General features: G+C 34.7%; 2 protein-coding genes across 9 annotated transcripts in view; both read right to left on the bottom strand.

The window, feature by feature from the left end:
* The window catches only part of LOC106884418 (activating signal cointegrator 1 complex subunit 3), a 491,782-nt gene extending 481,473 nt beyond the window's left edge, over nucleotides 1-10,309 (bottom strand). Inside the window, exons 1-4 of one of the 5 annotated variants that reach the window (XM_052972249.2) lie at nucleotides 10,236-10,309; nucleotides 6,056-6,194; nucleotides 4,193-4,448; nucleotides 716-1,290 (exon numbers count right to left, since the gene is read on the bottom strand). In XM_052972249.2, coding sequence (XP_052828209.1) covers nucleotides 716-1,290; nucleotides 4,193-4,448 — 831 coding nt within the window. In that variant the 5' untranslated portion in view covers nucleotides 6,056-6,194; nucleotides 10,236-10,309. Of the gene's footprint in view, nucleotides 1-715; nucleotides 1,291-3,116; nucleotides 3,251-4,192; nucleotides 4,449-5,402; nucleotides 5,493-6,055; nucleotides 6,195-8,496; nucleotides 8,816-10,235 lie in introns of those variants that run through there. The other 4 variants (XM_014935791.3, XM_014935790.3, XM_052972252.2 and 1 more) reach the window with 4 other exon arrangements.
* Nucleotides 10,310-17,587: 7,278 nt separating this feature from the next.
* On the bottom strand, nucleotides 17,588-65,368 carry LOC106884402 (sterol regulatory element-binding protein cleavage-activating protein). Of its 4 annotated transcripts, none has more exons than XM_089361858.1 (26): nucleotides 65,059-65,368; nucleotides 48,209-48,458; nucleotides 45,846-45,993; nucleotides 44,246-44,406; nucleotides 42,980-43,117; nucleotides 42,009-42,088; nucleotides 41,533-41,647; nucleotides 39,864-40,045; nucleotides 39,098-39,224; nucleotides 38,480-38,592; nucleotides 37,475-37,569; nucleotides 37,258-37,356; nucleotides 35,677-35,976; nucleotides 34,809-35,068; nucleotides 34,177-34,452; nucleotides 32,070-32,196; nucleotides 30,833-30,948; nucleotides 29,150-29,589; nucleotides 27,620-27,729; nucleotides 27,005-27,090; nucleotides 25,995-26,101; nucleotides 24,272-24,453; nucleotides 21,098-21,178; nucleotides 20,404-20,616; nucleotides 18,436-18,501; nucleotides 17,588-18,029 (listed from the first exon to the last, which is right to left on the bottom strand). In XM_089361858.1, exons 2-26 carry the CDS (start codon nucleotides 48,316-48,318, stop codon nucleotides 17,850-17,852), a joined length of 3,912 nt encoding a protein of 1,303 aa, XP_089217984.1. In that variant the 5' UTR covers nucleotides 48,319-48,458; nucleotides 65,059-65,368; the 3' UTR covers nucleotides 17,588-17,849. The 4 variants fall into 4 exon arrangements, with proteins under 4 accessions (XP_089217984.1, XP_089217988.1, XP_089217991.1 ...); XM_089361862.1 differs by having other exon boundaries at nucleotides 65,180-65,368; XM_089361865.1 differs by having other exon boundaries at nucleotides 48,209-48,482; nucleotides 65,222-65,368.
* Between the last annotated feature and the right edge of the window lie 6,721 nt (nucleotides 65,369-72,089).

Raw genomic sequence — 72,089 nt, 5'->3', positions numbered from 1 at the left:
AAAGTTATGGCATGTTTACAGTTGACAACACATGCTGTCACACAAAATGACAACTTCCAAATCCTGTTTTCTGACTAGGTAAAAATGATGAAACTCTAAACCTCAGTAACTTAAAGGAAAAAAGTTTCTGGAAAAAGTGAATTATCCCCTGAGATTTAGCATGGAAAATTACACTGACAAACCAAATTTTAAAATTTCCACAGGTGCAGCCAAACAGAAAAGGTCTATAGTGTCTAGTGTTTGATTCAAAACTTTTTATTATTTTAATCTACAACAAAGATATATAAAGCTACACAATTAAAAATTAAAAATTACATTGGAATCTGAGTTTCCACAGTCTTTAATTCATTGAAATACTAAAAATAACTTGAATACTGCTGATTCTTTTGATATCAGTTATTTGTAATCAAAATACAGACCACTATCATTTTTAACTTATGAAAATGGAAGCTTCTAGAATCACTTCATTCATGCTCATTCTATGCTACATGTCGTCAATTTTCACTAAATATCTGAAATAATCATAACCAAAATTGATGCTATTAGTAAAGGCAATTAACCTGTAAATTTAATGCCCAACATTCTGGTTCCAAAAATTATGCAATTAAGAGGACTCAACAGTACTATTAAGATTATTCATAAAAATGAACAAAGTAAATCAAATTTGAAATTATTTCGACAAAATATTTGAATAAAAATATTGGTATAAACTTACATCATTCTGTAGAGCATCATCAGATTTGGAAGATGATAGAAAGTCAAAGAGGTTAGAACAAAGATTTTCAATTGTCATTCCAAGAACGTAGCTTTCATTGTTAAAATGCTTTTTCACTTCAGATATTAACGCTGAAGTATTGAAATTGTCTTGTTTTGAATCTGCTTTACCATCTGGTGTCCTTAAAGCAGTTTGATCTTTGTTACATTGGTATTTCAATGACAACAGACTAGAATCAACTTCATCCTCAGATTCTGAGCTTGAATAATTCATTTCCACTGAAATCAAAGGCTCAACAGAAAATTTCACATTGTTTCCAAATTCTTCATTCTGTTTTTCAGAATTTTTTTCACAAGAATTAGAATATGCAAACAAATCAGCAGAGTATTCAGGAAGCCATGATGTAATTCTGGAAACTATTTGACAAGCTGAAGATGCTACGGTGGCTGGAAAAGGACCAAATATGCTACGCAACTTTACACTTTCACTATGTCCAACCATTTGAACATTTTGGAATGTTTGGAAAAGAAAAAAAGCAGCACTTTCTATTGTTTCCATGTTTGAATCATGACCAACTGCAAAGAAAAAAAGTTGTTTATACAATAACAGAATATTAAGTTCCTGACTTTGAGTAAAAAAAAAAAAAAAAAATACAGGTGGATCAGTTAATTACGATTTTATTCAATATATTCTCCTCTCAGATTCACCCACTTAAAAACTGTAAAAGAACTTGGAAGGTTGGGCCTCCAACCAGGCCTTTCAGAATACCCTTAAAGCCAGGAACTTTTCAGCACTCCTTGCATTTGTTTAACACATACACACAAAAATGACAATCTAAAACTGAATCAATTACTTAAAATAAATGCAATTGTCTGAGTGTTTAATAAACTTGATTAAAAGACTACCGTGAACTTGCTGTGACAGAATGGAAAATCCAGTTTCAGACAGAGTCCTTCTTCAGTAAAAAGTACTCTTTTTATTGATTTTAATGTATAATAGAATCTTGATGATGCAGACTAATACCAGCATCTTTTGAGTCTATTTAATCATACATGTCTCAGTGTTTAGTCAGATTTTCAAAGCATTAAACAGAAATGAAATAAACTGTGTGCACCTGAGTTTATTATAAATAACATTATCAGATCTGAAACCTAATCCTGACAGATAAGTTAAATGTCCAGCTCCAATGCTACAAATGAGATTTATACTCAAGAACTTAGCTTAATTCTTTAGCATTCAGATATCTCTGTCAAATATAATGCTTATTTATTCACATTGTTTTGAATTAATCATGCATTATTTCATAGCTTTGAAATTTTGATGATTTGACTGTTTATTTCTAGAATGACATTGTAGGATAGGTGGGAGAGGCCAGATCAGGCTGGTTTGAATGCAAAATAAAGAAGAAAAAAAGTAGAATATTTGGGCCAGATATGGCCATTTTAAGCGCTAAAAGATTAAACGTTATATATTCAGTCACTTTAATTCCAGAGCGGAGGTGAATAAAATGCAATTTAACTTGTTCTAAGACAAAGAGTTCATCTGCCATTCTGATGAATCAGTTGCAACAAATTTATGTGATAAATAACAAATTCTACCATGAAGAAAGATAGTTGTGAATGAATGATTTGAGAGCTATTTAGGTCAGAATTGGCATTAGACTCATTGAGAAATCTAAGCTGTTTATTCAGAATCTTTGTTCAACTAAATCCTTTTCATTCTGCTTGTTGAAAACATTTTGAGAGAGTTCAATATATAATGTCTTTAGGACTAATTGTTTAAAAGACTTGAAAGAAGTTTAAAATGAAGAATTAGGGCTAAAGATGAATATAATTAGAATTAAATTAGTAGTAAATTGTAGAGTCATCACAAGCCAGCAATGTTAGACAACTAACTATGTCTAATAACAAGAAAGAATAGAGTCACTAAATATTGGTTTCAGATTTTGGCACAGGTGGATGGGATAAGTTGATTACACTGATCCCAGTGTTCAACTGGTATTTATTTTATTGATCCCTGAAAAGATGAAATGCAAAGACGACCTTGGTAGAATTTGAACTCAGAACATAAAGATGGACAAAAAGCATTTTGCCCAGCATGCTAACAATACTGCCAACTCACTGCCTTACAAACACTAAATATTAATAACATTACGAATGTTACCAAAAACAAAAAAATGAAAGATAAACATGCATTCTTGTACCTCTAGACTATAGTCTTTTTCTTTAAATTTAAAATCACTTTTAGAAAATATTAACTGTTTGTCTTCAAGCAAGATTTTTAAATGACACTAGTCCTTCTTTTAAATTAATATATAAAAGTTGTGAACTGATATTAATGAAAAAGGATTAGTGTCATTTACACTGCCACTTATTTTCTTTGAAAATTATAAAATATTTACCAATATCTTTTGCTCTGTCTTTCAGTTCTTTTAAAGATACTTGCAATTCTGCCTGGTCAACAATGGCATTTTTCTTTATAATAGTAACCAGCTTGGACCAACTTTCTTCTTCATTCTGTTCTTTGGCCCTTCGGAGCCTTTATATATTCAGTCACTTTAATTCCAGAGCGGAGGTGAATAAAATGCAATTTAACTTGTTCTAAGACAAAGAGTTCATCTGCCATTCTGATGAATCAGTTGCAACAAATTTATGTGATAAATAACAAATTCTACCATGAAGAAAGATAGTTGTGAATGAATGATTTGAGAGCTATTTAGGTCAGAATTGGCATTAGACTCATTGAGAAATCTAAGCTGTTTATTCAGAATCTTTGTTCAACTAAATCCTTTTCATTCTGCTTGTTGAAAACATTTTGAGAGAGTTCAATATATAATGTCTTTAGGACTAATTGTTTAAAAGACTTGAAAGAAGTTTAAAATGAAGAATTAGGGCTAAAGATGAATATAATTAGAATTAAATTAGTAGTAAATTGTAGAGTCATCACAAGCCAGCAATGTTAGACAACTAACTATGTCTAATAACAAGAAAGAATAGAGTCACTAAATATTGGTTTCAGATTTTGGCACAGGTGGATGGGATAAGTTGATTACACTGATCCCAGTGTTCAACTGGTATTTATTTTATTGATCCCTGAAAAGATGAAATGCAAAGACGACCTTGGTAGAATTTGAACTCAGAACATAAAGATGGACAAAAAGCATTTTGCCCAGCATGCTAACAATACTGCCAACTCACTGCCTTACAAACACTAAATATTAATAACATTACGAATGTTACCAAAAACAAAAAAATGAAAGATAAACATGCATTCTTGTACCTCTAGACTATAGTCTTTTTCTTTAAATTTAAAATCACTTTTAGAAAATATTAACTGTTTGTCTTCAAGCAAGATTTTTAAATGACACTAGTCCTTCTTTTAAATTAATATATAAAAGTTGTGAACTGATATTAATGAAAAAGGATTAGTGTCATTTACACTGCCACTTATTTTCTTTGAAAATTATAAAATATTTACCAATATCTTTTGCTCTGTCTTTCAGTTCTTTTAAAGATACTTGCAATTCTGCCTGGTCAACAATGGCATTTTTCTTTATAATAGTAACCAGCTTGGACCAACTTTCTTCTTCATTCTGTTCTTTGGCCCTTCGGAGCCTTTTGCTGAATAATTCTCTGTTTCTTTTATCATATGTAGATACTTCAGCTGATACATTGGAGAAGGCTCGCAATGCACTACTCAGGCGTGGAAGAGTATCACAGGCAACGGAAGCCATCTGTTTAAAATGAAATCGTTTTCATTCAGTAAAATGAATTAATCAAATAATGCATGTTTTCTAATATATATTTACAAAGAATGGTTAATTATATTTACAAAGAATGGTCTGTATAATAGATGACAAGCAAATCTTTAGAAATATGCTTAAAGATAAAGTTTATCACGAACTAGAGGGACCTGTGAATATTGCATGGAATTAATGGTCAACTTATTGGGTTATTTCTGAAAACTTTATCCAAAAAGTCTGGAAGTATAGCCTGTGTTGTGTCTGTATGGAGAAATAGTTGCTTATCTACTAATCATTGAAAAGTGATGGAAATTAGAATATGAGAGTTACTTAATGCACTTTATATACTTTACGCACAATTTTATAGACACAGTACTCTCCCCCTTTTTCTCTCGCTCCTCACTTTACCCTCTTTTTCTCTCTCCTTTTCCTTTCCTTCTTCGCCTTTCCCATCGATTAATCACGTAAAAGTCTTACGGACCAGCTAAGTAACAGAGGAAAAAAGCTTAGTTAAAAAAAAATGACACATTTCACTTACCACTACCTCTCCTTCCCCTCCCCTATCTACCTCTCCTTCCTACCCCCCCCTCCAGCAATATGCCGTGCTTCAGAAGACCTGTTAAGCGAGGTGAAATCATAGTCATGACTGATGCCAGTGTTGCACAAATGGCACTTGTGGTGGCGGCATGGAAAAAGCACTTGCTGAACTTCGGGCCTCACAGAGGCAGTGACAAGTGACTGAGACCCTTGGCAATATACTGTGCTTGAGAAGAACTGTCAAGCTAAGTAAGATTGTAGTCATGGCACATGCTGGTATTTCGTAACTGGTACCCATACCAGTGACATGTAAAAAGCACCAACTACGCTTTTGGAGTGGTTGGTGTTAGGAAGGGGATCCAGCTGTAGAAACCATGCCAAATCAGACTGGAACCTAGTGCAACTTACCAGTTTTCAGCCAAACTGTCCAACCTATGACAGCATGGAAAATGGACGTTAAATAATCAGTTGTCCTGCCAATTGTGTTCAGTCATTGACCTATGAGAGACAAATGTCAGCTGCTGTATTTGACAAGTTACAGAGGAAGAGGTAAGGAAAAAGGATGAGGTCGTTGCCAGTGCCGCTGGACTGGCTCCCGTGCAGATGGCACGTAAAAATCACCTTTTGAGCGTGGCCGTTGCCAGTACTGTTTGACTGGCCCTCGTGCTGGTGGCACGTAAAAGCACCCACTACACTCTTGGAGTGGTTGGTATTAGGAAGGGCATCCAGCTGTAGAAACTCTGCCAGATCAGATTGGAGCCTGGTGCAGCCTTCTGGCATGCCAATCCTCAGTCAAATCGTCCAACCCATGCTAGCATGGAAAGCAGACGTTAAACGATGATGATGATGATGAATTCAATACATGTAAATTAACTGACAGTCCTAGAACTTTTTTTGATAATCAACAAGAAGTTGGTTACCTCAAAGAAATCCTTGCATTGTTGTTACTAAGTATAGAGTCAGTCAGTTCTGCTTAACTCTTTTGTCACTATATTTCTGTTGAAATTCATTGTCTTAATTCCAATTAATTTTTTAAATAATGAAGAATTTAGTAAAATTACTTTGTCATTATGAAGCTGGTGTGTGGAGCATAAATTAACATGAAATTTTCTTGGAAGTTTTTAGATATGAATTTTGCATCACAGAATCAGGGCAGTTTTAGGAGGGTCAGTACCAAAAGGGTTAAGAAGACCTATAGCACTGAAAAAGTAAAAATGAACATATCAAATGCAGAGCATCAAAAATCTAATTAGAAATACAGAATAAAATAATATTAGTTATTCAGCTATTTTCCTCTCTTGATGACATTAGAATTTCTAGTTAGATTATTAAAGCTCTCTATGATGTAAGTTCACCTATAGTCAACTGTTGATTACATGCAGATGACATCTCTGGTTAATTAACTGTGTTTTGGGCTTTATTTTTCCTTTTGTTTTTGTTTTTAAATACAGTATTGATTATTCAGTAAAATAGTTGAGAGTAACCAACAAGTAATAACACTTTAGATGCTACAGTCTGTGTAAACAGTACAGCTGGTTATCATTCTTTAGTTTATCATTCATTGATTTGTTCAGTGAAGTGCAGTATAACAATTAGGACAGATGTCGTTCAGTAATAAATTGCGTATGTGCAAAACAATCAGAATGTCAACAATATGTCATGAAGGAGAGAAGGGAGCATTATTGTCCAGACTCCAATAGTCTGTTATAGTATGGTTTCTATAGCTGGAAGCTCTTCCTAACGCCAACCACTATACAGAGTGTGGCTGGGTGCTTTTTACGTGTCACAGACATACGTTAGGTAGTGAAATTTTTTATACACCAGTTAAAGTCACCAGAAAAACATTTAATATTTGAAACTTGAGCTGCAGTAAATGTAAAGAATTTCAACTCTAAATCTATGAAATCATTTATATTTTAAAACATTGATACCTGTATACAGCGGGAAAACATGCCGACTGAATAAATAGAAAAAGTGAATCATAATTCGTCGAGTGTAATTAATAAACATTAAAACAAGACTTTTGGTTTGGTTTAGAAGTTTTTCAGTTTAGCTTGACTGCGAAAGAAGGAATGTAGTTACTTTCTAATATTCTTTTAATTATTTTTAATCGGCAGAAGTTACAAAGTGACTCAAGGACTGAGTTTCATGCATAGTACTTCATTAAACGTGTCACGCACGAAACACTTGGCCTTTGAGCCACTTTGTAACTTTTATCGATTAAAAATCTTAAGTGTGTATTTGTATGGCGATCTTTCGATGAAAGCAAGCGTGTCAAAAGATTGCCTATATATATATATATATATATATTCCATTAAGTTCTATTCCTCCTGTTATAACAAACGTTAACTTCCTGATATAAATTTCTTTGGTTTCATTTAAGTTTTTATATACATCTATTTATTACCTAAACATTCTTTTTATTAAAAATACAGCCGTGTTCAGGTTTTATATTTAAATTATTCAAACGTTTCTAATTCATTCTTTACAGAACTAGTTACATTTAAATGAAAAATTGTTCAACACAGACACATATATCCATAAATCTAAATGTGCGTCTGTTAGATAATTTTCCACTTCAACAACAATAATAATGTATAAGAGTAGCCAACACAAACTGAAAGTTTTTGTGGAACTGAAAAACTTTTATATTAAGCCAAATTGCAAGTCATAGCAATTACCAATTTTATTACACTGGGTAATCAGTTTTGGATCGGAATGTTATTATTAAAGTTGCAAAGCGAAAATAATATATATTGTAATATGCACTATTGTAAAAGAAGAAGATAATAATAATAATAATAATAATAATAATAACAACAATGAAACGATATGTTATGTATTTTAGAAGATTATCATGTATTTTACACGACTCTTCCCTCGACACAATTTGTTTTGATTTCCACATAGGGTCCTCAACTATATGACTGGTTTAACGAGTGCATTAAAAAAAAAGCATTTCGCAGAATCAGTTACGATCAAGCTGTAAACGCACAATAGCGGTAGGGCTTTTGACATGTTGAATTAGTGATTCGGCTGTTGATAACCCAAGTCGGCTCTGATCAAGACCTGCGACCAAAGGAGTTCCAACCGTGACCATCCTGTCTTATTTATATCATATCTAGACAGTAAGTTGCGATTTGAGGGAGGTTTGCAGCAGATCGAGCACCCTAGCTGCCCCAGTCGCTACTGGGTGATCTGCAGGTCAGTCCTGGTCAAAAAGACCTACGACCAAATGTGTTCTCACTAACTGCACAAGAATTCAGGTTCATTTAACAGAAGGAAACGAACTTATTTTTATGTCCCGTTAGCTTATATTTTCTTCCACCCTAACGTTGTTGGCAGAGGTGACGAATATGTGCTTCGTGTCTAGGACTATTTCATACAATGTTTTTTTGGGGGGGACTAGATATGGACAATATAAAGCGGGTCGCATGAAACATGGATCATCATCAGGCAAACGCACTAAGAAATTTAAGATAATTTTTTTTGCTAGACGTACCATTTAGAAAATTCCGTGGGCCGTATGTTGCCCACAACTGTTTCAGACGGTTGTGCAATTTGAGGGAGACTTGGGTGCTATTTCCAGAAAGCCGTGCAACCGCGCAGAATCTCTCTTTCACTTTTTTTAGCTCACTTTCACTCTTTCTAAAGTGTTCGTCTTTTCACTTCCCTTTCAAAAAAACTATTAACGGGACATAGAAATTGGTTCGTTTCCTTCTGTTAAATGAATCTGAGTTCTTGTGCAGTTTGTAAAACTCAAATACATTAGGTAAATGGATGGTGCAATAGTTGTTTATGGGTCATCAGTTTTCAGTTTTACTTTATAAAAAGAGACATGGCAAAATGAAAAATGGAAAATAAACCTATTTTTTCTTCGAATAAATGTGGGTTCCATAGAAGCAAAAGGAAACCTTATGTTATTAATACTATTTCTGAGAGTATTTTTTTATCTATGGACCCCCTTTGAATTCCTATTTTACTCCTAGCCATTCTATGTTTAAAAAATTCTTTCATAGTTTTATAAGTAAATATTATTAAAAATTTATTTAATTAAATATTATTTAAAAATTTGTTACAATATTTTGTATATTGTAGAATTATGACTAATTTATCGCCGATAAATTTTAAAATCTTAAATGGACCCCCGTTGAGAACCACTGATTTATATCCAAAGTATGAAATGGTGACAAATCGTTTCATATCTTCGAGTTTTAGTGGATTATTTTCATAAAATAGACATTATTTATCAGTCTCAGTAATACAATTAGTCTTTTTATTTTATTTTTTTTTAATAATGACAGTTAAGACAGATTATCTAAAGAATTAACCACAAAAACAAGTGGTAAACTTTCACAGTTTCCCTTTCCAAATGATTCGCTGGCAGAATCAAAATAATGGTTTGGGAGAAATGGTTAGAGTCGGGCAAAATACCCTGCGGTACTTATTCCCGCTCTCTACATCCCGAGTTCACATCCCACCGAGGTCAACATTGCCTTTCATCTTTTACAGATCGATAAAATAAAGTACCAATCAGTCATCACCGTCGATTACATCGACTAACCCATCCCCACAAATTTCGGGCCTTGTGCCTATACTAGGAATAATGATTATTATTGTTGTTGTATTACATAAAATTATTTACTAGCAAAGTTAATGTTTTTCTTTTTGATGAGAAACTTAATATTATGTCAACAATCGTCAATAGGAATGAGGTGGAGGGGGTTCCCAAATTTTTTCAGAAAACACAAGTTTTCATGGAGTGATATATTGCTGAAGAAGTGTGTATGCCGCTATTTTGATTATCTATTTGCTAATTTCCATTTTCTTTTAAATCTTCTATTTCTTTTTCTTTTTTTTTTCATTTTTCATTCTTCCATTACTTTTTACTTTTGTAAATTATGTTGTTTGTCTTGTTTCATTTTTTTTACTGAATTACTGTTTAATTAAGAAATTCTGATTGTAAACACACACAAAAAAAAGTATAGAGAAATGAAAAGGTATAACGTTTGGAAAAAATATTTCCTTCGGGAAATATCTTTTTGCCAAATGTTTTATATGTAAAAGTAAAATCAAACAGAAACTAAGAGAAAAAAAGTTAACATATTTTTCAAGTTCTCATATTATCACTTCAAAACTAAAGTCAACTATTCCTGACAATCAAAGAAAAATAAAATAAATGATAAAATCTAAGCGAATATTCGTCAAAAAGATGTATTTTTAACATATTTCCCAACTTACTGAAAGTCTTATGGTAAGTGTCGCCTGCTTCCAACTTGTTAACGTTTACCTTACACGCATGTGCACACAACACCGGAGAAATTGCAATCGGTTACACTTCAAATTAGTTTCCTTGAAAAGTTAATCCGTCCGCCCTCTGTAAATAAATCCGTTCGACGAGCTGATATGCGAGCGTAACATAGTCACCTTTGTCTTCTCGTTTTCCATCAGGACATAATGAGCTGGAAGAAATATATCAAGGTATTTTGTCCGGCCCTCTAACGATTTTGCCAGTTCACTATTCTGGTTCTTCGACTTAGGTTTTCATTTGAAAGGAAGCTATAAAAGTTCACTTGTTTTTGCTGTTAGTTCTTTAAATTGATTACTGTTTTAAATAATGTTTTGATGATTTGTCTTCATTTTCATTATTAAAGAAACTAATGATTATATTACTGAGAGTGATAAACGATGTCTATCAATATGCAAGTTTAAAGACATCACTTTCATAATAACTGCTGGTTGACAAAAGTCTAAGTGGTGCACATATCTACATGATCGCTTATAAGAATATTCAACCAACCCCAGTATTGGACTAGTAAATCATTTTATAAAACACAGAAGGTTAAAACGGTAAACTTAAAACAGTAAATTAACCCCCAGCAGGATTTAAAACCCAAAACGTAAATGGTAGACGTTGAAACGATCCACCGGCTCGACTTTCAAGAAGTACCCAAACTGAAAAGAAGGGATAATAGTTGATCTAGAAGAAGGGTCTGTACCTATAGTCATCGAAGACTCCGAGGCCTGTGAGATCGGTGTGATTGATGTTACTCTTGGACAGCTGATGAAAAAACAAACATGCAGTGAAAGAATTGGAAAGGACTAACGTTCTGGGAATAAAGGACTTGTAAAATTGTTTAGTATAGGGCTTGCAAAGAGAAGAGCACTATACGGGTGGCGAGATGAGGAAAGTAAATCGAGAGTGTCTGAATGGAAGACCAATTAGCAGATCAATCAGCTTCGGAAAGCAGACGACTTTGTGATAGCGGCAGAAAAAGAAATGGAGGGCAAAATGACAGGATAGCACGTAAACATAAACCTGTGATTAGAGTGCGTCGACGATCAACTTCATGACAAAGGTAAAGAATGTGTACACCACCTGTTTTCGGTGGTTTTTATTACTATCAGATTTTTTTCGGATTTATATGTTTGCAGTATAGGAGAATACGATTTTGCTTAGTGGTTTGGCAAAAGAGACCGATAGAATAAGTACTAGGCTTACAAAGAATAAGTCCTAAGGCGATCTTTCGATACTAGTCCACCAAAAAAGAAAGAAAGAAAGAATCCAGTAGAAAAATACAGAGATAACGAATCTGGTAATTTTTTTGGTTAATGTTTACATCTTGACTCGGAAATGAAAATGAAACAAAAAAAAAGAAAATATTGGAATGGATGTAAAACAATGTGCAGGAAACAAATATGAAAAAAAAAAAGTGCGCAAAGCAACGGGAGGGTGGGGGAGAGAACTTCGGAAAATTCACAAGATCCGAACTTTTCCTTCTTAACTTTTAGGAAAATGGGTTTTTTTCAATGAAATTTTATAGAAATAGCTTTCAAACGGCATACATTACGATTATAAAGTAATTTGTGGTGAAAATCTTTTCCAAAGGGTGGGGAGAGGACTTTGGAAAATTCACAAGATGCGAGTTTTTCCCTCATAACTGTATATATGTGTGTGTGTGTGTGTATATATGTGTGCGTGTATATATATATGTGTGTATATATGTATGTGTGTGTGTATGTATATATATATACATAATATATGTATCTCTATATATATATAGAGAGAGAGAAAGTAATAACGAGTGAATGGGAATAACGACGAAGGGTTGAAAAAGCGTAAAAATAATTGAAAATGAAACAAAATTGAAGCCAAAACACTAAAAATTATAGAAAGTGGGTAGAAATAAACACTACGTAGTGTAGTAGTGCTACGCTAGGGTATCTGTAGAAAGTTGAATGTAATTTCGGAATATAACGGGGCAAAATTCGGATCTTGGGAATTTTCCGAAAGTCCTCTCCCCACCTCAAGAGTTTCCCCACAAATTACTCTATAGTCGTTATGTATGCCGTTTCAAAGGTATTTCTATAAAATTTCATTGAAAAATATCCATTTTCCTAAAAGTTATGAGGGAAAAGCTCGGATTTTGTGAACTTTCTGAAGTCCTCTCCCCACCCCCTTGGAAAAGATTTTCCCCACAATTTTCTTTATAATCGTAATGTATGCCGTTTGAAAGGTATTCCTATAAAATTTCATTGGAAAAAACGCCATTCTCCTAAAAGTTATGAGGGAAAAGCTCTGGTCTGATGTTTCACGCATGTGTAGAATTCTACTGAAATAGCAGACGTCAAAAATATCAGACCTCCACCAGAAATCCCGACATGCTAAAAACAACAGCTAAGCGACATTATTTCTGGAAAATCTTCCCTGCTTTCAAAAAAGCTAAAAACTAAAATATTAGATGATGGGCGGAGGTTGGGTGTTTCTTTAAGAAAAATTTTTTTTTAATTCTTAAAGATTCGTAATCTCTATTTTTCTACGTGGATTAAAAATAAATTTTGAAAAAAGTTAAAAATTTTAAATTTGGGGTGGGGAGGATTAGGATTATTAACATTTTGAAAACGTGTTTTGGGGGCAAAATCCTAGTTTCCTATATCGGAAACAGGAACCCAAAGAAATTTTGGTAAAAAATAAGAGGTGGGGGTGGAGATAAAGTTTCTAAATATGCTCATCACGAATACGAATTACAAAATAAAAAGAAAGGTCATTTCAATTGAAGTTGAGCTGTAATTTTGTAATTCATACTGAAGTTTTACCTTGTGTGTGTGTGTGTGTGTGCAAAAGAAATTATTTGTACATACTTATTTGAATTCCAAAAGAGGAAAAACTTGCAAACTCCAGCCATGCTTGTTAAGTGCCAAAGAACTCTTTATACCATTCAAAAAGTTATTAACACCTGAAGCTCTATTATATCACAACAAGAGGCTGATCCATCCAAAAATATAGTTGGTTCCTCCAAAACATGTACTTGATAGAGTGTGAAATCGTTGTTGGCTCTCCGTCGCTTACGACGTCGAGGGTTCCAGTTGATCCGATCAACGGAACAGCCTGCTCATGAAATTAACGTGCAAGTGGCTGAGCACTCCACAGACACGTGTACCCTTAACGTAGTTCTCGGGGGTATTCAGTGTGACACAGTGTGACAAGGCTGACCCTTTGAATTACAGGCACAACAGAAACAGGAAGTAAGAGTGAGAGAAAGTTGTGGTGAAAGAGTACAGCAGGGTTCGCCACCATCCCCTGCCAGAGCCTCGTGGAGCTTTAGGTGTTTTCGCTCAATAAACACTCACAACACCCGGTCTGGGAATCAAAACTGCGATCCTGTGACCGCAAGTCCACTGCCCTAACCACTGGGCCATTGCGCCTCCACAGTGTGAAATCAAATACATAGTATTGCTGGTGATGAGGTCTTTCATTACTGGTGGGATCAGGGAATGAAGTTAATCTGAACATCTTTCATGGAAGAGCCTTATTACCTGGTCTCACCAGTCCTTGAACTTCCTATCAGACCTTAGTTTACTGAATTTAGTAAATTGCATCCATATTTCTAGGATATCTCAAAGGCATGCTGCAAGTTCCATGCACAAATTTTTGCCCAAGAACAGCTGGACTAAAGTCTCTCCATTGTTTTGCAATAAAATATTACCTTGATGACCATTTTTAGCTTCAGGGTTAAGCTTGCCCTCAAGTTAACTGTCCTTTATTTTAATATTTGGTCAGCTTTTTCATTAGTATTGTGTTTTATTTTATTGTCATCTTTATCTCTTGAGGTCATCCCAATTATTATATCTTATCATATTATATTTGTCAGTTTTATTGTATTTGATTTAAATCTTTCATCCATTATTTAATCATTTCCTAGCCATCTTTTACTTAAGCATGTGTATATGGAATTTGTGATATTTATTGCACTCTGCTGCCCAGAAGTACCCAATGGACTTTGTTGGGAATGATTTTCAGTAACGAAAAAAAAAAAACAAAAAAAACACACACAAGCTTGACATTTTTCGGGAAGGTAGTAAAGTTGGTGTTTTTGCCTTCCTCAATGCAGATACACGACAAAGAAATGTAAACCTAAGTTACCTGGTGAATATTGATTGTAATAAACAGAATGTGGATTGCTAAATAGCCATAGTTAATGTCATCTCCAGCAAACATCAACTGACATATCATCATCATCATCATCGTTTAACGTCCGCTTTCCATGCTAGCATGGGTTGGACGATTTGACTGAGGACTGGTGAAACCGGATGGCAACACCAGGCTCCAGTCTGATTTGGCAGAGTTTCTACAGCTGGATGCCCTTCCTAACGCCAACCACTCAGAGAGTGTAGTGGGTGCTTTTACGTGTCACCCACACGAAAACGGCCACGCTCGAAATGGTGTCTTTTATGTGCCACCCGCACAAGCCAGTCCAGGGGCACTGGCAACGATCTCGCTCGAAAATCATACAAGGAGCCAGTCAGGCGGTACTGGCAACGGCCACGCTCAAAATGGTGCATCTCATGTGCCACCCGCACAAGAACCAGTCCAGGGGCACTGGCAACGATCTTACTTGGCTTGCCGGGTCTTCTCACGCACAGCACATTTCCAAAGGTCTCGACATATGAGGAGTTAAATTATGATGAATTACAGAAAAATCTGTGTGCTTTTAATACATAAATATACAAAAATTCCATTTCATTATAAAACTGGGAAATACTATCAGATATACCTTACACTTTATTCAATTATCCATTCTCATATTTATTTTCACATCATTTCTACAATATTTTATCATTTATTTTTCCTCTATAACTGCAGAAATCCATAGAATATAGGGGACATGTGACTTTTCTGTATGTTTTCTTTTGTTATAATTTTCCCTGTGAAGGTGTGTGGCCTAATGGTTAAGTTGTACTCATGATCACTAGATTATGGGTTCGATTCCCTGAGTGGGTGGCACATTATGTTCTTAAGCAAAATACTTCATTTCATGTTGCTCCAGTGGGGAATGTTGGCTTGCTTGCCTTGCACATTGTGACCAGCAATGTGTAACAACATCTAATAGCCCGGTCGATCATGTGATAATTTTCCCTAAATTAGTTTATCTAAATACTACCATTCAATTTTATAAAATATCCTTATATTTATTGACTTGGACTTTTGCAAACCATTGATACCTTTATAAACTTTTGTATCTTTCGTTGGAGTTAGGAAGGTCACCCAGTCATAGAAACCATGCCAAAATAGACAACTGGAGCCTATCAGCTCTCCAGCTGGCTAACTCCTGTCAAAACATCCAACCCATGCCAGCATGGAAAACAGATGTTAAATGATGATGATGGCGATTATCACTAACAATTACATTTCTCATCCAATTTCTTTGATCTCTTTTTCTTTCTTTATGATCTAAATTTAATATAAATAGCATTTCAAACTTATTAAACTGCTTTGAAGACTCACTTAAGATTGAATGTTTATATTTAAACTTAAGTGTCAAAAGAACATATCACATAAAATCAAAATCTGCCTCTAATCCAATTTTTCTCCAAGCTATGATCTTTGTTACAATTTCATTTTGAAAGGTATGTTGGCACATATGTAGAATTCATTCACTTTTGTGATGTTCATTTCAACAACAAAGAATTCCAGTTAGTTTAGACAAAAGTCTTTCAACTCTTCATTCGAGCGAGATCGTTGCCAGTGCCGCTGGACTGGCTCCTGTGCAGGTGGCACGTTAAAGACACCATTTTGAGCGTGGCTGTTGCCAGTACCGCCTGACTGGCCTTCATGCCGGTGGCACGTAAAAGCACCCACTACACTCTCGGAGTGGTTGGCATTAGGAAGGGCATCCAGCTGTAGAAACTCTGCCAAATCAGATTGGAGCCTGGTGTAGCCATCTGGTTCACCAGTCCTCAGTCAAATCATCCAACCCATGCTAGCATGGAAAGCAGACATTAAACGATGATGATGATATCAGTCTGTATTGTTTACTTAATTCCTTCAATCACCAGTAACTGTTTGACAATTATTTACCTGCCCCATGTTTTCCTGGGTCTCTCTCTCTTCTGTAAGCTGCATCCACATTAAGTGATCAGCACTTCTTTATGTTGCTGTTCACATTCATATGTACCACATGATCATACTAGTACAGTATTCTTTCTTTCATACTACATTTGATTCCTCTTATGCCCAGTTTTTCTCTCAACACATCTGTACTTTGTCAGTTGTGCACAATTACAATACACATCCAATGAAGCATGTTTTTTTTTCATTTCTTTCCAGTTTTCTTAAGTCCTCTGCATTCAAAGCCCATGTCTCGCTACCATGCAACAACACTGTTCTAATACAAAAGTCATTCAATCTGCCCTTCAGTCTGAGGGAAAAGATTTTCATGATTGGCAGCAATAGTAGCTCTCTGAATTTTTTTCAACCCATTCTTACCTTGGTTACTATATTTTCAGAGCAGCCATCTCACTTGTTAATTACATCTCCTAGGTAACAAAAGCTATCAACAACTTCTTGTAAACCATTGGGGCATGTCAAACAAACTAGTTCAAGTGTGTTCATAGTACATACCACTCCAGTTCATCTGTTACATATGAAGCTTGCTTTCCCTATTAGTCTGCTTGTGATTCCACTAAACTCTTTGTGTGTATAACACTTGGAAAATTTATACAAAAATTTTCTTTCATCTTTATGTTCTAGGAGATAAATCAACAACAATAGTAATTGAAATTATTACTCTCTTTTACTTGTTTCAGTCATTTGACTGTGGCCATGCTGGAGCACCACCTTTAGTCGAGCAAATTGACCCCAAGACTTATTCTTTGTAAGCCTAGTACTTATTCTATCGGTCTCTTTCGCTGAACTGCTAAGTTACGGGGACATAAACACACCAGCATCAGTTGTCAAGCGATGTTGGGGGGACAAACACAGACACACAAACATATACACACACATACATATATATGACAGGCTTCTTTCAGTTTCTGTCTACCAAATCCACTCACAAGGCTTTGGTCAGCCCGGGGCTATAGTAGAAGACACTTGCCCAAGGTGCCACGCAGTGGGACGGAACCCAGAACCAAGTAGTTCGTAAGCAAGCTACTTACCTTACCACACAGCCACTCCTGGTGTTTACCAGTGTATCAATAATATGTATAGTACATCAGCAATGACTTGCTTCAATTTACAAAAATATAAACAAATTCAACAAGAATAATTGACAGAATATAACAATAAAAATAAATTACAAGAAATTACAAAATTTTGAAACAATTTAATTTTTTAAATCTTTATTGATTTTTTTTTCTTTAAATAGTCACTATAGTGAGAAATATTTGACAAAAAAATAGAAAATTATTTTTATTTTATCTTCAAAAAATTTAAAGCATTTTAATGTCTTGTAAAAAAATGAATGAGCCAACAAATGTTTTGATACATGATAAAATGATAACCGACAATTTTCTGTCTGTAATTTGTTGCTAGGCAAAAAGTCACTCTGTTTCCAAAATTAAGTTAGACAGTGATCAGTCATTTTTTTCAAGAATTGTAGGAAAGTTGATAACACGAAGTTCATTGCCATAATCACATACAACACTGTGGTCAATGACTTGGACAAAACGAATAAAAGCTGCTTGATCAGTATGGCTGACTTTTATTTGCTTTTTCAGCTGACCTTGAAAAATGTCCCATAAATACAAAACACCCTACAAGAAGAAATAACAAAGATAGATTGACATGGCAAATATAAAAATAAAGCAATTTAATTTTTGCAGTTAGAAAAGTTTGTATTTAGTGAAGTTAATGTTTAATTTGTTGTTTAATCATTTAAAACAGGAAGAGGAGAAAAAATAACACCACCATTCTCTTTGGTCAAAACTAAAAATATCACAATCTTTACTTATGTTAAAATTATCTCTAGTGATCTCTCCTAGACTAACTCAATAATTCTTCTACATTTTGAAAGGAGTTCAATGAGGCAATGTACTCCACCCTTTCTCCATGGACTGGTAAAAAAAAAAAAGATTTAAATAAAGACCTTTCACTATAAACCTGAAGTACAAGGAACTGATATCAATCACTAGACAATCCCAGTAGCTTAAAAATACTTACCTGTCCTCCAAGCAGTAGAAGTTTATCAGTGAGTAATGCCATTTGTTGACTATATAAACCAGGCTCCTGCAAATAATTAACATTATTTTGTGAGATATCACTTATGTGCTCTCTCTCTCTCTCCCCTACTATTATTTCTCATCCATTATTTTTATCTTGTTTGAGACTAATCTCAAAACAGTTAATCTGGTACTGTCTTGTCATATAAAACTAGTTTCATGCATGTTATATTTGGTAGTAAAACCCCTATTCCAGAATATGCATCCACATTAGCATAAATAAACATTAGTGTTAATAATGGTGACAGACCTAGCAAACTGAAAATTATGTAAATACACACTGACACACACACATTTATGTGTACAAACAGGAGAAAAATAATTCAATCATCATCATCGTCATCGTTTAACGTCCGCTTTCCATGCTTGCATGGGTTAGACGGTTTGACTGACGACTGGCGAACCAGAAGGCTGCACCAGGCTCCAATCTGATTTGGCTGAGTTTCTACAGCTGGATGCCATTCCTAACGCCAACCACTCCGAGAGTGTAGTGGGTACTTTTACGTGCCACTGGCACAAGGGCCAGTCAGGCGGTACTGGCAACGGCCACGCTCAAAATGGTGTTTTTTACGTGCCACCTGCACAGGGGCCAGTCCAGTGGTACTGGCAGTGACCTCACTCGAATTTTTTTTCATGTGCCACCGGCCCAAGTGCCAGTAAGGCGACGTTGGTAACAATCACGCTCAAATGGTGCTATTTACATGCCACTGGCATGGAAGCCAGACAACTGCTCTAGCAACGATCACGCTCAGACGGTGCTCTTAGCGCTCCATTGGTTAAAAAAAATATAATTCCAAATATCCATTACTACACAAGTTTTTAGCATTTGTGTGTCTGTTGTGACAATAGAACGAATCATCAGCTTCTTATGAGTGGATATACTTTACTACATATATTGCTCAATAAAGAGAATGAATGAGAGAAAGAAAGTCTGCCAAATGTTGACCTAACAGAGGGACCAGTTATCCAAACTGACAGTACCTTGGTAGATAAAGCAATTAAGGGTATGAAGACAGGAAAAGCCCTCCCGGCCCATCAGTATTCACTGCAGAGATGCTCAAAATATCTGGTGGTATCGGCTATAGCCTAGTCACCCGTATAGTTAACCAGGTGATACATGAAGGAGTCATACCCAATGATGACTGGTGTAGCAGCACCATAGTCAGCTGCTACAAAGGTAAAGTCGACGCTTTAGATACAAATAATTACAGAGGTATCAAGTTGTTGGATCAGGTAATGAAGGTCATGGAGAGGGTCATAGCCCAACTAATTAGGGAGAGAGTCAGTCTAGATGAGATGCAGTTTGGGTTTGTGCTGGGGAAAAGCACTACTGATGCTATATTTCTGGTAAGACAGCTGCAAGAGAAATACCTAGCCCAAGATAAACCTCTGTACCTGGCTTTCATTGACATGGAGAAAGCCTTTGACAGGGTCCCCCTATCCGTTATTGGGTGGATGATGATGATGATGGATACTTCAATGTAGTGTTTCTCAACCCTTTTACCCTTGTGTAACACTTAAAATAAATTACATGTTTCAAGGAACCCCTGCACAAAAAAAATTATATACCATATCTTTCTCATTTTTTGCATCATAGCTTATGTGGTAAATATCATATATATATATATATATATATATATATATATCCCCAATGGTTGTTGTATTTTTTTGATAACATGATAAGTTAGACAGGATGATGTCAATATTACAATAACCAATAATATGTTGTGCATGTATAGTAATATTACGATCATGAAATTAGCATTAGCTTATCTCACTCTTTCTCGCGGAACCCCTACAAAGCTTTTGTGGAACCCTAGGGTTGTGGGAAACTCTGGGTGAGAAATACTGCTTCAGTGTATCAATGATGAAAATTTGTTTAAAATGTTAAATGGCTTATATTACCTACCAGTTGTAAGTTATACAAGAGTTGACCTCTAATGCGGTCCCATACACAGAGATGGTAATCCTGATCTTGGCTGATCACATACTGAAGGGAACATGTCAAAGCAGTGATAGGTTGTTCATAAGAACACAGTTTATGGATACAGAAACCAGTCAGCAAGTCCCATAACCGAACCGTACCATCAGTGGAAGCACTTGCAGCAGAAAATGGAGGTCCCTGGATAAACGAAAAATTTAAAAAATTCAAAATTTTGAAGTTTGTATACCAAATCAAGCTTAATTGTGAATAAAGTTTAAAGAGTGACAAAAATTAGTAAATGTTGCATTTTGGTAAAATTGGAAAACATCAGAATTGCTAGTGGTGATAAAGATGATAAATAATACTTCCTACTCACAATAAAAATAATCCTTTCTATTATAGACACAAGACCTGAAATTTTGGTAGTAGGGCTAGTTGATTATATTGGCCCCAGTACACAACAGGTACTTATTTCAGTGACCCCAAAAGGATGAAGGGCAAAGTCAACCTTGGCAGAATTTGAACTTAGAAGATAAAGACAGACAAGATGCCACTAAGAATGTTGTCTGGTGAGGTAATGATTTTGCCAGCTTACCACCTTAATGTGAAAATATATTTATAGATTATTGGAACTATGTCAGTTACAGAATAGAAATGATAAGAAACATATTTCACTTACCCTATCTAAGTAAAGAGCTGTAATACTACCATGATGACCATATAATGTATACATACATATGCAGTCCTCTAGACAGAATACCTACAATAAAAACAATAATACGTTTATTACTACTGCTCTTGAAATCACTGTCAGACAGTCTTTCACTGAAATTTAATAGACAGAATATCCAACTACAATAACAATGTATTTTACACTTTTAACGTCTGTTTTCCATGCTGACATGGGTTGAACGGTTTGACTGAGGTCTGGAGAGCCAGCGACTGCAACAAGCTCCAATCTGATCTAGCAATGTTTCTACAGCTGGATGCCTTTCCTATTGCCAACCACTCCGAGAGTGTAGTGGGTGCTCTTTACATGCCACCAACACAGGAGCCAGTCAGGCAGGCCTGGTATCGATCACGTTCAGATAGTGCTTTTTATGTGCCACTGGCATGGAGTACTGGCATCGGCCACGTTTGGATGGTGCTTTTTACGCATCACTGACATGGGGACCAGTCAGGCGGTCCTGGCATCAACCATATTCAGATGGTGCTATTTACATGCCACCAGCACTGGAGCCAGTCATGGGGTACTGGACCCAGCTACAGTATTGGTTTTACTTGACTCAACAGGTCTTCTCAAGCATATCATGTCACTTGACGCATCAGGGGTACTGGGCTGGACATGCATAGCTGCGATCTCACTTTAGTTGCCAGGTCTTCTCAATCACAGCATATCTCCAAGGATCTCAGTTTCCATCCCATGTCTTTCTGGGTTTACCTCTTCCACAGGTTCCTTCCACAGTTAGGGATCAGCACTTCCTCACACAGCTGTCCTCATCCATACGTAGCACACGACCATACCAGCGCAGTCATCTCTCTTGCACACTACAATTGATAGTTCTTATGCCCAACTTTTCTTTCAGAGAGCTTACACTCTGTCATGTATGTACACTGACATTACACATCCAGTGGATCATATTAGTTTCATTTCTTTCAAGCCTACACATGTCCTCAGCAGTCATGGCCCATGTTTCACTGCCATGTAGCATGACAGTTCACACACATGCATCATACAGTCTACCTTTCATCCTGAGTGAGAAGCCCTTAGTTGCCAGCAGAGGTAGGAGCTTCCTGAACTTTGTCCAGGCTATTCTTAATTCTCTAAATGAAGTATTAACAGTAACTGCACGATAAAGTGTAGTATAATACTTCATTTAGAGAATTAACATTGCTTGTTTTCACCTTTTCGATATCAGTGAAGAATTTCACTGGAAAAGAAGATATAAGATTGCCAGGTTTTTGTCTCTCTCACCAAGGTCAGTAGCTATCGAACGCCGACGAAGGGAAATAACCCTGAAATCCGGATCCGTTCGTGCTGCAGATCGTGGTGAGAGGGATAACTTCCCTTGGCAAACAGGACACAGTCGTGTGTCGATAAGCCAGCTGGAGGAGATGTCCTCCTGGGGCTAAAAGCAACAGTAACATCCACCCCTAGGGGTCAGCCACACTTAAGTGGCAATATACTACACTTTATCGTGCAGTTACTGTTAATACTTCATTTAGAGAATTAACATTGCTTGTTTTCACCTTTTCGATATCAGTGAAGAATTTCACTGGAAAAGAAGATATAAGATTGCCAGGTTTTTGTCTCTCTCACCAAGGTCAGTAGCTATCGAACGCCGACGAAGGGAAATAACCCTGAAATCCGGATCCGTTCGTGCTGCAGATCGTGGTGAGAGGGATAACTTCCCTTGGCAAACAGGACACAGTCGTGTGTCGATAAGCCAGCTGGAGGAGATGTCCTCCTGGGGCTAAAAGCAACAGTAACATCCACCCCTAGGGGTCAGCCACACTTAAGTGGCAATATACTACACTTTATCGTGCAGTTACTGTTAATACTTCATTTAGAGAATTAACATTGCTTGTTTTCACCTTTTCGATATCAGTGAAGAATTTCACTGGAAAAGAAGATATAAGATTGCCAGGTTTTTGTCTCTCTCACCAAGGTCAGTAGCTATCGAACGCCGACGAAGGGAAATAACCCTGAAATCTGGATCCGTTCGTGCTGCAGATCGTGGTGAGAGGGATAACTTCCCTTGGCAAACAGGACACAGTCGTGTGTCGATAAGCCAGCTGGAGGAGATGTCCTCCTGGGGCTAAAAGCAACAGTAACATCCACCCCTAGGGGTCAGCCACACTTAAGTGGCAATATACTACACTTTATCGTGCAGTTACTGTTAATACTTCATTTAGAGAATTAACATTGCTTATATATATATATATATATATATATATATACACACACTGTATCTTTTCGTAAATGGACAATAAAAGTTATTCTCTGAAGATAATATAACAGAATAAATAAATATGATAAACTCATTTCTTAAATTGTTTTTTCCCTAGATATAAATATTTAATGGCTTAGAATTTAAGAAATAACCAATATATGTCTGATATTTCACTGTGTGTAGTTTTTAATAGGAAAAAGTAGTTATTGTAATTAAAAAATATTTTAATAAATCAACACTTTTGAGATGAATTATCATTTTGATTATTAACTGAAATATAAACAATATGTAAATACTGAACAGTATATATAAAGGATAAAATCCTTTTAAGAACAGAAAAATTTGCTGGCAACTAGCCATGAAGATCAAACTCACACCCCTCCAATATCCGGTCGGTGTGCTCTACCTTTTAAACTAAACTGCCGACCGGTGAATTCTGCAATTTTAGAAGCTATAAAATCATCCAGAAACGTAACATTTCTGTCATATAGATTACATCATATGTAAACAAACATAAGTTTGTTTTTTGAAGCATTGAAATGTATTGTAGAACAAGTAGAAAGATATGTTTTTTCAACATGGCTGGTTGTCAGTAAATTTTTCTGCTCTTAAAAGGATTTTATCCTTTATATATACTGTTCATGTTGAAAAAATATTTTTCTACTTGTTCTACATTACATTTCAATGCTTCAAAAAACAAACGTATGTTTGTTTACATATGACATAAACAATATGATATACAACTACATTACAAATAGCTATGTCGATATATTATGTAGGTTTGCAATAAAAATATTACAATAAAATGATCTGCTTTTATTTTTTTTATGCCAGAAGATATAATTCTGAAATCTGATACGGACAATATAAAACACATGTTAACATTACAAAGAATTGACCTTGAGTGTGCGATCATCACTGGCAGACACTACACGTCCAGCTTCTGATTGTAAGGCTGTAATTGGCTTTTGGTGGGCTTGAATACGCTGCAATAAAGCACAGGAGACTGATTCTTCCCAACATCCAACTGTGCCTGTACTGTTTTTATTTGAAGCTGAACTGGACGGATGGCGTACGGGACCTAAAAATAAGGATAATATAACTACTGTTTATTATATTTCTAATAAAGATATTCTTGTATTTCTGATATGGTATATGTCTGAATATATCCCCCTTTTTCCTTTCATTCAGTTATCAGCAGGATGTGTCTGCAGTATGGTATGTTCCTATTTTCCTTAGTCCTATGTCATCTTATTTGGTACACTTAACATCCTCAGATTCTACCACACCAATTTTTATACCTACTTTAGTCTTCCAAAGCCATATTTAAGATCCCTTGTTAGTTCACAAGATGTTTTCACTCTACGTGTGCTATTAGTTCTATTATCTTCAACCTAGGGCAGCCATCCCACCTACACATATCAGTTAATACCATTAATGCTTAACCATATTCTCATCTTTCTCATGCTGTTTTCCATGCCAGCTAAAACTGTCTATCCACACTCAATTTTACCTCCAGTCTATGCAGGTTTTCATTTATCACTAATATTTCACAACCACTATGGTTCATCAGGCACATCTAAAGTCATGGTTCTATAAATATCATCTAGAACTTTGTGTCTAAAAACTAAACTTGTGAAAACATACTAATACTACAATCACTTACCAATAGGTGTGTTGTAGTTTTTTTTTTTTTTGTCTCTTCCACCCCAGTTCTAACAGCTTCTGTTCTTTCTGGACTAGCAAGTTATCCACATAAGCTCACCAGATGTATCCTTATCACTTCTTTGAGCATCTCTACTGTGCCACTCGACTCCACCCAGCACAATCCTTTATCACTAGGAGTCAGCACTCTGTGTCTCCCTGTTCCCATTTTTCTAAAGTGAACATTAACTGCATTCACCTCACAAGTCAAAGACAGCTTTCAAAAGTTATGGACACTGCCCTTCAACTTCCAACTAAATATTGAAAAAAATATTAAAATGGTAATGTCTTTAAACCTCTTGTGTACTCATTCCTTATATAGAATATACATGCAAAGGATGAAGTCTTGATAGACACTAAATTTGTTCTCTTGAAGTGTTCATCTACATTCAACTGCCTCATCAATCTCCAAGCTACAGAGAATTGGACCTTTTTAAAAGTATTATCATTGATTTGTCTTTTCTTAACTAAACACTTCATTTATAGTTGTCAGTTGTGATTCTATTTCCTGGCATAAACCCAAACTGCATTCTATACAGCTTAATTATCTTGTACTAGCTTTATTTTGATTCATTCTCCCACATAGTCCAATCAGTTTGAGGACAAAGTAATTACTTCTATTTCCTTTAGTGAAGATGACACTTCTTTGCAGAACAAATACAGCAACTAGTACAGTATCAGCATGTATATAATGTTAAAAACCTCTGTCTAACTGCAAGACTTTATAACTCATTGTCAAATCTGTAGTATTTATTTTTCTTCATTTATCAAAACTTCAAATAGAATACAATTCAAAGAAAAATTATTCATAAACATTTAAGACAGAAAATTAACCACTTAAGATATTCAGCAAATAATGTTAGGTAAGAATAAAATTTGATAACAAAATGTAACAAAATGTTCAGGTATTTTAATTACCGCGTGTATGAAGTCCAGGTGTTGAGTTAGAAGATATGTTTCCAAGATTCTGAAAAGTTTCTAGTTCCAAAAAATCCATACTACCATCTAATCTGGAAGCAACAAGCCTATAATAGAAGACAAGCAAGCAATAACAATAAATGAAAAAAATATTAAAATATTGTAGTAGAGGGGAAAGGAGTGAATAAAAAAAAGACTAAAAATATACAAATATAAAAGAGGAGGAAAACTCCAAATCAATTTGTAATATTTTGCACATATAATATTTTGATATTTCTAACACGTGCATGGTTTAGTGCTTAGGGTAGGCTCATGATTATAAGGTTGCGAGTTTGATTCCTGACAGTGCATTCTATCCTTGAGCAAAATATTTTATTTCATGTTACTCTACTCAGCTGGTAAACACGGGTAGTACTTGTATTTCAAAGGTTCAACCTTGTCACATTCTGTGTCACAACGTAAATCTCCCTGAGAACTACGTTAAGGGTATATGCGTCTGTGGAGTGCTCAGCCACTTGCACATTAATTTCATGAGCAGGTTGTTCCACTGATCGGATCAACTGGAACCCTCATCATCATAACTAATGGAATGCCAGTATAACATACCATCCAAATTAACACAACCATGCAGTCCTTGGATGCCTTTAATAGAGTTCACAGTATTAAACATTCAGACAAGATTGACGGTTGTTTTTTTTCTCCTTCCAGGCTTTAAACTACAGATGTTCAGCTTGGCACTGATCACATCAGTCTCACTTGTAAAGGAGTGCTGACAAAGGCTATTGGCACTACCATATCCCAATGATTAATTTAAGCATCTTAATTCAACATAACCTGGAAACAGGTGAGGGTTGGTGACAGATGTGTGTGTGTGTGTGTGTGTTTGTTTGTGTAATATTATGATGATAAATATTATATCTCTGATATCATACATTATAAATCATTATATTAGTGTTTTACAAAAAAGAATGAAAAAAAAAAAAAAAGCAAGACAAAAATATAAAACTTACTTGTTTCTTTCTAAACATAGAGCTGTGACACTAATTTTGTGGTTATTATATATGCATTTTAAACTCCCATTGCTGGCATTCCAGAGCTGATAACATTCAAACAAAATGAAATTTATTTTTAAGACAAAAAAAAAAAATATTTGTAGCTAAAGGAAAAAATTCAATTAAAGTACATAAATAGTTTGATATTTTAAAAATATATTTTGAAATGATAAATTCTGTATTTTTTTTTTTTTATCTATAACAGATATAAAACTACAGACTTTAGGCAAGGGAAATTGTCTTAGTCTTAGATTATAATTTCATTCATCTCTATGATGCTTTATAGGAATATTAGTATTTGAGAAGTACTTTAATTTTATTGACTTTTCAAGGATAAAAGGAAAAGATGGCTTTGGTAGGATTCGAACACACAACATAAAGAGATGTAACCACATACTATACGGCATTTTGCTCAGCACTCTACCAATTCAACCATTCCACCAGTCAAAAAATCTACACATCAAAATATAAATTAGTGTGTAGTTCAGTGAATAGACATGACATTATTCTAACATTAAAAAAAAAAAAAAACCCACCAAAAGAAGAATGATAAAAAACTTAAAAGTTACATACCTCAATCCGGCCATTGCCACAACCAGTTACAATAAGACCATCTTTAAAACACAGACACCAGATTGAAGACATTTCATAATTAATATCTCTTTCAACAGCCCCAATTGTTTCTGAAGAACATAAAAGAAAACAAATATACAATACAATGAAAATATATAAATACTAATTGTTTCTAATTTAGGTACACCACCAATTTTGAAGGGAGAGGATAGTTGATACCATCAATTCTGGTACTTTATTTCATTGATCCCAGAAGGATGAAAGGCAAAACGTTAAACCATGAGAATTTGAACTCAGACTGTGAAGAGATGTAATGAACAACACCACTAAGCATTTTGACTGATTTACTCTTTTACTTGTTTCAGTCATTTGACTGTGGCCATGCTGGAGCACCGCCTTTAGTCGAGTAAATCGGCCCCAGGACTTATTCTTTGGATGCCTAGTACTTATTCTATCGGTCTCTTTTGCCGAACAGCTAAGTTATGGGGACGTAAACACACCACCATCGGTTGTCAACCGATGTTGGGGGGACAAACACAGACACACATATACATACATACATATATATATATATATATATACATATATACGACAGGCTTCTTTCAGTTTCTGTCTACCAAATCCACTCACAAGGCTTTGGTCAGCCCGAGGCTATAGTAGAAGACACTTGCCCAAGGTGCCACGCAGTGGGAATGAACCCGGAACCATGTGGTTGGAGCACCATAATAATAAAAATAATAATAAAAATCTCACTTTGGGGATTATTTTGCAAACGAAGGACTTCAAAACTTTCAAATGTCTATCCCAAGACATGGACTAGACAAAAGGCATATCTTTTAGGTATTATTTATAAGTTTTTAAAAAGTTGTTTCTAACATAGGCACAAAGCCTGAAATTTTGATAGAAAGGGTTTAATTGATCTAGTTGATCCCAACATTTGACTGGCACTTTACTTTATTAACCAAAGAGGGAGGGAAAGCAAAGTTGCCCTCTATAGGACTGAACTCAGAATGTAAAACACCAGAAGAAAATCTGCAAGGCATTTTCTACAGCATTCTCATAATTCTGACATTAATAAAGCCAGTAATTTTGAGGGGAAGGGGCTGGTCAAGTATATTAACCCCAGTACTTACTACTACTACTACTACTACTACTACTAATAATAATAATAATAACAATAATAATAATAATAATTCTTTCTACAATAGGCACAAGGCCTGAAATGCGGGGAAAGGGGACTAGTCGAATGTATCAACCCCAGGGCCTGATTGGTACTTATTTTATCAACCTCAAAAGGAGGTTGACCTCAGAAGAATTTGAACTGAGAACATGAAGACAGAGAAAATGCTGTTGACAATTCTGCCAGCTTGTTGTCTTACTGATGATGGTGGTGGAGGTGATGATGATGTTTACTAAACAAATTTTTTAAAAAATGTCAAATAGATATGATGAAAAATTCTCTAAATCACCTATCTTAAAATATAACATAAACACATGACAACAACAAAGAATAACCCAAAAAACAACTACCTGTGCTTGTAGAACTTCTACTGTCAAGGTCATCAAAAGTAAATAAATCGAAATTATCAATTTCCAAATGATTTCTTCTATTTTGACAACCACGATCTTCTTTCACAGTTGATATATGATCTTTATAAACTTCATTGAAGTGAGCACCAAAATCAAATCCTGTTAAGTTGTTAACAGAGTTGTCAGGAGTTCCAAATGGTGAAGAATAAGTGCTAGAGATAGAACTTGTGAAGTCACTATCAATAGTGCTTGATAAATCTGGTAATTCATTAAGGAATGATTGACTGTTTCTCTCTGACTTGAAGGAAGATGATAAAATGTTTGTGTTAACAGACGATAGCCTGTTAATAGAATCTGTGTTGCTGTTTTCCTGTTCAGCAAATGCAGAGGTTGCATCTGTGTTGTTCTTGTTCATATGATGTTCATTTCGAACTGATAAACTATAAAGGAAAACCGATATAATCAAATATAAGATTTATTGAAATGCATTCAAATTAAGACTTTATTAATGCTAAAAAAAAATTTTTTTTTTAAACCCAAAATAATCATTCACTTTTGTAAATAAGACAAATAACATCATAAATCATTTCAGTTTACAATTTTTTTTCTAATTAAGATACTAATAGATATGTGTTTATTAAGAAATACAATAAGTTTATAAAATGAATTGAAATATTTTGAATTTACTTGAAAATATTAATAATGGTGGTGTGGTTAATAAGTCTGCTTCCCAACCATATGGTTTCTAGTTCAGCCTCAGTATGTGCTATCTTTGGCCAAAGCTTTGTAAGTGGATTTGGTAGATGGAAAGTAAAAGAAGCCTGTTGTGCATGTATATATGTGTATATGGGTATGTGCGTACATGTGTGTTTTTGTGCCTATAACAAGGATCTGTTAATTCATTTCCATCATTACAATATTGCAAAAAGTATTTTTGACTAAGTAGTAATAATAGTATGTTGTTTTAAGTCTGTTTTACCATGCCAGCATGAGTTAGATGAATATATTATTGAAGTATTAACAGCCATATGCCCTTCCTGTCATGAATTTTAACCTGTTTTCCAAACATCTTTGAAAGCACAGAGCTAATGGATGATTGATAGGAGAAATGACAACATTACCGCTGGTAGCTCAGCAATTTTTAGACAGGTGCGTGGCATGTTGGGCAAGTGTCTTCTACTATAACCTCAGACCAACCAAAGCCTTGAGTAGATTTGGTAGATGGAAACTGAAAGAAGCCCATCACACATACACGTCTGTGTGTGTATATAATTGTGGCTGGTGCCAGTGACATGTAAAAGCACTCATGCCGTTGACACATAGAAGCACCCATTACTTTCTTGGAGTGGTTAGCATAAGGAAGGGCATCCAGCTGTAGAAACCAAGCCACAATCAGACTGGAACCTGGTACAGCTCTCTGGTTTGCCAGTTCCAGTCAAGTCATCTAATCCATGCCAGCATGGAAAGCGGATGATAAACAATGATGATGACGATAGCAACAATGATGATGATGTATAATGGAGGAATTCATTCTTTAGTTAGTTATAGTAATTCAACCACTTAGCTTACTATATATTTGTACATCAGCTAACCTGCTGCTGTATTATATTGCAGAATGTTTCACATACATATAAAAAATTTAAAAAATATACATAAATTACATCTTGAATATCTTTTACTTACTTATGACGAAGTATTCTAGTCAAGCATTCTCCTGTAAATGAATCCCACACCATCAATGTTCCACCAAGACAAGCACTGACTATTAACTGTCCATCAGTTTTCACACACTCTATTTCCTATATAATATAAATTCATTTCACTTTATAATAAAATCTAATGTTACATTAATGGCATGCATAGGCAAAGATAAATTTTCAAGACAGAAGATAGATATTTGTTAAATCATTTTTTAAGATTACCTTTACAGATTTTCTATAGCAATGATAATCTCTATAGAAAACCTATAGAGATAACCTTAACAAGTGATTTAATAGCACTACTAACACAGTAGAAAACAGTATTGACTTATAAAACGTTTAATATACTTTGTAGTATATTATGATTAGATAATGAAATACGGTGTCCTTACAGGTCATTAATTTGTTAAATCAGTACTTTTTTTAATTATTACTCCACATTACATGCACATTTTTTCATTTGACTTTTTACACATGACTAAATATAGACAGTCATTTTAAATAGTAATTTATGCAAAATTCATCAAGAAATTATGAATAATGGCTATATAGTATACTCTCTGAAGAAAATTGGAGTTATTTTCCCAACAGGAAATGAATGAATCGAGGCAAAATCATAGTGATGATAGATATTGGCAACGCTATCACAAAAATTGTTGTGAATGCATTGTTTGAGAACATTAAATTGAAAGTGGAAGAAATAATTGAGACATTATATGTGTATTCATACAGTTGATTCCTAATAAGTTTGAAAAAGTAAAAAAATAAAACATGACATACAGCCTTAGTTAATGAACCAAAATATTTTTTTGTTTTATGTGAGAAAATGCTTTAGTAGTCAGTGACAGGTAAGCAACATAATTATTTTTTTTAATTAACTAATGTCTTGCATAGAGTAGCACAGTACAGTATTCATAAACTATAGTAAATTACAGGTATCTGCATTTCATTTAATTATTTAAGTAAATTTAATATCAATGTTGTACCTGCACTGGTTTAAGTCTTTGGAAAGTAGCTTGCTGGGACGTTTTCAAGGTTCCTAGTTAATTGTAGAGATAGAGAGCACTTTGTGGAACCAAATGCAAAGTTGAAATAACTGTAAATGGACATAAGCAGAATATAAAGGGATGTAAACCAAATACCACAAGGTATTTTGTTACTGAGTTTACCAAGCCTATAGAATTATAAACAAATTTTAAAATTTAGAAAATTTTTTTTACCTGACTATGACCCTTTAAAACAAGTGGCATTGATTCATGGATTTGTTGAATATAATTATTTGTTTGTTCAACTACTTTCTGCTTTCGCTGACGAAATTTACACCAGGTTTGTCTCCATTTTGAGAATCTACAGACAAAATGTTTTAATGTAATGAAATCTGTTATGCATGGAGAGTACTTTTATCAAGATTTATTTTTTAAAATTAATTAGTTTAAAAACAAACATAATTATAAAGTATCTTAAAGGTCAGCATTTCTAAGGTTTTGTATCAATTTTATCATGTTAGTTTAAGTTGAATAGTTTCCCACCAATATTAAGAAGTGGATAACTTTTTTTTACTGTAAACATCTCAGCAATTACATAGGAATGAAAGATGTTAATCAACTGGAAAATCTGAAGCAAACAATTATATGATTTTCCCAGGGTTGGTAACAAGTATAGTAAGGAATTCCGTGTAGAAGTAGAGATTCGCCAAGGATCAGTCCTCAGCCTCCCTCTTTCTTATTCATTATAGTCCTCAAGGCAATAACAGAGGAATTCAAGACAGGATGCCCCTGGGTGCTCCTCTGTGCTGATGACCTTGCTCTTATAGCTGAGTCACTGCCACAACTAGAGACGAAGTTTAGGGTGTGGAAGCAAGGTCTAGAATCAAAGGGCCTCAAGGTTAACCTAGCAAAGACCAAAGTCTTAGTAAGTAGGAAGGTTGTCAAACCACAATCCCCTTCAGGTAGAAGGCCTTGCTCGATCTGTAGAAAAGGCATGGGTAGAAACTCCATACGATGTACACAGTGTAAGCTATGGACACATAAAAGGTGCAGCAATATCAAAGGAAGGTTAACCGGAAAAATAGCTTTTGTGTGTGGAAGATGCACAGGGGCAATAAACACTGGAGATGTACAGACAACAGATTCCATCAAATGCCAATGGGAGAAACTAGAAGTAGTCAATAGCTTCTGCTACCTAGGCGACCAAGTCTGTGGTGGGGTGGTTGATCTGAGAGTGTAGCGGCTAGAATAAGAATAGCCTGGGCAAAGTTCAGGGAGCTCTTACCTCTGCTGGCAACTAAGGGCCTCTTGCTCAGGATGAAAGGTAGACTGCATGATGCATATGTGTGAAATGTCATGCTACATGGCTGTGAAACATGGACCATGACTACTAAGGACATGTGTAGGCTTGACAAAAAAAAAAAGCACCATCCGAACATGGTCGATACCAAGTTCACTTCACTGGCTCCTGTGCAGGAGGCACATAAAAAACACTAACTAAACGTGACCAATGCCAGTACCCCCTAACTGGTCCGTGTGCCAGTGGCATGTAAAAAGCACTATCTGAATGTGATCGATGCCAGGCCCGCCTGACTGGCTCCTGTGCCGGTGACATGTAAAAAGCACCTACCACACTCTTGGAGTGGTTGACATTAGGGAGGGCATTCAGCTGTAAAAACATTGCCAGATCAGATTGGAGCCTGGTGCAACTGCTGGCTCTCCAGACCTGTCAAACCGTCCAACCCATGCCAGCATGGAAAACGGATGTTAAACGATGATGATGATGATGATGATGATGATGATGTACAATGCAATGATTGTAGTGGTAAGGTTTAAGCTAATGACTATCTAGTGAGTAGTCCAGTAGCTTAATCTCATAATTATTCTACCTCTTCCTCTCCCTTCTCTCACTAGAAAGTTTTCTAAGAGTGAAGGGATTGTAATTTTGATACAAGGTATTGGAAACATGCAGTAAAAGTCTATGGATTTAAACAAGCAACATATTTATTATTTAAAAAAACAATTTCTGCAGCAGTAAAGAGGATCATATGGCTGTGAGTTTTTTATTGCTGTAGAAATTGTGCTAATCTCTAGTTAAAATACAAAATGCTGTTTGTTTTCATCTGTGCTGGCTTGATTGAAAAATAAAAAGAACACCAAGTTGTCACTTATCTTACTTGTTTTAAGAATATGCAAATGTTCACATTACTAAATTATATTCTATGCAAAGAGAAAATAAAAAAATGTTTTGTGATGTATTTTGTAGCAAAATTAATATCAAGCAAAGAATACCTGAAGAATAAAGAGTTTAAATCATTTTACAGAATATACTATTTCTTACCTGCCAGAACAGCGTGTGATGATAAAATAAAAGATTAAGATGAAACTCAGTAGTACCAAACAGACAGTTATGAAGAACTCTCTTTCAGAAAAATATTGAGAATTACTGCCTTCAGTGTCTCCACTTTTCATTCCAGGCAAATACTCTTCCCAACCACTTTCAACAGCATTCTGTTGTTTCTTCAGCATTTCTATATCATTTGGATGACGAGATTGGATAGCTTCTTCAGGGGTTATAATAGCCGAAAGGTGAATTGTTGGCAGGATACTGACAAATCTAAAATCAAATAAATGCATTATGTAAAATGGAATCATTTTTGTGACTTAACAGATTATAGCAATGAAGATTAAGTTTCTGGAAAAACTTGGCATAGAAAAATATACAACAGAGTAAATTTGCTTATTTTAAATATTACCAGTTAAATTATAATGAAGTTTAAATTCTATCATAATTGACTTTACTTTTTACCCACCAGTGATGAAATGGATAAGATGTTATAGGGTTGAAATTCATGTATTGCGGATGTAAACAAAAATTGTGCCACTAAAGAAAAACAATGTTAAAATAATGATAATGATGAATAAAAAAAAATTAATCCACATATTTCAAAAAGGATGCTGAAAATGGCTCACCTTCCATAAATACTGATGTTATAATATCCAAACAGAGTTGGAAAATGTTTGTAAGATAATTTACGCCACATTTCCAAATCTTTATGTTCTACTGAGCCAGCATCATCATCATATTTTCCCATTAAGCGCTCTTCATTCTGGTGCGAGGAAGAGTTTTTAAAGAGTCCACCATATACTAGAGCTATAATGGAATCCACCAAAGAGTAACCAATTAGACCTGCTTTGTAGAGAATCAAGATAATCCAAATGACTGTTCCCATCTGAAAAATTAATTGAAATTGAAATTTATTAATTATTATTTGGACATTTATTTGTATTAAACATTTTCTATGTGAGATAAAAAAATACATTGTTACATTTTTTTTTCTTGTCATTCAGGATTGGATTTAATTGGGTTAAATTCAAACATTTCTAGTAAACACTAAAATTATTTTATGGTTGAGTCATCTTCCTAATGTCAAAAACTTAAGTTTGATATATATTTTCCATGTAGTTATCCCTCACTTTACATGATAGACTGGTTCTACACAGCACAATGCAAATCGGATGCACTGATGTTGGTGGCATATAAAAAGCACCCAGTACACTCTATAAAGTGTTTGATGTTAGGAAGAACATCCAGCTGTAGAAATCAAGCTAAAACAGACTATGGAACCTGTGCAGACTCTGGCCCTGCCAGTTCCTGTCAAGCTGTCCAACCCATACCAACATGGAAAACGGACATTAAATGTTGATGATGATGATGATGAAGATGATGATGTTAATAGATAAAACAGACAAAATTTAAACAATATTTATGAAAATGAAGAACCTATTCATCTTTCTTTGAAAAACAAAAAACAAAGCAACAACTTCCTTGTTTACTTACCATTATAACTCGTTGAACTATTCTAGTTCGAGCTAAGAAAAACAAGATCTGTAGGCGCCTTGGCAGCTCCAGAATTGTTGGACTGTTAAAGAACTCATCTCTCATCTGAGCAAATGATGGGGACGGATCATTGTTTGGAACATTGACTTGCTTTTCCTTCTGCTGTTTTGGCATTGACCGAGTGTCCTGTAGAAACATTACAGGAGAGTGGAATGAAGATTCCCTGGGTGGGTACGTGTTACTTGAACCTTCGTTACCACTGATACTTGAATGGATGTTTTGTTTCTGAAGATCAGACAACTAGAAAACAAATAGTTTTGAATCAGAAGTATAAAAACTAATATCTGTGAGAAATAGAATTTAATAAATAAAATTAATAACATAGTTTAGAAAAGTAACATATTCTACTTTCAAAATAAAAACAAAATCAAAGTAAAATATTCATAAGCTTCACAAATAGCATATAACTTTACTTCAAAATATATTTCATGTTTCTATTTAAAAAAAGAAAAATCTTGATATATCAGTATGTCACAGTTGGAGAAACAAAAACTAACTTCATGTGTTTGAAATAAAGAAAAATAACATACAGACAGGGAGTGAGAGAAAAGAATTAGGTAACATGTTAAGATGTTTGAAAGGTGAAAGAGAATAAGACATAAGATAGAGGCATTGGCATGGCTGTGTCTATAAGAAGTATGGTTCAATCTCAGTGTGCTGCACCTTGGACAGGTATCTTCTACTATAGTCTCAGATTAATCAATAATTTGTGAAATTTGGTAGATGGAAACAGTGGCAGAATACACTTATGATTAGATTTTATTGAATTTTCATTAGATAAAAAATAATTTCTGTTTAACATTTATCACATTAAATGCTATTAAATTACAAAGTGCTTGTGTCGTTTACAATGAACTTTATTTAAAATTTCTTGCCCACAAGAGATTATGTCCAATCTTTAGCATACTACTGTATGTTTTCTCAAATCACAATCACAGGAGAAGTTGTTGATAAGAACTATCAACAAAAACAAAGCTGATAAATATGCATAGGTGTTGCAAATTAAGTTTAATTACCAATAAAGATTAATGGTTTTAGTAAATTTTTACAGAAAAAGTAAGCATTATACAGCCCAGCATATATAAAAGTCAATTTCATTATATTCAAGCCCCTATTTTTGAATGAGTCAACTTCCAGTATGAATATTTACGTTTTGTACATTTTTTTCAACAAAAACAAAATTTCTAAAAAAAATTCTGGAAACAATCTACTCATTTAATTTGCGCATCCTTAAAGTTTATTTGTATTTTTGCCCCCCACCCCAAATATGTAAATTACATGGGTTTGTGTGTGTGTGTTGGTCCACCACCACTGCCTGACAATGAGTGCTGGTTTGTTTACATCTCCACAGCTTAGCAGTTTGGCAAAGGGACCAGTAGAATAAGTACCAGGCTCAAAAAAAAGTACTGGGGTTAATTCATTTGACTAAAAACTTCAAGGTGGTGCCCCAGCATGGCCACAGTCCAACCACTGAAACAAATAAAAGATAAAGATAGAAAAAGCAAAAAGAATCTCCTTTACCTCCATCCTCCTGATGTCCACAGATAAAACCGTAGCAAAAAACACCATTTGCAGGAAAAAGTCGGTCAACAAACCAACGACAGCAAACAGACAAAACTCCTATTGAATATAAGAATGTTTTAATAAAATTGCATTTTTTTTTATCCCATAAAATAACTTATAAATTAACAAAAACCCAAATTATCACCACCAATTAATTTAGCATAGAACAACTTACTTGAATGGCTGGAACAAATGTGAAGAATCCCACAAGAATGATAAGCAATTCTGTAGTAAGATTTTTAGTAATTGACCAACCCTCTTTACTGAGACCTACAAAAGACAGAAAACGTTTCTATAAAAGTAACATTCATAAAATCAGATTTGTGCAATATAAACAACTTATAAGTAAGAAAATAGTTTAACAAAAAAATAATAAATAATAAATAGGTAAAACAGATTATCGTATTTGTTTCAAATTTTGACACAAGGCCAGCAATATTGCAGGAGGGGTAAGACAATTACATCAACCCCAGTGCTCAACTGATACTTATTCTATCAACCCTGAGAGGATGGAAGGCAAAGTCAACCTAGGCAGAATTTGACACAAATTATCATATTAATGAACTTTTTATTCAGTTAGCAGATTTAAATTGTGAAATAATAGTTGTTATAGACAATAAAATATACAATTAAAAAGTAATAATTTTCTTTGTTGCTGTTATTTAAAAAAATAAAATAGGGGTTCAATTTTCACCTTAACATACAATATCAAGAATGACACATGAACACCATGAAAAAAGAGCCAAAGACGCAGCTTCTATGTAGTACGTCAGTTTGCTAGAAATAACACCCAAATCTTTAAATCATACCCTATTATCTAATGTAGTCTCTGGTATATAAGAAAATAGGACCACCACAGTTGGAATGTCTATTGACAGTATATCTGCTTCATCAAAGCTGACCCAGAGGTAAACAACAAACTACAAAAATAACAAGGGATCTTCTCTGTGGTTGTTCTGCCTGCAAGAAACAGCAGCTAAATCTCTTTCGACTCCTATCCTACCATGACAAAAACAGATGTGCACACTGCATAATATAGTTCTGGATGCACTTAAAAATAAGAAAAAAAAACAGGCATGGTAATGACTGGATTATGTTTGAGAAGATCTGCTCGATTAGGACTAACTTTAATCATAGGTATGGTAAATTAGGGCTAGTACAACAAAATGAATGAACAAACCTTGAGCAACTCTGTACTTAACCTCTAAATGAACTGGAGTTGACACAACAGATTTAGTGAGAATAAGAACATTTTCCAATCCAATAATGACAACAAGGTATGGGAAGATTTCACTGAAAAAAAAAATTATATCAGATCAAGCAACAGAGTTTAGTACATTTACACATTTCAAAGTAAATGTTTTTCAGCTATGAAATGAGTGGCACTGATGAATGTGGAATGTTGACTCATGAATCTGGCTTAAGGTTAAAATAATGTTTTGAATTCACAGTAACCTATATTCTTCAAGCAAAACCAAATTTTACTTATGATATGTAATTAGAAAAAGGCAACCAAAATTTTGTCTTACAGTAAAAAAGAATTCATAGGTTCTATGCTGATGGTTTTTAAAAAGAATAAAATAGTTCTATGCATGATTACCACTGACTAAAAATAAGAACTTCACAGTAAGTAAGCAACAAAAATAAATAAATAAAACGTATATTCTATGCATCTTTTTCCCTATTCTTAATTTCAAATTCATACTTCTAATCCCGCCAAATATTAAGAAATGATTATCACCCTTATATTAACTGTACATGTGAACAAAAAATTATATTTAAATTAAAAAGAACTTACCCTCCATTTAGCGTTGTTGTCAATCCAAACATTGTACAAATACTAACAGACATTAACAAGGATGCAATTACTGTAGCAACAGCACTTAGAGCGAGACCCCATTTTGATTTCACCATTTCGATTTTTCCTTTTAAGAAGAAAATTTGCTATTGTTAAAGACTAATAAAAATGTACATACAATTAAAAATTAAGTGATTTCAATTAAAATCTACCATCAAAATTTCATGTCAATTTACGTTCTAAAGAGTAGGAAAAAGTTATTTTACTAAATTTTTCAAAATGAGCTGAAATGAGCAGAAATATGGTATCAAAAGGGTTAACAGGTCCTTTTGATAAAAAGGTATTCCTACTATGAAGAAAGAGATCACTGCTTCCACGAACATAAACAAAATTCATACAGTCCACGATTCACTGATTTAAATAGAACATTTCCAGTAAACTTTCAATTAATCATTGACAGCTGCCAAAATCTCATTGATTTCTTATGGTCTAAATAAACTCTTATCATTAAACAAAAATTAGTTGGCTTCAGTTACTGAGCCTCTGATGTTCTTTTACTAGCAGACCAAGTGACAGAGAATCCTAAGGTCGCAATAACAACATGGTTTAAATGAAATTTATCACTGGAGAACAAAACGATGAATATTAAACAAATTAATTGCAATTTAGATACAACTCAATTATAAGCAGTAGGAGTGTAGCAGTAAATTATCGAAAGGCTTAATGCAATTAGAATAAGTAATAAAATGAGAATAAAATTACTCACGGACAGAAAAGTATATATATAAAAGAAGTACCAAGTAGGTAACCATTAGTGGAGTGTACTCAACAAAATAGTTGATATCTTTGAAATAAATATGGACAATATGATTAATGGCTGAATTATTGGCATTATGGATACGCCCAGGTAAAGTTTTTTCCAACGTATGTCTTAAACTTTCATGGAACCTATAAAGAAAAAGAAAAAAAAACGTATATGCAAATGAATGCATTATGGATATCAAAATATTCTTTGTCTTGCTGTTAAAAATTGCTTTAGGTTAAATTCTATGTAGATGGATTGATAGATGCATCCTCATATTCTGTAACACAATGTTTATAAGGTAACTAATTTAGAACAGAATAGGTGACTTAGATATATAACATGCATGAAAAGTAGTCAAAAGGGAACTGAAATCCTCTTTAGCTCATTTCTGATTCATACTGAATTTTTTTATTTTAAATAAGCTCAAAACTGAATATTCTGTGGTTGTTTATATGACTTGCTAAAACTCTTAAGTCTAAACCAAATAGTACTTAACAGCAACATTTGATATGTCTAAAGTAACTAAATAGCTTTAAATATATATGCATTCCAGAGATTGAACTGACTAGTTATTCTCACTGTAGAATTAAAGGACAATGCAAAGAGATGTTCTCAAAATAGCAATTACAGGAGTACCCAAATCATGGACCAAGTTATGAAAGTAACAGAAAGAGTCTCAGCTCAAATGATTAGGAAAAGAATCAGCTTAGATGAGATTTAAAGGCATGAAACTGATAAGCCAAGTTATGAAAACAACAACTACAAAAAAATTAACCTATACGAAATGCAGTTAGGTTTTGTGTCAAGACACAAGGCTGTCTTTCTAGAGAGGTAACTACAGGAAAAGGTTTAAGCATAGAGCAATTTACTATACCAAGTACTTGTAGACTTAGAGACCTTTCACAGGGTACATGCTTCGTAGTCTGGTGTTCACTAAGAAATCTTAGTGTAGATGGACAGCATTTAAGATCCATTCATCATATAGATGCTTTCAGCAAGGTGAGAGTTAGTAATGGTTTCAGTGAAGAATTTAGCATGCAGATAAGTGTCCATTAAGTCTCAATTCTCAGTATCTTCCTGTTTATTACAGCTCTCCAAGTTTCATTAGGAACTAATGAGATTGTCTAATTATAGGTTTAAGGCAAAAAAGAAGTCACTTGTTAGTGTATGGTCTCTCATCGACAACACTAGGTTACAAACTTTAAAAACATAAACATCAGACTTATGAGAGTAACAAAGTTTGAACAAAAATAAAATCCTTAAAAATGGGTTTCCCCCTCCATCTCATCATCATTTAACATTCATCTTCCGTGCTGGTGGTATGGTCTCTACAGCTGAATCCCCTTCCTAACACCATTTCAGAATGTACTAGGTGCTTTTTATATGGCACCAGCTCTAGTGGGGTCACCACGTAACTTGCAAGGCAGGACCCGCAACAGAGAGAGGTAAGTTTATACCAGGTGATGACAGGGCGAGGTAGTTTCAAGAAACTAAATAATACAACAGTAACTCAATCAAAGAATATAAAAATAAAAATATAAAAACAGATTTTGAAACAAATTATTTTTGGGTACATTTATTTTTAAAATTACAAGTAATAATGAAAAAAAAAAACCCAACAAAATCTTACTTTTGATTGTATGATTTGAAGATGATGGTAACAGCAAAAGATATTATCCTCTGTCGGTTGCGGATATAAAACCTTTTTACACCAGTTTCTTTCCAAGGAACTCCAAAGAGTATATCTGTAAGTTATGGATAAGCAACAATATTTTGTAGTCAGAATGCAAATAAAAATTGTCTTCATATTTATATTTGTTCCTATAGTTTTTTTTTTAATGCAACATCATCAACTCAGATTTCAGATCTACAACATGAAAGCAGTTTAGTCATGATAGCAAATATTTTTTCTTAAAAGCCCATCTAATTTGAAAGTCACTTTAATATTTCATTGCCATTTATTGAGTAAAAAAAACATGTAAATTGTTTATTATATTCCTTGTTAGAAATATTTTATTTTAAGCTAACTCAATTGTGCTGTTATTTACTCTCAACTCCTTGAAATTAATCAAATGTTTTAATTAGCCACATGCTAAAAATGCTCACCTTGAATAGTCGGAGGAGTGTCTAATGGTTGGCCAAACTTTTGTGTAACAGTTTTTATAAACTTGTCATCAGATTTAAACCTTTAAAATAAATGCAACAAATTATTCACATTAGTAAACATGTTTACATTATCAATCATGGAGCAGTGTGAAAAAATTATAGCAGAAAAAAAAAACAAGCAAAAAGTGAGAATGATTACTTATTGAAATTTGTTTTGTATTCAAAGTAAAAAAACAATATTATTGTTTGAATCTCAACATTTTAGATTGCACTAAATGAAGGAATTATTCAGTTTGTTGATCAATAGTATTTAGTAGTAGAAGTTAGGATCAGCTTTGTAAAAAAAAGCAGACTTATTGTCACCACAAAACTTCATTTGGAATTTCATGCTTCTTTTTAATCATTTCACTATCTACTAGCCTTTTTTGGTGTCATCTTGTGAGAATATGTATAAAATTAGTTAATGAAAGAAAATATAAGCATATACAGTACAACATTCTGGCACACACCAAGGTAAAACAACAGATAAAATTATTTGAATGCTTTCTTTTGTTAACTCTTACTTGTTTTCAAGCAAGGGACTTTTTCTTCTACATGTCTTTGAAAGTATAGAGCAACAAAACAATTTGCTAACAAGGAATGTCAACATAACGCCACTGTTTTGGCTCAAGATGTTCCATGTGAAGATGCAGAATGCAAGTATTCAGACACAAGTGAAAACATGCACACACAATTACACACACATGAATGTAACTGGAGTCTATGTGGTTTCCACCTCCCAATCTAGTCATCAGGCATTGAATGTCTCAGGGTAATGCCTTTGATTAATGCCTTTGAAGGGGATGCACAAAAATTATCTTAGTCCAAAATACAGACAAAACAACTTACAAACACATCACACACACATCATGCATCACATACACACACACATCATAAAAAAATAGTTACATGATTGAGAAGTTGTTACTTACTGGTTACTATCTGAATTCCACAAATTGGCAGGAGAAAGAATTAGGCAAGAGAAAGATGGCAAATATTGATATAATGACTTTGAAGTAACGGGTTCAGAAATATGAAGACAAAGATCAGGCAAACTAAAATCTGTGCCACTGTAAAAAAAGAATAAAGAAACAGAAATGAAAGAATTGCCAACATTACACTTATCACTGGGAAAACTGAATACATAATTTCTATAAGACAGTAATGGCTTTTTTTTTTCAAAGTTATAAAAAATATTTGATATTTCATTAAAAAAAATATACAAATTTATGAATAATTATAAAAAACTATTTTTTTATTACAATGGTCTTATCTTCAGAACTTGCAGACTTCATACCACTTGTATGAAGCTTATGAACATGATTCTACTATTTACTGACCCATACTTTGTCCAGTACTTCTTGTGAATTGAATGTCTCTGGAATATTTTCTTTAAACATGTTTTCCCATCTTAAATACTAACATATTGGAATAGAAACTATACATTAACTACATATACTCCATTCAGTTATTACCACATGTTAGGCTAGATTATTATCAGAACCAGAACCTGAATCTATATCAAAGTGTTTGGAGATTCTAATCTGATACTATGTAGTACATAATAGCATCCTGTTACCTTCTTAAAGCCTTAAGAAGACACAAAATCAGCATTTCAAAATATCCAAACATTCACTAATTATAGGTATCTCCTGGTCTTACAGCGATGTCTCCAAAAAATAGGCTGTCAGGTACCAATTATTAATTCTTTGGCTAGTAGTTAGTTCACCACAGTATCAACTTGCCTATCTGTGACTTTTCTGATAATTACAAATATAAACTAGTAACTATAATTATTATATTACACAATAGTTTAGTTGAAAGCTCTAAAGAAATATGGAATTAGCAGATAATAAGTCAGATGATCAGCTCTTGGGTTCCCAGTTCATTTCCATCTTTGCGCATTTTGTTCCCTCTCTCAGGATATTTAATTTGACTGGCTGCAGCTACAGTAAAATGGTTTCTGAATCTTCTCAAGACATTTGCTTGCAAAACAACTAATAACTTATCCAAAGTATGGAACAGATTTATGCCTTATTTTACTGTCCAAAGCAAGAAATAAATACTAACTCATGGGTTTCATAAAAGGATATATGAATTATTGTGGCAAATGAGCATTCTTTCTGACTAATAGACAAACATCATAAATAAATGTAAAAGGAAATGCACAGTATGTATATATATAAGATTATACTCACTTGTTAGAGTATTTGAATAAATTTAACTCTTCTACGACATCGAACACTTTACTTAGGGGTCCTCGAAAAGCATCACTTGGTATCATTTTCTTTGGGAACCAAGGTTTTACAGTTCCTTTAAAAAGAATTTGTTGTACATAGCCAAAGGGTGAACCAGTATACTGAAAAATAAAAGATGAAAAGAATCCACTAAAATTTTGGTTTTAACTTTAATTTTGAACATATAATTAATTATATTTTTTAAGAGGAAAGAATGAATTGTCTTCAAGAGGCCAGATTTATAAGATAAGGAAAATAAAATTTGAAAATGCCAATCTCCTACGTTAGGAAGTAGAAGTTTAAACTTAACAGGAATTATAGAAGTAAATGACTAACCACTGTAATCAAATGTAAGACAAGTATCAAAGAAAGTTGCTTGACAAAGGGCTAGCAGTCAAAGTTACCCACTGTCCTATTGCAACGCAGTTTTGTTATTTTCTTCTTAATGTTTTCTCTATAAGTACATACATTTTCATTATAGTCACCTCTTCATCATTATTAAACATTTCACTTAGCTGACTCAGTATAAAGTTTTTACCAATTCTTTACCTAGAATTACTCACTCAAGCAAATTTTTATTCCCAATATCTCTTTCCTACATATAAACTATCAATCTTCAACAATTCTTACATAATTCTCTTGATATAACAGTAAAATATATCTGAAAAAAAAAACTATTATTAGTTATTACTATTTCTTGCTCTAGACTGGTTCCATGCTAGTATGTGTATGTAACCTTTTGAAAATTTGTACATATGTACAATGTTTGGATAACTGAATGTATTTTTCTTCTATCAAGTACAAGTAGATACACCAAAGCAAGCATAATTATGCAGTTCCCCAAGGAAACACTACAATTGCTGTATTAGTAGGATTCAAAGTAATGATCTTATGGTCGCTAGCCTCACTACCATTGTTTCAAAACAATGTAAAACAGGGACAAGATTTATTATTGCATTAAATAAACAATAAAAACTCAGTGAATCAGAAGAACTCTTAATTGTAATTTAAATATTTCAGTTTTGAGGGTTTCTGTGTATAAACTAGTCATGGAAAGACAGGGATTGTTATTTATCTTTTTTTCATGTCAGAGTATGAAGGGCCTCACCCAAGATGATTTGCAAGGCTTAGTGCATGAAGTTATTTAGTTAATTATTTTTCCCCACAAATCAGACAGCTACTTTTAATGCTTGCGATAGAATGCTCTACTAAAGGAACATAAGGATCAGATGGTAATATTTAACAAGTGTTCACATAATGTCTACCAAATTTCACTCATACAGTTTGGACTGACCCAAGACAATGTGAGAAGGTACTCGTCCTAGGTAATATGTAGTGGAATTAAAGTCAGAATCATGTGGTTATAAGGCAAATTTCTTCACTGTAGGGTGGGAGAGGGAATCTAAAACTCATACAAGCATGAAGTTACTTTATGAAAACAAATTTGCTGAAATGCACAGAATAAGCTAACAATGAAAAAATTATTAAAAATATTAAAAACAAGATAAATATAAATAATAAAAAATGGAAAACATTCAAGTAGCAACAAAAAAGAAATTACCCATCGTGGTGGTACTTTTAGATCTTTTCCATGTAAACTATAATCTTTTCCATGAGAGGTCATTTGCCTCTGTTCCAGGAAGTTTTGAATTGGGATAGTATATTCTAGTGGAGCATTTCCAGGAAGAGGCACTTTGGTCAATGGATAACTGAAATATATAACATGATTTAAGATTACTACTTAGAGACTAGGTTCCTTTATCAAAATAAATGCCCAAGTTTATCTTAAAAAAAAAAGAGTCTTTTAGAAATTCTATTAATGATCTTTTCATTGGTCCACAGAATAGACAGGGATTATATATTATATCATCATTATTCTATATCTGCTTTCCATTGCATGAGTTGCTGCTATTGTCCTTGTTAGATTGTAAAACCACATCTGGCCTCTAGGTTTCATTTTTGTTTGGTTTCTATAGCTGGACATTCTTCCTAACACTAAATACTTTATGGGGTCAGCTGCATATTTTTGCAGGCTCAGCATTGGAAGTGTTATCACTTCTTTGACAAAACTATAAAAGATTCACTCAAGCCCCCACAACTTCATCATTGTCGCATGCTTATTTTTCCATTTTGAATAAATTCAACAATGCTTATTGAGACAATTTTTCTAAGGTGATGAGCTTTTTGTTGCCAACCCTTAATTGTTTTCAAGTAATGTATTTTTAGTCTACTGATCCTCACATTAACCAACAAAGCTGCTGAACTATGAGATCTGTTTACAAAAGAATGTAATACACACACACACATACACAGCTTTTGGTGTCAAAATTATGAATATGATGTGGGATCTGAGAGTGAGGGAAATCACATATTTACACAGTATGTGTTTTTGTTCTTTCTTTGTTCTCTTTTCATTGTCACTGATCCAGTAAATTTGTTGGTAGTTCTAATTCTAGTGATTCCTTTGGTTTTTATGCAGGGGATTAGTTAGTTTTGTTAGGAATTATTATGCTGGATGATGGTTTTATGTGAAGGTAGTCTAGTTTGTAGAGTTTATAACAGATGTGAAGTATATATATAAATATATATATATATATATATATATATATATATATATATATATATATACTGGCAATGCACCCCAGCGTTGCCTGGGTGCTATGACCGACAGCCACATTGTATTATTTGTTCCATTTTTATGGGCAAAATCAGCACACGAGGTGTGTGAAGCAAATAACTCTTCTTTATAGACATGATTTTTGGTCATTTTCTGATGAACAACGCTGCAGTTTCTGTCTATCAAATTCAGACACAAATCTGTGGTTGGCCTAGGGCTATATTAGAAACACTTGCCCAAGGTACAATGCAGAAGACTGAATGTGGAACCATGTGGTTGGGAAGCAAACTTCTCAACCACACAGTCATTCTTGCACCTAATATGTATGTGTGTGTGTGTGTATGTATGTTACATTTGTTGTTGAATCAAGTATTGTGTCTCACTTTGTCTCAAAATTAGCAGTTTATCAAGCAAAGGTCTATAAAATAAATGCCAGATTGAAATATGATCAATTAAATTTTTGAAGGTGATACACCATCATGGCGACAGTGAAATGTTTAAAGACTTAATGACTTCAAATTTAAGGTAATGGATTACTAACTACAAGATAATGAATTCAAAACAAAGTATTGAACTTCCACTCTATATGATGACACTATATATACATCTTAGTCTACTTGACTTCCAACAATTAACAATTGTAATTTAAAGTTGAGCAGTAAGAAAGATGTCCAAATTTCTTTAAAAATTATTGTGGAAAATATGCTGAGAAAAAAAATTTTTTTCACCACAACAAAACACACAGACATACACAGGGGTAACTTAAGCTACTACAAATAGCAGCCAAATATCTCTTAAAACACACCCTTTCATAAAAAGAAAGACACAGATCTATAATATTTCAAGAAGAAAAAAAAAGAATGTGATGGGTCTACTACAACAAAGACAACTCTGGGCTAAACAAAACATACTTCACATTAAAAGATTATCTACTAAAGAATATTAATAAAGTTGACGGTATATCCTTGGTAAAACTCCAAATATTTTAAACATTTTCTCATTATACTCTAAGACAAAGATTGTTCAGGCAGAGTTGCCTCCCTTAGGTAAAGACATCAAAATTGTGTAACCTGACCTTATTTTTGAGGTTATTTCTGTAGTAAAAAACGAGTTGTACAAAAAACATACTTTATTTGGTAGCCAAAAGATTACTGAATCTTTTGATACCTCATATGTCAAAATCAGCAACTCAGTTTTCAAATTCATAAGGAACATATGCACACACACAAACTCTGTTTTATATATTGACACACACACACACCTTAATAGTTTAAATAATGGGAAAAAAAATTACTAATATTACTTACCATGCTATTATCACAATAAATAAAACTGAGCCAATAATTGAGTAAGAATGACTAGCACAAAATAATCCATAGTTGTAGTAAATAAGAGCTATACGATCTTGGATTGACATTTTTATCAACAAGATCCATTCCGTTTGAGATGTTTTGGGTAACTAGTATGACAATACAGCCACTGCATGTAAAAAAGGCATTGTTTGTTCATTAGTTTCACTTTACACTAATAGCAGCCATCTTATTTTGCTGACAGTCACTGAAAAGACAAAAAACATAATATCTAAATGAAAATAGAGAATTGAATATAATGAAAATAGAGAATTGAATATAATGAAAATAAAATAAGTGAATATATTGAAAATAATATTGTATTCCTAAATGAGTTATGACTTTCATTTCCACAAGGCATAAAAAAAAAAAATTACTTTCTCTTCTCACAAGTTTGAAGTAAGCAAATTATTTCTGCAATGAAAGTGTATATATGACAACCTAACCAAATATTAAAATGTCTTGAGCTATATCAGAAATAAATTTACAGCAGAACTCAAATAAAAGATAACAATAAACTTTAGATTATTGTTAGCAGTGATAATATAATAGTACTGAAAATGTTCATACTCTGAAAGTCATTAATGTTTTTCTACAAGCTTAATTTCTAAAGTTCGTAATTGTCATGCTGTTTCCAATAATAAAAAAGCTTCAAGATTTTAATTGTGGGCAGAACATTATTCTTATTGAAATTCAGATCTTTCTCAAAAATATCCTTTTATTTAAAAAGTTGCTGCTCCTGATTTACGTGAAAATGAGCTGAAAAATTAAATATCACAGCTCTATTTACATCATCATCATCGTTTAACATCTGCTTTCCATGCTAGCATGGGTTGGACGATTTGACTAAGGACTGGTGAAAACCAGATGGCTACAACAGGCTCCAATCTGATTTGGCAGAGTTTCTACAGCTGGATGCCCTTCCTAATGCCAACCACTCAGAGAGTGTAGTGGGTGCTTTTATGTGCCACCGGCACGAATGTATGTGTGTATGTATGTTATAGTATTCTCTAGGAGAAAACAAGATATGCAGGGAAAGGCATTGCACATTTTAGGGATCTTTTGCCCTGGCTTGTATCTGGATCATGTCAATAAGGTGGAGAGGGTCTAATAGGTGCTGTGCAAGCCTTATTGGACCTAAGATTTCAGGTTGTGCAATTACTGGTGAGGCGACTTTCCAATGCCTGGTTGAGAAGGAGGGCAATACAGTGAGCTTGGAAGCTGAGGACATAAACCCAAGTAAAGCCAACTACTGGTGCAACAACCTCATGCACAGGCATTGCTGGCATTTTGCATGAGCAATGGTCAGTGATGGTCATGAGTGGACAACCATCATCATTAGGTAGGTAGGTAGATATGCATGTATATATGTAACTTAGTATTTGTCAGGTTTGTTTTTCTTTCCAGAATTCTTTGAAACATCAGGCATTATCTAATTTACACTTAAAAAAAGACCATATTTCTTCAACATGTCATTTAGAAATATGCATTATAAAGAGAACTATGAAGAAACAGTCAGGAGAGGGGTGTTCAATACAATAATAATTTACAAGTATCTCTGTATCTCGAAAATCTGCAAAACTTTCTCAGAAAGTGAGAAAATAAATTTGGAGTAGAGGGGCATCAAACTGTAGTTGTGCCAAAGATTCTTAAATATAAAATGCAGCATCACATTTATGAATTACTGTAATAATTAAAAAAAAATTAAAATCACATCTTTAGGTAAGGAATTAATCAATGGTTTCTCTCTTCCTTTATGATGGATGCACCGTTTTCTTTCATTAATCAAACAGTAGTAATCTTTGATGACACAGGTATGCAAGTAAAATTTATAAAAGGAAAACATTTCTAAATATATCATAATTAAGTTTGGTGATATAAACAGGAAAATATAGAGCTAAAAACGTGTATGTGAGTGTGTGTGTATACAGGGGCCAATGCATAAATTGTTGCCATTTCATATTTTAAATTTTTGTGCATTGTTTGTTTTTGATTTTGTCGACTACACAAAATGGTAGGGTCAATTGGGCACTGTCTGTGAGAAAAACAGCACCATGAGGCAATTCACTTGGCCCGAAATTTGGAAACAATATGCTGTACTGCTTGGCATTCATGCCGGAAGCTCCAATACAAACAGATGGCGAACACACAAAACAGTCGTTGGCTTGCCATGTCCCCAAAACGTACCAATAAAAATCAAACATCCAGTCAACATGATGGTGTTTGGAGTGATCACTAGTGATGGCGATGTTATGCCTCCATTCATCTTCTTACACAGCCTCAGACTCAACACAGAGGCCTACATCAAGTGTTTGGAGGAGGTATGCTGCCCTGGCTGAAGAGAGTGGCTGCTAGAAGTTCCTGTCTGGCAACAGGACTCTGCACCATGCCACACAAGCAAGAGAACCCAGTCATGGCTGTCAGACAATTTCTGTGAGCACATCGCCCCTAACATCTGGCCACCTAACTCCCCAGACTGCAACTCCCTTGATTATTATGTGTGGGGCGCAGTTGAGTAAGAGACCAATAAAACTCCTTGTAACACCAAAGATGAACTGAAGGCAATAATTATGGCAGCATTTACCAACTTAAACAAGGAGACTGTCCAGAGGAGTTGCAAGAGTCTGTGGTTGAAGGAGATTCTAGAGGCTTGTTGAAGCCAAAGGCGATTTTATTAAATAAATTTACTCTTTAGTATTTCAAGATATTTTAATGTAATTTTGGCAAATATATCTGTTAAAATGAGATGTCAGTGTTATTTTCATTTTTGCATAATTTAAACGGCAGTTTATTCACTGCACCCTGGATACCTATATATATTACTAATCAACATTAGTTAGAGAGTGACTCAAGGGCTGAGAATTATATTAATTGAAACCTTAAGTCACTCAGTAACTAATACCGATTAAATATAATAATCTTTTTCATTCACCCATTATACTTTAGTTAGTTAGAGAGGTGGAGTGGATTAAAAGCGAGACAGGGAGGAGGGTGAGTAGAGAAGAAGTGAGGAAGAAGTAGAGAAAGATGTATAATAAGGCCAAATGCACCATGTGGATACTTGAAGGGAAAGGTGAAGAATGAGAGAACAAGATGGTGAGAGGAAAGAGGGAAAGAGAAATGTTAATGATGTACTATAGGGTAGAGGAGGTGGAGTGAAAGAGGAAGAGGCAATGTGAGAGTGAGTGAGAGAACCGATAGCCAGCTGGTGAATTATGCTGCCATTCATGTGACTAGTGGAAGTGAGAGATGAAGAGAAAGAGAGAAATGTTAAAGACATGAAGAAGGGAATTACATGATTAAAGTTTGTTGAAGAGGTAAACAGAAAGAGAGAAAAATAAAGTGATAAGCAGAGGGAAATTTTAAAATCATATAATATATTATTGTGACTGGAAGTGAAATAATAAATACAAATCATCCTTTCTTTCTTAAATAACTTCACTAAATCTTTTTCGTTCTGTGATATTTCCATGGGTGTCACTAGCATATATATGTATATTACAATTGTAGAAAGAATATTAAGATGTTTATTTAAATGTCTATAGCAGAGTTGTCTCCCTTCCTAATTAATACATTTTTACATCCACTTTCTGGAAGGCTGCACTGGGCTCCATTTGTCTGTTTGGCATGGTTTCTATGGTTAGATGCCCTTCCAAATGCCAACCACTTTACAAAGTGTACTGGGTGCCTTTTATGTGGTGCTGGCATGAGTGCATTTCTACATGGTGCAAGCACAGGTGCCTCTCGTGGAGGCCCATGGCTTAGTGCTTCAGGTACTGGGCTCATAATCGCAAGATTGTGGTTTTTGATTCCTAGACCAGGCAACATGTGTTCTTGAGCAAAACACTTCATTTAATGTTGCTCTCGGCTGGCAAAAATGACTAATCCTGCAATGAACCGGTGTCCAGTCCAGATGGGGAACATATACACCATGAAACTGGGAAGCTGGCCCTTATGAGTTGGTATGATTTGAGAAGGTAACTTTTTTTACAGGTGCCTCTTACATGGCACCAGCACAGGTGCTCTCTATGTGATGCTGGCACAGCTCTGTGGTTCAGGCATGGGTGCTCTTTACATGACACTGATACAAGTGCCTTGATGTGGTGACGCACATTCTTTTATTCTTTTACTTGTTTCAGTCATTTGACTGCAGCTACGCTGGGGCACTGCCTTAATGGGTTTTAGTCAAATTGACCTCAGGACTTATTCTTTGTAAGCCTAGAATGTATTCTATTGGTCTCTTTTTCCGAACCACTAAGTTATAGGGACATAAACACACTAACATCAGTTGTCAAATGATGATGATAGAGACAAACTCAGATAAAGACACACGCACACACATAAATATATACAACAGGCTTTTTTCAGTTTCTGTCTACCAAATCCACTCTCAAAGCTTTGGTCAGCCTGAGGCCATAGCCAAAGACACTTGCCCAAGGTGCCACACAACGGGACCAAACCTAGAACCATGTGGTTGGGATGCAATCTTCTTACCATACAGCCATACATGTGCCTATATATATATATATATATATATATATATATATATATACACATGCATACACACACACATATATACATACCTGTATGTACACCTATATGTGTGTGCCTGTGTGCATGTATACACACACATGTATATACAAAAATCTGTAAAACTTTCCAGAAGTTTATCATTTAGGCATATATGCACATGTCTAGACATGCAATTATATGAATGAAGAGTACATACATAAAACAAAACATACAAATCTGCACATGCACCGACTCCAAATACTGCATATATATATATATATATATATACATACATGCAAAAACATCCTGTTGATGTTGAAATTCCAGTGAAGGAGCCTTGGGTCTAGGTTAGAAACTGGCACTTTTTCTATTGGCAAGAAATCTTGAAATAAAACTGAATAATGACATACAGTGTGGCTGTGTGGTAAGAAGCTTACTTCCCAACCACATAGTTTCAGGTTCAGTCCCACTGCGTGGCACCTTGGGCCAGTGTCTTCTATTGTAGCCACGGGCTGACCAAAGCCTTGTGAGTGATTTGGTAGACGGAAACTGAAAGAAGCCCGTTGTATCGTTGCCAGTACTGCCTGACTGGCCTTCGTGCGAGTGACACGTAAAAGCACCCACTACACTCTCTGAGTGGTTGGCGTTAGGAAGGGCATCCAGCTGTAGAAACTCTGCCGGATCAGATTGGAGCCTGGTGTTGCCATCCGGCTTCACCAGTCCTCAGTCAAATCGTCTAACCCATGCTACCATGGAAAGCGGACGTTAAACGATGATGATGATGATGATGATGATGATGATATATATATATATATATATATATATATATATATATATATATATATGTATATATTTGTGTGTGCATCTGTGCCTGTCTCCTACCCCCATTGCTTGACAACTGATATTGGTATGTTTACATCCCCGTAACTTAGCGGTTCAGCAAAAGAGAATGATAGAATAAGTACTAGGCTTGCAAAGAAAAAGTCCTGGGGTCGATTTGTTCGACTAAAGGCAGTGCTCCAGCATGGACACAGTCAAATAACTGAAACAAATAAATACATATATAAAAGGTGGCTAAAATAATGGTTTTCAAAAATAGCTGAATGATAAGTACCAAATCAACCTCACTGCAAATTTTTAAGTGTATATGTTTTTATAACAAAGATAATTATAGCTAAGTGATTAAGCAGATTTGACCTACAATTATCAGTCGTGCTATTGTTCATAGTTTCTTTCAACTAGCTGTAGAAGATTAGAGCAGTTCATGGATAATCTTGTCATGAGGAATAAAGCCTGTAAGCCAACAGGTTATCCACAGGTTAAATAATAAACAATAAATTTCATTTTTTTCTCTTTTTTTGTTTTGTTTTTACCACATATGATATATACTACTGAAATAGAAGACTTCGGTTTTGGATCAACTGAAGTAAATTAAGTAGATGGTTAATCCCAAAGTTAGAAACTGATAAGACTAGATTTCATGTCTAACAGCTGAAAGAACTGTAATTAGAGAAGCTTGACTGAAATAATAATAATAATAATAATAATCCTTTCTATCATAGGTACAAGGCCTGAAATTTTGGGGAATAGGGCTAGTTGATTATGTTTACCCCAGTGCTCTACTGGTACTTATTTCATCGACCCTGAAAGGCAGAGTCAACCTCGGCAGGATTCGTACCCAGACTGTAAAGATGGACAAAATGCTAACAATTCTGCCAACTTGCCACCTTTATAATAATAATATGCCCTAATGCAGTACCAGGCAGTGGCTCTTATGGCTTCTAATCTTAATCCACTGAAAGTATCATCATGTTCGTGTTTTGTCTTGGTATAAAAGATGGGCTACAACATTCTGCTCAATACCACAGACTTGCTTGTCAGTTGTTTGACCTTAACCAGTCAAGCATGTCCCTTGGTGGCTAATAATATGTGCATCTCTGATCATGAGCAGAAATATTGGGGAAGCATCATAGCCATATGTTGGTAGGAATTCTTTGGAGTTTGAATAATTCACTTCCGGAAACATGGCTTTTTCATTCATCATCCTTAAACAACCTTTATTCAGGGACCTTAACCTGAAGAAAATTTCTAACTGCTGTTTATTTTGATATGAGATCACCATGTTGCACACATATGGTTGTGACGCATGTGCCTGTTGTACTCTTATCAGACTGATAGTCATGATGAGTATATTGAGCTTCATATATTTGTCACTTTGATGGCATGCATTGCTCTCTCACTCAATAATAATAATAATAATAATAGTTTCAAATTTTGGCACAAGGACAATAATTTTGGGGAGGGGGTAAGTTCATTACATCAACCCCAGGGCTCAACAGGTGTTTATTTTATAAACCCCAAAAAGATGAAAGATAAAGCTGACTTACGCAGATACTGAACTCAGCACACCAGCATTTTGTCTGGTATGGTAATAATTTTGCTAGTTCACCATCTTAATAAGGATTTTAAATTTTGGCACAAGGCCAGCAATTTTATGGGAGGGTTTAAGTCAATTACATTGACCCCAGTGTATGACTGGTACTTATTTTATGGACCCCGAAAAAAGGATGAATGGCAAAGTCAACCTCGGAAGAATTCGAACTCAGAACATAAAGATGGATGAAGGCATGCTAACGATTCTGTCAGCTCATCACCATAATAATAATAATAATAATAATAATGGTAATCACAACAACAATAATGATAATGGCTTCTGACTTAGGCAAAAGGCCAACAATTTTGAGAGAAGAGAAGAAACTTTACAGAAATTTGACACCATCATCCCCATCACTAGATTGGTCCTACATTTTATTGACCCTGGAGGGAAGAAAAGCAAAGTTTGCAGTGGGATTTGAACCAAGAATGTAAAAAGTCTTATGTAAAGAGTTAGAAAAATTCTGCAAGGCATTTTTATTCCTATGTTCTAATGATTCTACCAATTTACCACCCTTAAATAATTATCTCTAACCAAGGTACAAGTCTTGAAATTCTAGAGAAGGGGAGCAGCTGATTTAATCAAATCCAGAAGGGTAAAAGGCAAAGTTGACTGCAGTAAGATTTAAACAGTAGAGAGTGAGGACAAATACTGCAGAAAAATTTTTATGATGCCCTGACAATTCTGTCCATCTCCTGCCCTAATAATAATAACAACAAACCATCCAACCCATGCTAACATGGAGAACAGATGTTAAAAGACGATGATGTTAAAAGATGCTGAATTGGCATCAAACATGATTAAGTCGGTCACTTGGAAAATAATCCTGTTTAACCCCTTTAACATCCAGATTAGTTTGTCAAATGCAATGCTTATTTATTCACATTGTTTTAAATTATTCATGCAATATTTTGAGGCATTAAGATTTTGACGATGTGCTTGTTCAGTTTTAGATTAATGTCGTAGAGTAAGGTAAGAAAGGCCAGATTTGACCAGTTTGAACATAAAACAAGTAGAATATTTTGGATGGATATGGCTGGTTTAAATGCTAAACGGTTAATGATGGTGGGTGATCATCAGAAAAATAGTTTCTCAATAAAACTACTGGTGGTAATGTTACCTTAAAACACTAACCTCATCATGAGTGAAAATGTCAAATAGGATTACAGATAAAACTGAAACGGAAGGCTGTGGAGCTAAAGTTGTTTGGAGTAGCAGGCAGGTGATACAGGAACAGGTCTCTTGTTAGTCATCATGCCGTTTCTACAAATAAGACCCTCAGTTTAGATAAAAGTAACTACACCAGTACAGTATGTATATGTGCTAGAAAGATGAGAGAAGCTTGTTAAAACCACTTAAATGAAAGAACTAAACAAGCTGGTAATGAAACTTTATGAGCAATCCTAATATAGAATGTCAGCAATTTGGAAAGAGATAGATGTATCTCCAATGACAAAGTAAAAACTGGCTGGGCAAACATGCCCTATAAAGCACAATAGCAACCTATTCAACTTGGAATTGGAAGAAATTAAATAAATTGAAAACCCAATGAAGATCATGGTGAAGAAAATATAGAGGCAGGGTTAAGCTATCATAGTGAAGAAGGTGCTAAGTTGGGTAGAGAGGAAAATGTGGTAGGATGGTTGAAGTGAGAAGGAGACTGAATTAATGGACAAGATATTAGACCAGCTTGAATAAAATAATAATGAAAAAGCCTGGTAAACTAAGACAGTATGATAGAAAGAAAAATAAAGCAAAAGCAAAAGAAATTGACAAGGTAATAGAACATGTGTCAATTATTTCCTGGAAGTAAATACAAGGCTAGGCATTACAGAGGCATCAAGCTGTTAGATCAGGTTATAAAAGTTACGGAGAGGGTCATAGCCCAACTAATTAGGGAGCAAATCAATTTAGATGAGATGCAGCTTGGGTTCGTGCCAGGTAAAAGCACCACTGATACCATATTTCTAGTGAGACAGCTGCAGGAGAAATATCTAGCCAAGGATAAACCTCTGTACCTGGCCTTCATTGACATGGAGAAAGCCTTTGACAGGGTCCCCCATCCCTTATCTGGTGGTCAATGAGGAAACTTGGGATAGAAGAATGGTTAGTGAGAGCTGTGCGAGCCATGTACAGAGATGCTGTCAGTAAGGTGAGGGTTGGAAATGAGTACAGTAATGAATTCCGGGTAGAGGTAGGGGTCCACCAAGGTTCCGTCCTCAGCCCCCTCCTATTTATCATAGTCCTCCAGGCGATCACAGAGGAATTCAAGACAGGTTGCCCCTGGGAGCTCCTCTATGCTGATGACCTTGCACTAATTGCGGAGTCACTACCAGAACTAGAGGAGAAGTTTCAGGTGTGGAAACAAGGACTAGAATCGAAGGGCCTTAGAGTCAACCTAGCAAAAACCAAAATCCTAATAAGTAGGAAGGTAGATAAAACACAAACCCCTTCAGGTAGATGGCTCTGCTCAGTATGCAGAAAAGGAGTAGGTAGTAACTCTATAAGATGTACCCGGTGCAAGCTATGGACACATAAGAGGTGCAGCAATATCAAAGGCAGATTAACTATGAAGTTAGTTTTTGTATGTGGCAGATGTTCAGGTGCAATAAACACTGTAAACAAACAAGAAACAACTTCTATCTCATTCCAGGGAGAAAAACTAGAGGTAGTCGATAGCTTCCGCTATTTGGGTGACCAAGTTAGTAGTGGGGGTGGGTGCGCTGAAAGTGTAGCTGCTAGAATAAGAATAGCCTGGGCCAAGTTTAGAGAGCTCTTACCTCTGCTGGTGACAAAGGGACTCTTACTCAGAGTAAAAGGCAGACTGTATGACGCATGTGTACGAACAGCCATGCTACATGGCAGTGAAACATGGGCTGTGACTGCTGAGGACATGCGTAAGCTCGCAAGGAATGAAGCCAGTATGCTCCGCTGGATGTGTAATGTCAATGTGCATACCTGTCAGAGTGTAAGTATCTTGAGAGAAAAGCTGAACATAAGAAGCATCAGTAGTGGTGTGCAAGAGAGACGATTGCACTGGTTTGGACATGTGGTGAGAATGAATGAGGATAGCTGCGTGAAAAAGTGCCACTCCCTAACAGTTGAGGGAACCCGTGGAAGAGGTAGGCCCAGGAAGACCTGGGCTGAGGTGGTGAGGCAAGACCTTCGAACATTGGGCCTCACCGAGGCGATGACTACTGACCGAGACCTTTGGAAATGTGCTGTGCGTGAGAAGACCCGGCAAGCCAAGTGAGATCGTTGCCAGGGCCCCTGGACTGGCTCTTGTGCAGGTGGCACATAAGATGTACCATCTTGAGCGTGACCGTTGCCAGTACCGCCTGACTGGCCTTGTAGGGTTTTCGAGCGAGATCGTTGCCAGTGCCTCTGGACTGGCTCTTGTGCGGGTGGCACATAAAAGACACCATTTCGAGCGTGGCCGTTTTCGTACGGGTGACACGTAAAAGCACCCACTACACTCTCTGAGTGGTTGGCGTAAGGGCATCCAGCTGTAGAAACTCTGCCAAATTAGACTGGAGCCTGGTGTTGCCATCCGGTTTCACCAGTCCTCAGTCAAATCGTCCAACCCATGCTAGCATGGAAAGCGGACGTTAAACGATGATGATGATGATGATGATGATGTAGCAGTTGTAGTAAAAGAGGTTGGCTATAAGGTAGGTAAACCGAGAATGAACAAACACCCTGATGTAAAAGACAAACAGAAGAGTGTCAAGTGCTTATGATGAGAGGGGAATTAACTACAGCTCCCTAAAGAAGGTACACCAAGGAAACAAGCACCATTAAAACACTAGAAAGAAAATATAATGTAAAGAAGGAAAGAGGGGGGGGGAATAAATGTTGTATTAGAACTGAAGTATAGAGTGACAGCAAAGTAACTAAGATAAAACAATATGAGAAGAGAATAGATCAGTTTCAGTAAAACAAACTGTTCTAAAATCCTCACAAGAGATTATTTGAAAAATTGAAGGAGGTAGAAAGTGTTAACTTATTAATGGATGTCTCTGGAATGGAAGTATCCTAAATTAGGTGACTAAGGATAAGACAACTCTGTTATGTCAGACAAACAGAAAGGTGCTGAAGTCTCAAATAACAGCTTGATAACTAGCTTACCACTACTATGGAAACTGTCAAGTATGTTTACAATTAAGATCAGTGTACACTTAGAGGTACACAACCTACTCCCTAATGAACAGAAAAGGTACCAGAAAAATTTAAGAGGGACAAAGGGCCAACTATCAATAGACAAACTGATAAGAAACTGTAAGATGGACTGGCTTAGCAATGGGGTGGAATGCTTACAAAAAAAGCATGTGACATAGACCCCCACACTTGGAGGTTGAAGATACTCAAAATGCTAAAAATTCCAAATAACATCACTGAATTGATATGTGTAAAGTAGGAAAATTATAAAATGAAACTAAAAGCAGGAAGGCACCCACTTGGAAATGTCACAATAAATTGGAGTACTTTCCAAAGTCATTTCCTATCATTGCTCTTTTACCACACTCTTTAGAACTGAGGAAGGTAAAAGCATCGGAGGAAAAAAAAAAAAAAAAAAAAAAAACAGAAGATAGTTAACCATTTGCTACTCATGGATGACCTAAAGCTATACAGCAAGCAAAATTGAAAGGGAATTTGAAACCTTTGTGAGAGTGAAATCAGAATGGAATCTGATATTTCCAAGTGAGGAAGGCTGGATTGTAAATGATGATGATGATGATGATGATGATGATGACAGAATATAGGAGGAATGAACAGAAATAATAAGATATTTTCAGCTTGCAGAAAAAGGAGTCAAATATATAATTCTCTATCAATGAAACAAAGAAAATTTATAAACATGCATTTAACCCTTTTGACATTAACTAATCTGCTATTTAAAAATCCTCATATATAAATTACAACTTCCTGTCATAATGTGAAGACATGTTCTACACAGCAGATTTAGTTATTTTTCCTAAACCCTCCAAAATCAGTCTAAAAATTAATTGAAACACAAAGGTAGTGCATTTCAACAGAAATATGGTAATGAAAGGATTAAGACAGAGATGTATTGAGAACAATGGAAAAGCATAAATGAAATAACATTGAATGTTGTTTTATAAAATATATGCTTAAATAATAGTGTGTTAAAGTGAAGACAAAACATTGAAATGAATTGAAACTGTGGTAAGGAATTGGTCTGCATTGTGCTCATGGCAAGAGACAATGGAGATTGATGTGGCTAATGTTTCTCTTGGGCAGGGACAAAAGTTCAAAAAGCTGAGAGTCTAGGGAATGACTATGAATTGTGTTTAGTACTAGGTCTGGGCACAATATGCATGATGGGAAGATATGCGTGGGTCAGATAAGCCACTATAGTAGTGGTAGAAAAGTCAGGGTGAGTAGACAGCACATCCGTAGGTCAGAAGTTGTAGTTTGTTAACAAGTGATTTCTTGCAAATCAGACAGATGGCCTTTTTTGAATGGAACCTAAAACATCTGTATGTGTAGAAGTAGAAGCAGCATTATATTCCAAGTGGTAGGAGAAGTATTCCATTGTGGATCTCAAATTTTTTACAAAAGTTCAGATAAGATTAGGATTCCTTTAATATCCAAAAATTTATTTAGATTTCATCTTAATCTTCTTTTCTCTAACTGCAAGAAGTGTATATTAACTATAATTTAAATCGTTGAAGTGACACATTGAGCAGAACACTTAGCTCTCAGACAGCAAACCAGCTTTATAAATTCCCAGTTGGAGCTGTTTTACTTCACTCCTATTTCATCTTTTCGCCAACAGGATGACAGCTTCTTCACCAATGGATTCCAAGCACTGCAGCACTGATGGCAGAAGTGCATGAACCACAAGAAGAACTATGTTGCTCAATAAACATCATTTGGTCACTTAAATCTGAAATCTTATGTCTATATAACAAATCAGGAATTTCTCATAATCTTGAAGAAATCAGTGAAGAATGGTATTTTATGAGACCGATATATAAGAGCAAGATGTAGGACAGTGGCTAAGGAAAAGCAAAATGAACTTGAGACTTAATAGCTTCACACAAGCACTTTATCCAGATAATATAATTTCTAACCAATGTTCACTTTGCTCACATATTTTTTTTATTATATACATATATATGAAAGGATACACAAAATGTTACTGCAAACAATTGCTAGACCATCTATTGCTACAATCACAAGACAGAGGCCATTTCAAATAGCCTTATTGGAATTGATAAAATAGTTGTAGGCTTGGCAAACTATGTAGTTTAAAGTTCTATCTTACTGCATCATTTTTTTTCACTGGAGCTTTTGGGCCAATTAATGCCTTGAGTGGAAAGAGTAGATAAAAACTATATGAAAGCTCAACAAATTGTCTTGTAACTCCGCACTTTCAAAAGTAAGTGGAATACAAACGAATCACTAACTTGAAAACTGGACAAGAGTTAGAAGCAGGAAGAGCATCCTGTTGCAAAGAAACACCTCAATAAATATTTGTCCAACCCAATGCTAACATGGAAAAACAGACATAAAACAAATGAATGAGTATCATTAATACATAATTTCATATATACAGAATATTCTGTTATATTGAAAATTTTTTTTAAATATTCAACAATTTAAAATTATATCCATTGAAAGAAATGCTTCCCAAATGATGAAAATTAAAGATTACTGAGATCTAATTGAAATATATCTCTGATTTATTGTTTCTCTAAATGAAACTAATAATGATGTACACAATGTTTTTCATTAAAAGGGAACAAGAATCCAATTATAAAATAATATAGTACAATACGATTCAAGGTTGGTCCTGGGATGTTTACACAAATAAATGAAAGTAAGGGATGGAAACAGAGAGTGTGTAAGTGAGGGTGAAAATATTTAGTTCATAAACACCAGCACCAGGGGCTTATATTTGTGATTATGTTAAAGTGAATTAAAAGTAAACTAGGTGTGTGATTCATAAATTTTTGGAATTAATCATTTCTTTGACTATACATTTCATCTGCTGTACCCTGTACCATATCTTTATTTAAAAGGATGGGTCATACAACAGTCTAGAAAACAGTAAGAAGACCATCAATGTCAGCTTGGGGGTGCTATTATTCACAAAGTCCCCAAAAGAAGGTATGCCTTCCAGTTTAAAAACTAATGGATTCAGATGGAAATATTGTGATGTAACAAGATGATCAAGTAATTACAACAATACTATGTTCATGTTAATAGGTGATTCTGTTAAACTCCTAATGAAATGAGTTTACAATACAGGTTTGATTCTTGGCAAGAGGCATTTCATTTATTTCTTGTGTCTGTTATTTCTAGATATAGTGAAAAGTCTGAATAATAATAATCTCTACAGAACTGAATTGTTTAAGCACTGCACAAAAACAATGCTTTTAGTGATCAAAGGATTTATAAAAAATTAACTGACATTTTCACACACGACCTGTTAAATGAGGTGAATGGACAGCCTTAATTGATATCTATATGAACATGTATGTAGACCCTTCAACTAAAAACTATGTAGTATTACCTGCATTCTAACTTTGCATATCCCATATAGCATCCATTCTATATTATATTTTAGTTGATAAACTGAATAGGTGCAGTAGAAGCAATGAAGCCCTGAAAGAGAAGGGAGGGGAGAGGTTTCAATTAAGTCCCAGGAAAATTTTGTAGAGGAATAAGGGATGGAAACAGAGAGTGTGTAAGTGAGGGTGAAAATATTTAGTTCATAAAAACTATGTGAATAGATTCTACTGTTATTTTTCAATTGCAGTGGGGTAAATACAAAGTTGATTCCAGTGGATTAGAACTCCTATACATGAGATGATGATAATTTCTTTATCATTGCCTTTAGGGCAACAGATAGGAGGACATTACAGGGATAGGTTATAAAAGGTGTGTGTGAAGAGGTTTTACAAATAAATTATGTATGGAAAAAGTAATGGTATTCACAGATTACACACACAGTTACCCAGGGCTAATCAAGAAATTCAACACATCCAGGATTTCTCTTCCAAGAGCAAGTGCCCTCTCTCAACTCTTTTCTCTTGCCTGTAGGCACACACCAATAATTCCTAACAAAGGTACAAAGCCAGTAACTTGGTGGAAGGGTTCAGCAGTACGATATTAACCTCAGTAAAACACCTAGTGTTATTCTCTACCATTTGTGCCTACCATATATTCTAACATCAACACATCAACTTGTAATTTATCTTTGAAGTGGCAGCCACACCTAAATGTGAAATATGTGTGTGTACACACATATACACACACACTTGGAATTGAACTACCGCTGACGGAACTTGAACCACCACTACCGCTTGCTGGCAAGCGGTTGAGGTGCGGTTCAAATTTTGTCAATGGGTTTGAATAACTAGAATAAAAGAATGCAATACAAACACGTATGTCATTAAATTTTCTAAAAAACTCAAAAGCAATGCTTTAAATAAATATATTTATTATTGTAGAAAAATATATTTACTAGGGATAGTATTGTTCGATCCTTGTAGTAGTGACTCCACCAGATTTCTTTTACAAGTTAGTTACATGAATGATTTCTTATTCGTTGCCTAAAGTACAATAACCTGGTCTGTAACTTTATTGGGTCAAACAATATCATCCTTATAAAATATATATCTTATACAATTACAAATTTCATAGGAAGAAAATATGATTAATCATATAAAGTTAAAAGCTTGTTTCAGAAAATTTAACGATTCTCATGTTTTGTATTCTGGTTTAATTTGTTTTTCTGAGTGTATTCAAGAAATTCCTTACAAAAGAAATATTATGTATAAAATTTTAATAAAAACACCTCAAAAGATTTACTAAAATAAAAGTATTTCCTCATTTGTTATATTACATATTGATAAACATACCTTAAACAAATTTTCAACAAGTTCTAGGCAATGCTATGAACTATAGATAAAGTATACAAAAAGAATATAATTTCTTAAAGAAGTAAGCAAAGGAAAGAGAAAGTGTCTGGCGTGCAACCCTTTTCCAGATCGGAGTTTCGGAGACCTTTATTACTTTAATAATGGTAATCGTGACACTGGTTTAAAGGTTACAATAATATAAAAGAATAGGATTACTTTAATTCTTTAAAATCGGAGAAATATTAGGGATAAAACGATCAATTTAGAGTGTAGCGTATTAAAATATTTAACAACTCAAAATTATATCCATTGAAGGAAATGCTTCCTAAAAGATGAAAATTAAAGATTACTGTCATCTAATTAAAATATATCTCTGATTTATTGTTTCCCTAAATGAAACTAATGGTGATATATACGATACATTTTTCATTAAAAGGGAACAAGACTCCAATTATAAAATAATGTGGTACAATATGATTCAAAGTGGATCCTGGGATGTTTACACAAATAAATGAAAATAAGGCATAAAAACAGTGTGTGCAGGTGAGGGTGAAAATATTTACTTCGTAAACACTAGCACCAGGGACTTATATTTGTGATTATGTTAAAATGAATTAAAAGTAAACGTTCAGAAAGAGATATAGCGTAAATATATTTAGTCTAAAATATATACTCTAATAATATCAAATAAGGTTAATGAGGTTTTCTAAAGAACTGAATCCAACCCCATCTTAAATTGAAGAAAATAAACAATTTACAATGAATCGTACAAAAACCATCGTAAAAAATATAACTAAAAAACATTTATTTTACGTAATTAAAAAATGCGCACATAGAGAGGATATGGGTAGTATTAAGAAAAAAAGCGAAAAAATAAAAAGTAATTTTACAATAATCAACAATCTGGTCTTAATTATAGAGAAAACAAAAGCGATTTCATAGAGTCATGTCCATGTGACTTGACTTACCAAAAATTTCGCATATTTATGATGAAATGAAAATTAAATGTTTTCGCTTTTGCATGTGCGCATCGTATGGCGTGATGTGTGAAAGAGTTGAGTGCAAAACATTAGCGACCAAGGAACAGACCTTTGTCAGTGAGAACATGAGAATCAAGTTAAATCTACCAACCGACGTCAGCGAGCACTTCTCTGTGTATGTGAAATCCTGCGACAATCTAACAACAATAAAACAAAATTTAGTGAGTCGAGCCGAACGTTGGTTGAACTTGGAGTTGTGTGGAATATTTTCAGCAACTTTGCAACACCAGGTTCGATTAGTTAGCTCTAACAAACAGGGGAGCCAACTTCGTCAAACCACTTGTCTCTATTTACTTAAGATTTGTGCTTCTCCGTAGTTATAATTTCTGTGTAAATGTACGAATATTTGTTATATAAATATATATATTATATGGATTAATTCCTAGCATTTTACGGTTCAATCAATCTGAACAACATCTATCATATTTTAGGTGTTTCGAGGCTTTTTTTTTTAATATAAAAATACTGAATCTTCCCATAACTCAAACTCAAAACCTTAGGTCTTTATTGATTTCTAACTTTGGCACTAAGCCAAAAAGTTATAAAGACTGAGTTTCATCGACTGAATCGTTTCAAGTATATTTTGTAGTGTATTGTTTATTTTACCGATTCCTATGGAATGACAAAATCGACCCTCGGCGGATTTTTTATTCGAAACAAAAAGGGACTTAATTAAATATTACAGTCCAATAGTTCACAGAAGTATTTAAGTCTAGCATTCGTCACTGATACAGTACTCACACTGGATACTATTTTTATTATTTTTCTTTTTAAATTACAACCGCTGCCTGTGTTTTAATTTCCGGAACGATCTTCCTAAAGTACAACAATATCGGTTCCAACTATTTTACATAATAAATCAATTAGAATCGGTCATTTTTTAAAAGTACTACATGGCGCTCACATTCAGTTTTCAGATTTTGTGCAGTTGTAACTATCCTTTTAAAAAAATGCAGCATATATAACGTCTCATAGACTAGATTATTGTCTCATATATTCATAGGCTTGCCCCAATACATTTAAACCATGTAACAATGTCGTAACATAAGTATACCACTCCTTTTATTCAAGGATGCAAGGTTTTGAATAAAAGCCGGCTACTTATTTACAAGCAAAAACTAAATGTGCAAATACTGATATATTTCATATCAAATATTATGAACAATCAAAATACAAAAACTTTAAAAAAAAACCTAAACTGATATCACGTCTTCACAATAGATATTAACCCAGAGAGAAAATAAACAGCAAAACAAGAAAAAATAATCTTATGTGTCGGACGGTCATTCCTACAGAGGACTTACATTTCGTTATACATTCTAACTCCTCATTAAATATTTTTTTAATTTTCGTCTTCTAGCTCTAGGAAGATAACAGATCAGTATTTCGTTGCAATTTACTTAGGGATTTGATCTTAAGCACGAGTATTTGAACGGGTTTATCTATCTGTCTATCTATCAATGTGTGTGTATATATATATATATATATATATATATATAAAATCAATTATTTAATATGCCCTTCCTTAAGATGTGGAGTTTGGTTTGAGGGAAATTTGGCTGCTGTATTTCTAGCAGGTCAAGTGACAATGTAAAAACCCTTCATTGGCTCGAATCACAAAGAGTATCCGTATTTACTAACTTGTAAGTGCAGACGAACTTTTCCGCTTTGACAAGCTTAGCAACAGGCTATAGACGTAGGAATCCACTAAGCAACGAATTTCCTAATACGTTTTTAATCTCCTTTTTACGATTACGTCATCATTTACACAATTCCATTAGACTGGAGATGACATATAACAACTAATGAATTATAATGGCTACTTTTTCACATCTATTAAGATTAATTAGGGAATGAAAAACTGTGTCAATGACCTTCGTAGGCTCTTACAGACCTGAAGGAATTAAGTAGTTGATATTTAGTTTTAATTTCTGTAATTTGACAGCTACAGAGAAAACGTGGAGGGAGGAACGGATATCAAAATGCTGCAGTTCTGTGAAAATTGATTGGTCAAGATACATATTATAAGATCAAGGAAGTTGAAAGACATGGCAGCAGATGAGAGAGAGGGGGAGGGAGAGAGAGAGAGAGAAATGGCCATGGATAACCTTAGATAAAAAGGGAACAGGCATAATACAAACAGAGAAAAGTAGAAGCCATAGTAAGTAGAAGGGGCTGGAAGAGGAAACTAAGTTATGGCTTTAGTATGTTGGTGAATGAATCTGAGTTAAAACACCTAAATGGGTTACTTTTTTTTATGTAGTCTGTGTCTGCAATTTTTCAATGTGAGTTTTTCTTGAACCTTCTTGAAGTTCAACTGCTAAAGAAGGCGTAGTATTAAAATTTTAACAACGTTATACATGAAGTTGCTCTAAAAGAAGAATCAAAGATTGCGAGCACTAGCACTTACAGTAGTAACTTTGAGGGATTTAATTGTGATTTGCTCAATAATATAGAGGATATAGTATAAGCTCTTTCATTGACATGTGCAGTGGCTTTATCTTAGTGCTATTAATGGAGACTAGGTTGTCTCCATATCGCCATTGCAAAATTTTTCAAGCTCTTTGTTTGTTGTAAATGTGTAGGTCATGTGTAGATGATACTTGTATGTAGAAAGTCAAGAAGTGAAAATGGTATTATCTGCATAGGAGTATGTGTGGTTAGAAGAGACAATGTATAGGTTGTTAATGTACAGAAGGAAGAATGGAAGATGTAACAACACTTTGAGGTATACTAGAACTTAAAGAATGAGGGTTGAAGAGAGAAAGAAAGAGAGGGAGGGGGAAAGAGTGTAGTTTGTCAGTGCATACTGCAATTGAATGTCATGTTAGGCAACTTTAAATCCAAAAGATGAGCAGGTGGGATTCATAAACAACATAGCCAGTTGATTTCAATGCAGAAATAAAACAATCACTAAATTGACATAACAAATAAATGGCTCCTTCAATAAAAAGATAAAGGATATCAATGATTTACTGTGCAGTATCTAGTATGCACCCTGGATGTTTTTGACAGATTACTTAAACTGTTTCAAGATAAGCCATTTGTTGGACTGGGTTATTGAGTTCAGTATTCAGTCAATTCAGGCAATTTCAGATCAATTTGATTTTGACATTACGGGTATTTAAAGCCAATCTTAATAATAAATCAAAATTTTTTTTTATATATAAACATATTCAAGAAAAAGTTGTCAGGAAAAATAATAATAGTTGATAATCTGAGAGAAAATGAAGAGTAAAATTGGAGTAGTTGATAATTGATTGGAAGAGCTGTAGTTGAGCCTTGTAAAGGAGGAAAAGTTAGTGAATAATTTCAACATACAGTCTCAGATCGTCACTTGCTAAACAAGTTACAAGGTCTGATCAAGAAGTATCCGGACTGTTGCCATAGTAACAAAGCTAAAGCATGCAGAGTGACACTGCTTGGTAAAGATTGATCTTGATCTCTGCTGTGCATGTGCACTAAGTTTTAACATTCTAGCTAGCTTCCGCTATTTACAGCAATGCTTGGAAGGAAGGTGTGTAGCATGTGATCGTGACAGAGAAAGTTGTCATGGCGACACCTGCTCAAAGGCCTACACAAATTTGCAAAAAGTGCATGGAGGGGAGTGTATGAGCCGCACACAAGAGTATGAATGGTTCAGACGTTTCCAAGATGGCCGAAAAAATGTCGATATTGACGAACGTTTTGGGAGACCTGCAACCAGCAGAACTGAGAAAAACATCGCAGATGTGCGTGCAGCCGTGATCGGAAATCATCGAATCACTATCTGTGAGTTATTGGAGGATGTGAAGATTAGTTACGGTTCAATACTGTCCATAATGCGTGTCTGCCAAGTTTGTGCTAGACACATTCCTTCCAAGCACTGCTGCAAACAGTGGAAGTTAGTTAAAACGATAAAACTTAGTACGCATGCACAGCAGAGTTCAAGGTCTATCTGTGCCAAGCGGCTTCATTCTGCGTGCTTTATCTTCGTTACTATGGCAACAGTCCGGATACTTATTGATCAAACTAATGTAACTCCAAAACATTCGATTAACAAAGGTTATTGGTCTAGAAATGGAGGGGAAATAACTCTCTTGTTTAGTTTCCCCACAGCATCAGGTTAGAAAGTGGAATCGGTTAACTCTCAAAAAACAGTATTATCTTGGGTAAAGACATGAATATCACAACTTCTCAGTTTGTAAGCATATGCTGTGTGAGAAATAAAATAATATATTTTATAATAATGATACGTGATATTTTATCTCACTGTACGTAAAAATTTCATAGTAGGGAATTAATACTAGCTCTCCTTTGGGATAGTTTCTATCACTTGAACCAAAATTTTTGACAAATACCATTTCTGGCAGCCAGGTTTTAAAGTTAGGCGGAGCGAGCACATAAAAACAAAGGCATCGTGACACCAAACAATTTAAAAAACTCATTTCTCTTATATTACGCGAAATATTTCATTAGTTATAATATATATAATTATTTCTATATTCATTAATTTCATGTTTCAGTAATATTGCCATTATGTGTGAAAGTTAAACCACTGATATGGGTAACTAAAGAGTTAAAAAAATTATTGAAAAGCGCCAATTTTGAAAAATATGTTCGCTAGGAACAGTCGCCCCACTGCTGGTAACCTCAATTTTTATAGCAGATATATAACTTTTGGGCTTGATAATTCCTGTATAAGTAATATTTTTGTAAACACGTGTATGTGCTTCGCGCACTTTACTAATAAAAGTGGATTTGAATATTTCTAATGTTTTCAACACAAGAAATAACCACTCCAGAGCTAGATGTGATGCTGAAGTAAAAATATTAAGGAATTCGATAACGTCATTCGGTGGTGAAGCATACAAGGGAGACAACTCTGAATGTTTCTAATTTATTAGGATAGAACAATTCCGCTTCATAGTCGAATTATCAGTTAATTTCATTTCACAGCATCACAGTCTTATTTTTCTGATCATTCTTGTATACTATGTTGAAACTTGTTTTTTCTTCTCCTGTTATGAGCTGTTTTGGTCCCTAAGTTTCACTGCCATTTCAGTATTTAATACTCTTCTTATACATAAATTATTCTTTCGTCAGAGGTGGAAAGACAATTACTGTAGCTTTTACAAAGAGGTCCAAGCTTTATATTTATAGAAAACAATAGTTCTCTAAACATCTTATTTTACTGTTGTTTATTCCACTATTGATATTAGTTAAGCTTAATTAAATTTATTTTTTCATAAATTTACTTAACGACTGCTTCATACACATCGTCGTCGTCGTTGTCGTCGCCGTTGTTTTGACGTCCACTTTTTATGCACACACACACACACACACACACACACACACACACACACACATGTACATACAACAAGCTTCTTTCAGTTTCCATCGACCAAATTTACTTACAAAGTTTGGTCAGCCTGTGACTGACCAAACTTTGTGAGTAAATTTGGTCGATGGAAACTGAAAGAAGTAAAAGAGACACTTGGCCAAGGTGTCACACGGTGGGACTGAAATTGAAACCATGTGGCTGAGAAGTAAACTTCTTACCACACAGCCATGCTTGCAAATGTAACACAGTTCTTTAGGGCCTCCACCAGTCAGGGATGGCCATGTATGTGCAGGCCAGGGCAAGGTGATTTTTTTTTTCTGTTTTTGTTGAAGATTTACTATTTCCTATGCAAGCAAGTCTTCTCTCTTCATACCACTAATCTTGTCCAAGGGAAAGGCCATTGTCATAGGCCCAAACAACATGGCACCAGGACAAATATTGCAAGGCATCCCTCTTTCTGACAGCTCTGCCAATCAATCCACTTAGAATGGTAATTTTTTTTATTGCAGCACCCTGAAGGATGAAAGGCAAAGTTGACCTTAGTGTAATTTGAACTTAGAGGGCAATGAACCCAAAGAAATACCATGAAAGATTCTATCTCAGTGGTTCTCAACCATTTTTCATCTATGGACCCCTTTGATTACTATTTTTCTGCGGTGGATCCCAACAGCCATTTGATGTTTAAAACTACTTTTATAGATACACCTTTCAAAATTTTTATTTTGTTTTTCACACATTAGAGAAAGAAACTGAGCTATACCTTGCAATACATACATCTATAACAAATGTTTTCATGGACCCTTGAAATAATTGTGTAGGTCTCCAATTTACTATTTTGCTTGCATAGACACTCAAAAATCTTATATGGATTTTCAAGGGTCATGTGAACCCCAGTTAAGAACCATTGTTTTATCCAATGACTCTGTTAATCTACCACCTTACTGAATTCCTCTCAATTGTTACTGTATCCCTTGTTGATCCTCTCTCTTACAATTATGTACTCAGTTCTTTGATTGCTTTCTTGGTTGTTCATTTAATTCCTTTCTTCTATTTTTTTTTCTGTTTTTCAACTGATTCTACAACTCATCTATGTAATAGTAGGTGCAAGTAAGGGTGTGTGGTTGAGAAGCTTGCTTCCCAACCGTATAGTCTTGGATTTCAGTCCCACTGTGTGGCACCTTGGTACCTGCCACATTGATCACCACCAGTAGTCTGTTCTTGCCACAGACCATGAAGCTTGACATCCCACTGTCCACCGGGCAACAACTTCCATTAAAGACACTTGCAAGACCATCCTTGTGGACAAAAGAAGAAAGCTGAAAGACAAGGGCAATACTACCTACCTTCATTCCATGGTTGTGCCTGTTGTCTCAAATTGAACTCATTGGACATCATCGAGCTTGCAACAGACATGTTCATCCCCCTCTGCAAACATTGCTTACCAAGCCAACATACACACATACACAAAGGTACAACATACACATATGCACACACACAAAAACATACAAATGCACACGCACACACGCGCGCACGCACACACACACACACACACATGCACACACACACAAAAATGTACACACATACATGAAGGATGCTGGAAGGTTCCTAGCTTTAAGGGTATCATGAAAGGCCTGGT

Source organism: Octopus bimaculoides, chromosome 1, assembly GCF_046866305.1.
Source record: "Octopus bimaculoides isolate indiv1 chromosome 1, ASM4686630v1, whole genome shotgun sequence".
In the NCBI taxonomy this organism is placed as follows: Eukaryota; Metazoa; Mollusca; class Cephalopoda; order Octopoda; family Octopodidae; genus Octopus; species Octopus bimaculoides.
The sequence above is the reverse complement of the archived record's forward strand: the minus strand, read 5'-3'. Positions and strand labels throughout refer to the sequence as shown.

Bases quoted from the DNA above. Each gene is read 5' to 3' on its own strand.
- LOC106884402 (XM_089361858.1), bottom strand. From the start codon at position 48,318: ATGTCAATCCAAGATCGTATAGCTCTTATTTACTACAACTATGGATTA. The intron at 39,225-39,863 runs GTGAGTAATTTT...TCTTCTTAAAAG, and splicing joins ATATATATACTTTTCTGTCC to GAAAAATCGAAATGGTGAAA. The intron at 20,617-21,097 runs GTAAGTGAAATA...TCGTTTATCCAG, and splicing joins CAGCTCTTTACTTAGATAGG to GGACCTCCATTTTCTGCTGC.